The sequence below is a fragment of the Mangifera indica genome, chromosome 2, assembly GCF_011075055.1.
Source record: "Mangifera indica cultivar Alphonso chromosome 2, CATAS_Mindica_2.1, whole genome shotgun sequence".
Classification (NCBI taxonomy): Eukaryota; Viridiplantae; Streptophyta; class Magnoliopsida; order Sapindales; family Anacardiaceae; genus Mangifera; species Mangifera indica.
Window position 1 is genome coordinate 10,768,439 of NC_058138.1, and position 72,089 is coordinate 10,840,527.

Here is a 72,089-nt window from a genome sequence, read left to right on the forward strand (position 1 = left end):
TTGACAAAGGCTGCTTTTTCTCCATGGAATCCTTCGTTGATGTGAGATCCATTGAGCTATCAGATTTCGGTGGATCACTTGAAAAATTGAAACCCTAAGCGAGAAATTGTAGCTTTTCAAAGTCTAATTATGAGAAGAAATTGTTAGTTTTCTAAATTAAGAGAGAAAATAATATAAATTTTTAGGGTTTAAATAACGATTTTATCCTTACCTCTAATAGAAATTAGTCCATAGGTGAGTATTTGAGTTTTTTAAATATCACGGGTGTGCTTTTGAGATTCGGCTAAAACTTGGGCAGGAAATAGTCCTTTGGCCTATTGCAAATGAAATGCACAGTGAAAGGAGTTTTAATGAACATACTTTTTTCCCTTGGATTTGTGTTAGGAGAAATTGATAGTTAGGAGGCTTCAATTTTTTCAGGGGATAACATATTGTAATCTAAAGCAACCAACATAATGAGCTATCTCCTAGCTTGATTATAAGTTCTTCTATGAGCTATGAGGATACATCGGTACAACTTAATAAATGGGTGATTCCAAAACTATCTCCTCGAATGGTTCAACTCATTGTTCTTTCATGTTTCCTTGTACTGTTTCTTAAGTTCTTTCAAATACAAATTTTGAGAAGTCGTGATAACAATAATATATAGAAGAAATGAAACTGATTATGAGAAAATAAAATTTCAAGTATCATGAGCAAGTGAAGAATACTTTTTCGATTATTAGAGAATAGATGTCTCAGAGACTCATCATATGTGTGTGCATGTATTCTTATAAGGGAACATATTAACTCATTGGTTAGATAATTTGAGAATTTTAACTCCCCCTTCCTTCGTGACCTATCTTTTTTATTAAAATTTATTTTGAAGAAAGTTTTTTTTTCTAATCTTATTAACAATGACTCAAAATTAACTGTTAGATTTCACACATGCAAAAAGGTAATGTTCTTAATGGTATATATTCTAGAACATAGAAGGTCATTGCATTTCACAATATTACTCAAAAATGACTTTACCCTTCAAAGCAAGGTAGCTCTTTCACAAGGTGATAGGCTTCAAGACGTTTGCAAAATTACTCTAAGTTAGCTCAACATATGATAAGTTCAAGTAAAAATATACACATACCGTTGGAAATTAAATGCCAAATTCTGTAAATCATAGATTTGTAAATTTATGTACTCAAAATTCTAGTTTGTTCGATTTGCATTGAAAATGATCTGCAACTTTTGAAGCGTAGATATATATTTCCACAACACAATTTGCCCTTTCATATACTTTAATTCTAGGAGTGGAAACATTTTTTGTGTATATTGTGAAAGAGCACTTTTCTTTTGTGATGCATATTCTAGGAAAGAAAGGAAATAAAGCATAATGCCTTTTATGTACTTTAATTCTAGGAGTGGAGACATTTTTTGTGTATATTGCAGAGGAGTACTTTTTCTTTTGTGTTGCATATTCTAGAAAAGGAAGGAAATAAAGCAAAATCTGTAACTAATGTGTGTGTGTGTGTGTGTCCAATTACATCCATATGCTTTTTAACTATTCCTCCAACTGTCTATGACAGTTAATGTATGGGTCGATCCAAACCCAATACATACAAACACAAAAAAATAAAAAAAATGAATGACACATGCATTAATCCTCATTCATTATAAAATTAACTATCTAAGGTAAAACAAGTCAATTCACTTTCTTAAGTTTACAATATTCAGGATACACCTAATCACAACTAACACTTATCTATATTCATGTAAATCAATACATGATATTTGGCCATAATCTTTAGGTCTTCTGATTATCATTAGTATCTGATTGCAAATTTATCTTTTGTAATTACTCATAGTACAAATTTGTTAACAGATTTATCTCTCATAATTACTCATTCATTGTGTTTATTTTTGGACAATTTTATTGTCCAAAACCTTTGTAATGGTGGAAAATTCATCCACAATCTCTTAAAATGATTCACATAATCTTCCTCGAGTCACTAGTCAACTACCAACACACACTAGTACTTAGTCTCTTGGTATCCTATAACATTGCCTCTTAAATACCTTTTAAACTCACATGTAGTAGTACTTTTCCAAACTTGAAGGGCTCAAATCACAACTTTACTTCATGAGTATGATCTAATGAGATATATAGATGGATCATATCTAGGTCTAATAGCCACAATTACATAAGATGACAATCAAGTGGCAAATGTTGAATACAAAATGTGGATAAGGCAAGATAACCTTTTCGAAATGTGATTATGGCTCTAGTTGAAGGCACAATAGCACATGTTGTTGCTGTAGCCACCATGACCAAGCAAGCGTGGGACAACCTCAACACTTCATTTGCCAATAAATCTCAAACTAGGATTTATGGTTTGAGAGGAATGTCAACCACATTAGTAAAGGAAAACAAATCAGTAATTGACTATCTTAGGGAGGTTAAAGCCATTGCTGATGATAAGGCTGGATTTAAACTGAGCTGAGCTTGAGCTTGCTTAAGCTTAAGCTCGGCTTGATTTGCAATAATTGAGCTCGAGCTCGTCGAGTTTGCTGCAAATAAGCTAAAGCTCGAGCTTTAACTAACTTGTTATTAAAATGACATCACTTTAATATATATTGGTAAAAAAAACATCATTTTATATCAAATTTTTTAGCTTGCGAGCTTGACAAGCAACTCGAGCTCATTTCAGGCTCTTTTGAACAGAGCTCAAGCTCAAATGAGCTTAGTTCGAATCTAGCCTTAGCTGATGAACTTGTGATTATTGGATCACCCCATAACAATGGTGAAATGGTGATCAAGATTCTCAGTGGTCTTGAATCTAACTATAAAGAAATCAGTGTTGTCATTCGTGCTAGAGATACACTAATCTTTTTTGAAGAGTTTTTTCACAAGCTCATAGATCATGAAACACTCCTTAGACGTGATAGATCAAATAAAGAAATGACCAACACTATACACAATTTGGCCAATACAGTGGCATCAACAATAGGTCCCAAGGAAACAATAACAACAACTATAACCGAAAAAACAATGTGTTTGGTAAATCTTAGCAATGACAACACACTCAAGATAATAACATTAGCAATTCCTATTGGAATCAATCAACACCAAAATAAAATAGAACCAAGGTGTAATGCCAAATCTATGACAAATTTGGTCATACTACAAAATTCGATAGGTCTCGATTTTCTAAATAATTAGCAAATCTATCCACCAGTGTAACTTCTCCTCACAATGGCAATTGTATCATGGACTTAGGTGCCTCACACCACACCACATCTGACTTTCAAACTTGTCAGTACATTCTGAGTACAATGGAACCGAGGACATTATTGTCGATGATGATAATAACATTCCCATCTCACATATAGGTTCTATTGAACTTAATGATCAAATGTTTCTTTTGCATTTAGTAATGTATTATGTGATCCTCTCATTAAAAGGAACTTACTCTCAGTCTCTCAATTTTGAAAATCTAATAACACATCAATTGAATTTTTTCCTACTTATTTTCATGTGAAGGATTTGAGCACAGGGGCAACACTTATTCGAGGCCTAAGTAATTGACCATTATGAATGGTTATCTTCTCCATCATCCATCTTGCTAGTTTCTGCCTTTAACCCAATCTTACAACTAACACTACCATTATGGCATCAACACCTGGGCCATCTCAACAAGCATACTCTTTATCAAATATTATCAAGTCACAATTTGCCTTTATCTAAATCATTTACTTTAGAATCATGTAACTCGTGTTTTGTAATAAAAGTCATAAACTTTCTTTTGGAGTTTTGTCTTTTCAAAGCTCTAAACCTTTAGAATTGATTTTTGCTTATGTTTGGGGCCTGCTCCAATGCTCTCTTGTGATCATCATCATAACTATGTAATCTTTGTGGATCATGATACACGACACATATGGTTGTACCTTCTAAAGAAAAAGTTTGATGTCACCTTTGTATTTGAATCTTTCAAAAGATTAATAGAAATTTTTTTTAGCAACCTATCATTACTATTTATTCTGGTGGAGGTGGTGAATATCTTGGACTTCATTCCTTTCTTGCCAAACATGGTATTCAATATCTCTTCTCTACAACCTTCTCTCCCCTACATACACCATATTGTGATGACATTGTTGAAAGATATTATCTATCATGGAAACAACATTAACCCTTCTACATCACGCTTCTGTCCTACTCAAAATTTAAAGAATCTAAGTTTGATGTGACATTAATTTTTTTCAATAAAAATGACAAACAAGGATGAATTTTAGAGAACGTTTTGAACTTAGAGACTTGACTTTTACAAATGTGTGAACAATTAAACTAAATGTGCTAGCACTAGAAAATGATCCTATTTCTGTTTTGTCCTTAAATGGCTTTCCTTAATTTAACATTTCGTAAAACTTTGTTGATTATGTGTTTAGCTTTCCAATGGCGGCCATGCCCTTTTAAGCCTAGTTTTAGCGACATAAATCAATAATTTTTTTTCAAACAATTATTTAGACATTAAACCAACTTGTACATTAGATTATTCTTAACTTTTTCCAATTTTAATATTTATGATTCAAGAAACTCTACTTTCTTTTATCATACTTAACCATTGTCTGTACATCTAGCCATAGACTTACTGTTGCTCATTCAGATCATCATTGTTTGACTTACATGAAACACTCAATAACTTTGTAAGTTAGGGAGATTTAGAGCAAATGCTACAAAATTGATTGCAAAATCCACCCCATCAGATTCACTCCCATTTCTCTCAGTTTGATTCGGTTAGGGTTGGAGTTAAGACTTTACCTTCCTATTTTATAGTGTTTGCACAATTTGTTTGAACATAACCAATACTCTCACACTATCTACATTGAATTCCCTTGTTCTTCGTATCAGTATCATATGGAAACCTCAAATTGTTTACAGAGGAAACTCCTTGATTCTTACTTTTTATATGTTTAGATTTAGGGATCTCATCTTTAAGATTGACAGGATGAGTCTAGCTATTATTCACATAACAGATATCTAAACATTTTTATCAACAGATAGATCAAGAATGCTCTCATTTTAGCCTTGTATTATGTATGGATAGTTTTATCAACAGATAGATCAAGAATGCTCTCATTTTAGCCTTGTATTATGTATGGATAGTTAGTTTCATCTAATATAGGTGGTCTAGTCATTGAATTACTTTCTTAGAACAAATTCCATTATGAGGAAGAAGAAGCACTATAAAAAATAAAATAGGCAGTGCCTGCCTAGAAACCAAAAATCAAAAAGCTTTAAAGAACTAAAATATGAAAGAGGCAGACTATTTTTACATGGTGTACCGACATTTAATATAGTTTACATCCATGAAACATTGTTTAGTAAAATAAATCTACTATATCATCAAACCAATGTCAAATACAAGCATAAACTAAACATCAATAAACACACCAAGTGCCACTTGGTAACTCAACATCCAGCTTAGTGAAGTTCAAGCTCCCCCTATGAACTTTGTGCAACTAAAATCCTTTCAATCTTATATTTCAAAATCCCTTAAAAAAATATAAAAAGAGGTGTATCCCACGATTTGTTTAGATGAGCTAGTTTGCAAGAGTAAATATGAGATAATACCGAAGACAATAAAATAAACAAAAATAAAACCCAAAAAAATGATATATCTAAAATACAGAATATTCAAGTTCGATTTATCAAAAAAGAAAACTGTTTTAAATACCTATTATGAACAAACATGAATGAGACATTTGTTTATATCAACACCATCTTTTATGTAAAATTTATAACTGAATCATAAATCGACAAAACTTTTGTTGGATTTAAAGTTAAAAAAGAGTTATTCTTGAATATGATCACAATTTAGATAAAGTGTATAGAAGGTTAATTTTTGACCAAATAAGTGCAATTAAAAATAATATAATTTATGTTAAAAAGACACAATCTTAGTTGCCAAAGGTAGCATTTACATAAATAATTAATTAATTGTGTGTAATTGATAGTTTATGTTAAAAGCTGAAAAATGTGTTTGACTTTGACCGCACTAACTCAAATGTTATTACCGTGACCAAATATTCTAATTATTTGCGCATTTACAGTTCAACTTCTGTCAATTTTCTTTCGTGCCAAACAGTCCACGGACCTTGCTGTTGGCGTAAGCTAGGTGCTACTATCTTTCTTTATCGACAATCAACCCATCTTCTATAAAGTTCCTTGCTGACTAAGTTTACGAGCAGACATTTAGGGTTTTGGAATTTTCTTAATTGCAAGTTGAATTGATGACATCGACAACTTTGAGGCGGCGACTTCATCACGGAGATATTGATGGGAGAAATCGTGAGCATTTGGAGACTACTGATTCCTATAGCTTAAGTGAACCTTTGTTATCTAACTATGAAGATGATGATTCCGTCACTCAGGTATTTTTCTCTCACATAATACCAATAATAAAGTTGATTTTTGTTTTCAATTTAATTTAATTTGTTAAATGTTTATTAGGGACGTAGAGTGGATGATATTTGGGATGATCAAAGGAGGATGGAGCGGTTGCATTGGACTTCTCTCTTCTCTCAGTTGATTGCGCAATGGGCACAATGGTTAGGTATGCCATTCTGTTGTTGATTATCTTCTTAGTGCTGTCATTTTTGGTGATGGTTACTTTATTGTTATTGGCGGTCAATTGTTGACAACTATGATGGTAGATTTATTTTGGTAATTGAGAAACCACTTGGCATGTGTTAGACTAGTGCCTGCAAACCTTGTAATCTCAATAGTTAGGAAACTTGTGGTAGTTTCTGTTCACTTAATTAATTCCACATTGAGCTCAGTTTTTGGGTGTAATGTGCTAAATTGTTATTGATGATACTTTCAGTCATGAGTTTATTGCTTTTGATGTGATTTGTTGGCAAAGAGAGTCTAGATGGCTTAGTTTAGATGTGGCTTATGATCTCTGATGATTTTAGTTGGCTGACTGGATATGTTCTGTTGTTCAAACTGCTAGTTGACCATGGACATCTCTTACTATGGAAACTTGCTTAATTTTTTTTAATTGTATCTTCATCATGATTTTCTTATAATCTGCATTAGGGGTTTTTTGCTCTTTAAATTTAGAAATTTTCCTAGGTTATGATATTAATAGGATTTTGTACCTATTTTATTTTTAAAAGAAATCCTTAATTAGAAGAAATAATTAATATGTGACTGCTTGAAGCAAATGTATTTAGTTTACTCTTTTTTTCCTTTTTTTCCTTCGGATTACTAAAATGTCCCCAACTGGTGGCAGTTTGCTCAAACGATGAGGTAAGGTTACTCTCAAGGCATTGTACATTTACCAAAGAGGTACACACTTTAGAAACTATGTACACAATGTATAATTTGTGTAGTGATAACTAAGATATAAGGTAGATTTGCATTGTGTGCCCTTTACTTTTTTGCTTAGTTTCAATCACATTGGCCATTACTATGAAAAATTATGCTTGATGACTTGTCAGGTGTTAAGTGCTTTATGATTTTTGATAACATTGTTGATTGTGGAAATATCTTAGTGTCCTGTTCACTAACTTTTGGTCACTTGAAATTCGTAGCAAATATTGTTTATGGATCTGGATCACTTATTGGACGAATTTTGCCTCTCTCTTCTGCCACTCAAAATGGACTAAGTCAGAAGCTGTTTCCTTCTTCACTTAGTCCTCTACAGGTATTATATTGTATTGATGTGCATTTCGCCTCTTACCTTTGGTAAATGAATGGCATTTGTGATACTTAACCTTGAAATATGTGGAGAAAAATATATGTTTTAAAAATTTCTGCACTTAAATTTCTCAATCTTAATAAAAAAGAAAACTGATGCATATGACTTAAATGCTACTAATTGGTGTCAATTTAGGAAGAAAGGCTTAGATATCTACAACAAAGGCTTGAAGTCCCTTTTGATGGATCATGTGTGGAACATCAGGTAAGTTTTTCTCTATTTAATTTTATTAATTTTCTAATATTTGGTCTCTATATTTTCAATAAAACTATGTGCACTCACCCTGGGTATACGAATGTGTACACACTTATATGTGTTATCGCATGACTGGGTGATTTTGAATTAAAGATAAAGTAATACTCAATTATGTGATGACATATATAAGTGTGTACACAATTGTGTACCCAATTTTAATTTTTTTGTTATTTATCAAAACTTGAAATTCTATTTGTAGTGAAGAGTTTATGCCTGATAGCTAAATCAAAGTCTAGATGCCTAGAGGATTTATATTTACATGTTTGGAAATTGCAATACAATTTATGGATGAAGATACATGTTAAATACTCAAGTGATGCGCCCATGATTCATGTATTGTATCAGAGTGTGTGTCAACCTGGGAGGCGATTATTTTGACTTGGCTCAATCAACCCCATCATAAGTACTCCAAATTAATGGTTGAAGTTATAAATTTGCCTATTTTTATTTCTTCTACAGACTTTGAACTTACAATGTGTTGTGTTGGGAAGATCACTGATTTTGATTTTCCTGCAGAACAAGGACAGACCAGTTTGCTTATGTTTAAGGGCATAATTTATAACTTTTAAAATTGAACTTTTGTTTATCAGGATGCACTTAAACAATTATGGAGGTTAGCTTATCCTGGTAGGGATTTGCCAGCGCTGAAATCAGAGCTATGGAAAGAAATGGGATGGCAAGGCACTGACCCTTCAACAGATTTTCGGTATGAAATGGGAATTATTTTAAATTTCTTATTCTGAGTTACATTTTTGCTACCTGAAAAGGATTTTGATGCATTTTTTTTCTAAATGTTATTTGAAGGGGTGGCGGATTTATATCATTGGAGAATCTCATTTTCTTTGCCAAGAATTATCCGGTTGGTTTCTTGGTTTAAACTGATGTAGTTTTCTTTTTCAAATATTTTTATTCAAAATAGCTGAGATTTTATTATTTGTGTTCTTCCATCTGAAGCAATTGGGATTTTTTTTTCTTAACCTGCTTTAGGGAAACTAAAAAGCTTAGTTGAGGCAGCACAAAAATTAAAATAAACTGTCAAAATGGAGGCCTGGAATAGTATTTATCTTTCAGGTTGCTGTGACAATTTGGACGTGACAAGAATGCGTGTTGTCATAACAAGATAATGCTGACAGTTATAGAAAAAGTATATATATTTAGATTTCAGAATAAACTTGTGTACTGACATGCAGTAGAGAATGGTTATATGTGATCACTAATTTCACTTAAGAATACTGGATAGAAAGGAAGCATGCTAGAGCAGGAATAAAATTTAAAAAAAAAAAAACCCTTTTCTCTAATTTTATGGATAGAATTTGTTGTAGAGAAGCCATGGTTATGGAAAATTATGGCTGCATAATGATCAGTTGGAGTTTCACCAGTAAGTACCACCTGGTTTAGCTCATTAGCTTTTTCTTTTATAGAGTTGGGTACTGGAACGAGCCTTTTTTTGGCTTCATTTTTTGGTTTTAAGATGAAATTAAAGATGATTAGTTGGCTACTGATTCTGGATAAGAAAGTTACATCTAAGTCTACTATCATGCTCTGAACTAATGAGGGAGTCGTATTTTTCTCTGGAAGTAAGTTTAGTGCATATCTGATTTGTTTTTGAGGAATAACTGCTCTGCTTGATTAGTTTGAGTATTGGGATGTTTTACTGCAGACATATTAAGCTATTGGAAGTGAATAGCTGTCTGTATATGTTGTAATTGAAATCTGGTTTTGATTCTTTGTGGCTGTAAAGAAATGGATAACGTATTCTAGTTGACAGGTGGGTAAGGAAACTCAAATGTTGATAAATATTTATAGTTCATCTTGAAATACTTCTATTTTCTCAGATTCTACTCGATTGTCAGGGATGTTAATATCAGTTCTTTTGGAGTTGTTGTTAAGTTCTGCTTATGTTCGATATGTGTAGGATCCTACTGCAGGTTTTGATTGTTTTGTTATCTTTCCTCGTGGCATTAAGTTAGGTTTTTATTGCTCTAATATTGAAGGTAAAGCTGATTATAACTAATATTTAGTAATTTGGTCTTCATTCAACAGACCTCATTTCAGAGTTTGTTGCATAAAAAAGACGGAGCGAGAGCCGAGTGGGAGTACCCTTTTGCGGTAGCTGGAATCAACATTTCATTTATGTTGATACAAATGTTAGATCTCCAATCAGGTAATAAATATATCTGAAGAGAAGAGAGATTTAAGGCTGTAACTATTTTGGTTTACTCAATTCTGGTAGAGGCTGAGATATGTGCAAAAATGTTGGTCAGTGACAAAAAGAGCTTATTCTAAAGCCAAGTTTTGTCAACACACTTGGTGTTTCTGCCATTTGTTACGATATTTTAGTAATTAAATTGACTGATAAATTTTCTCCATGTTTTTTGTGCAGGGAAGCCATCTTCTTTGGCTGGAATCCGTTTCTTGGAACTTCTGAAGGAAGATGAAATGGCATTTGACAGCCTTTATTGTGTAGCCTTCCAAATGATGGACGCTCAATGGCTTGCCAAGCGGGCTTCGTATATGGAATTTAATGTGAACATCCATCATCCCCTATTTCAATATCAATATCAATATCAATTGGTTTTACAAATTGTATATTCATTAGAAATAACATATGCTACCATTTCATGTTTGCATGATTATGTTGTTTATGTTACCATTTTTCAGGATGTTTTGAAGTCTACAAGAACACAGTTAGAACGCGAGCTAGCACTTGAGGATGTCTCAAGTGTGAAAGATTTACCAGCATATACTTTGTTGAATAGATGATCAAAATATATACTCTGAAATACGTCAGTGCGTTTTACCTCACCCCTCCAGACTTTCATTAGTTAATGTATGTTCCTATTGTTTCATATACATGGAATCTGTATAATTTCATGAAAATAAGGTCTGTGATGGGTAACTTTCAGTAAGTGTTAACACTAATTGATAAGATCGTGGCTGTGCCTTTTTTTTTTTTTTTCTTTCCCTAAAGAAAAACTGTTCGATGTATTCATTATATTAAAGCTTCTTGATGTTGACAATGGTATATCTTTCAAAAGAACAGACTTCAATTTAGACATGTAAAATGGGCTAGAACAAATTTTTAGCCCCGCCTGGGCAGGTGGCCTGTTACTGTGGTAGACTATGACAGGCCTGCGGGCTGTTGGGCTGTGTTTTGGGCTTGGTCTTCAGGCCTACGGGCTGTCTCGGGCTTGGTATTATACATAATTTGATTAAAAAAAAAAAAAAAATAATTATAATATAAAAATTATTTTTTTAAATTACCTGCTCGGCGTGCGGTCTGGTTCTACTTTATATACATAGGGCTGGGCCGTGAGTTTTATATATTTTGTGGGTTGACAACTAGATGGTACACCATTGTGCGGGTCTTTTAGGTTTGGTTCAGTCCATTAACGCTTCTATTTCAATTATCAGAGAAGCTATTTTCTCAAAGATATTTTTCGTTATTTGCAATTAATGCTCATATTACACATAACTTCATGAAGATCACAAACATTTTGTTTGGTATTGTTATGTGTCTCCAATTTTTAGTATGTGATTATTTACATAGTACTTCATTATGTTATATATTATTATTATTTTCATAATTCAAAATTATCCAATTATATGATGATGTATTATTTGAGTATTAAATACTTAAAATTAATTATATATAATTTTTTTATTATTATTATTTGTTTGTAATTTTGGGTAAAATTATTTGAAATGTTATTGATAACCCAATAATTATTTACGCGTAACTAAAATAACCACATTGACGACAATGTATATGAAATTAGCAACCTAAAGTTATACACAATATTTTTAGAATTGGAGTGTATGTCAATTTGGTAAAAGGGTTAGTTTGATTCAATTGATGGACAAATCATTTGATTGATAGTCGAATGGATAAACTTTTTAAAAAAAATATTCAAAACAATTTATAATAATGAATAATTAACATATAATCTAAATTATCTTACCATAAAGATAAATTTAGTTTGGTGATATACATGTTGAATAATAATTAAAAATATGATTTTTCTATTGATATTAGCAATTGGGTCAATCCAGGTTTTTTTTTATCCAATCACTTGAATTGTCTGATTCAATTCGGTCTAATATAGTTTAACTTCCAAAATAGTTTTTTAGTGAATCATAATTGTTTTCCTATTAGGAGATAATTTAATTGATTTGATCAACTTGTCCAATCCAGTTTTTAAAATCATTTTACTTATATGGCAAAATCCTAAATTAAATACGAAAATCTCTCACCCCAACTTTCAACAAAACTCTTTTTTTTGAAAAAAAAAAAAACCCTACCATGGATATTTGAAACCTAGTATGTATGACACATATTGAGTTTCAACAAAATTATACGAAGGGTGATATGTGTGGGTTTTTTTTTTTTTTTCTATGGATAGTTTACCTTTTGTTATGCATGAAGGCCTTAAGAAATTTTACTATGTGTAGTGCATGGTAAGATCTATTGGTATTATACCATGTAATGCACAAGAGGTCATATTAAACATTTTTACAATGTGTAATATGGTGGGTTTATGGACATTTATGTTTAAAGGGTTCATTTAGGCTTGGATCTAAGCTAAGCTGGTTTGGTTTAGCTATGTCTGAGTTTGTTATTTACAAACTCGAATAGAACTCGAGCTATAATATACGGTTCAGCTAGAAAATGAACTAAACTCGAATTAGATAAGATTCGGCTCGAATGGCTCATGAGCTAGGTAACAACTTGACTAGATTTGAGCTAAGCCATGGCTCATGTGGAGCTGGCTCAGAAAGCATAAAAGGTTGCATATGTAAATATAATATAAAAGCTCCTCCTTCCCTTTAACATTCTCTCACCCTTTTACTTCCTTTTAACGTTTTTCTCATAGACTCTGTCCTTTACATACATAACCATAAAATCTCACCTTCATCCAACCTATATTGTTGTTTCTTTTCTTCAAAATTCACCATTTTCAGACTAAAAACAAGCAAGCGAACATAAATCCATTATCTCTCTCTTTTAGAGATTTATTCTCATTGTCTCACTGGTCATAATTCCAATTACGCATCTCTGTCTTATTGTCACTGGATGGTTTACCATATGTTTTCAAGTTTTCATCTTCAATGGCAAAATCCTTATTGTCTTTGTTTGTTAATTAGTTTGTTAGAGATTTGTGATAGAATTTGTTTGATATGGTGGTTGCATTTGACCAATTGAATGTTTGATGAAATGAGAAAGATCATGGTGGGTTGTTAGATGTAGATGTCATGGGATTTGTTGTATTTGTAATTTGGGTCAATGAATGTGGCTTGTATTCTCTGTATAATATCTTAGACTTAATTTTATTTTATTTTATTTCATTATGATGCAATTACTCTTACATTTCTACAAGTTAAGTTTCCAGAGTTATGAAACATAAATATTTTGTTTGTAGTATGAAAATTTTGGCATTTGATTATGTTTTCTACAAAATATCAAAACATGATTGAGTTTTATAAAAAAAAAAGACATGTATATAACTTGAGCTAAGAATTTTTAAATTCGAGCCGTAAACTCGAATCAAGTTATGAACCTCAAATTTTCTTTCCAAGCCAAACTCAAACCTTCCTTAATATTGGTTCGATGAACTCAAGCCACCTCTAAAACCTTTCAAATTGAACTTGAGCTAACCCATGTTTGGATTCAGTTTAGGATATATATATTTGAGTGATTTTGAATTAATAATAAAGTAACATTAATTATATGATGACACGTATAAGTATACTTACACATAGTGTTGCTCTTATTAGCAAGTATACTAGATTGTATTGAGTAAAAATGTGGACAAAAGCCAATTGATCCTACAAGGATTGATCAATTAAAGTATTTGAGTTATGTAATCAACTACGCTAAGTTAAGCCTATCAAAATGGGTATTTAAATAAATTAAGTACTTAATCAAATAAAACAAATTAAACTAATAGAGATCTCTTTATCTCAAATGTAAATGTTGAGTTTGAATTACTAAGGCACGTACAATTTAACTATGTAGTACAAATAATGGATCGCACATAATTGAATGGATAATTTTGAATATGTAATAATGAAATTTCCTAATGCATTTGTTATCGTATTCTTGGGTATAACAAGACTATTCCTATTTAAGAATTTGTTATAACTCTAAAATAGTGTATTAAACATAATGTATCAAGATTTGTGAAATTCTTAGCTTACGATGAAACTTAGGGATTGCCTTATTGCTAAAAGTCACATAAAGAAATGAATTTTATCTCAAATCAATTTTACTTCATACTGAATGATAAAAATGAAGCTAAATCTAGTTTATGTCCACTCAATCTCAAAACCAAACATAAAATCATGTAAATTGTTAGACTGTAAGGTGTTTTGATAATAACAAAATAAGGTCAAATGCATTAATTTATCCAAGACATGAATTATTTCATGACCAGTTTGGATCAAACTTGAAAAATGCAAGTATCAAGGTGATGCATGACCGTGCACATATGATGAATGTTTGTACATAATTGCTTTTGTAACTATGCAAGCACAGGTATGGGATTGTATGTGGATCCCATTCATGCCATTGGAATTTTGGGCATAAATCAGACATGCGATACATGATTATGCATATTGGACGCATGACTGTCCATATCTTAAACTAGGCTAGTCAAGACCAAGCCTTCCCATGCACCACATCCCGTTCATGCCTCAGTTCAATTAACAGGGATTTTGGTTAATAAATGTTGCACACTCATGTGTATGATACATGCACGCCCATGCATAGTTTTATGAAGAGTCAAGAACAAGTCTTGTGTATCAACATGTTCAAGTCAATTCCTAAAAAGTTAACATTTGATTTACATCTATGCATTCGAAACCTTTATATCTGTGCATGCCTAATAAAAGCGTCATGATCAAGAGGAGTGTGCATAAGAAGTCATGCATTTTGTTTAAGTCAAAGCTAAGTCATCAATTGACTACATGCTAGTATAAGAGGTATGCACGATCGCACATAAGCCAAATTTCAAGCTTACATATTTTTGTGCATGTGAGGTATTCAAATTACTATATACATACATACACACATACATACATACATACATACATACATGTATGTATGTATGTATGTATGTATGTATGTATGTATTTTTTGTAGAATCATCATATGAAACAATCTACGACCATGCATGTTATATGCACAATCGTTTGGGTGGACAAACATGACCATGCACATGAGTTGCACACTTGTACATCTATGTATTTCAAGAGAAAATGCCATTTTAGATGTCAATGGCTACTCTTTTGAGTCCAATGACTATTTCAACGTTTCTAACACATGAAATCAATATAAACAAATCAATTTAAGTCGAAAAATGTCAGAGATCATATTTAATCAAGCCTACACACATTGCTTTTGTATAAAACCTTTTACACACTCTTTCTAAGCATATATTTCATATCCTTGAGAAAAATTCTAGCACTTAATCTTTTGAAATAGCCTTTAAAGACATCCTCATTTTACTTTCTTATATTCAATCTTTTTTAGGCGAAATCCCGTAAAATTATTGTTTGTGGGTGAAATTTCAAATCATCTATTATTGTTGGGTGTAATCTCGAATTAACTACTATAAAGAGTTATTATCTCTTTAGCTTGAAAAAGTAGACATAGAAGGTTTGGGTGGAAAAGTTATATACCACTATAAATTTTAAGCCTTCTTTTTTCATATCTTTTTATAGTTATGTTTATAGTTATTGAAGTATTATAGAGCCAATCTTCTTGATGATATAAATCCATAGAGAGTCATGTTTGAACATTCAAGTAACCATCTTTATCTATAAGTGTATATGTTTACATGTATGACTCTGTAAAACCGTGTTAAGGGATCAACATGATATTTGATTATGAGGACTTTATAAGCACGTATGGTAGCCAATCTAAAAATATTTGTAGGATCAATATTATCCTAATTAAGGACATATATAATATGATAAGACTATCATAGTGTTGAATGATTCTACCAAAACATAGTGACAGATCTTACTTGTTGAGGTTATAGGTATCAACTTGTTGCAACACATAGGTGCATGTTGGAAACATGTGTAGTAGACTGATCCGTCAAGAGAATTTCATATAGATGGTAACTCTAGTGTTTATGAAATATATTCTTTTAATGGATAATGGTATATGTGATCCTAGACTTAAGATTGTCAGAATTTCTTAGGAACCAATTTGCCTAGTTTGACACTAGCTTAATGTAGTCTTAATAAAGACTTTTGAGGTTATTTAGATTAGATGATACTTGTGCATGTTTGGTTAAGATTAATTGATTTATTTTAAAAATATCAATCATGTATAATAGATTTTAGCAATACTTTACCTCGAATGATAGGATATTCAAGGTGGGTTGTTACACTTATCCTATTATATAAGTTTCATTCAATAAAGTGATTCTACATAATTACCTTGTTGTGTCTCGCTCATAATACATGAGTCAACAAGTAGTATAATAGATATCGATCCTACAAGGATTTGATCTATCCCTAGTATCAAGGTTCCAAGTTCAATCAATCCATGAACTAATTTCACATCTAACTTTTGCTAGTTTATTTGAACCTACTGATATGTGCAAAATTAGGTCTTTAAATCAAACATCAATGAAATTTTTTAATATTAAAAATAATAATAAATATTGAAAGTTCATAGGGATTGAAGGATCCCTCATAATCCCTATAATAAAGAATTTAGCCACTCATAATTTTTATATAATTACAGTATCAAATGTCAAAACTCATAATAGTAAACCTAAGAGTGAGAAAATCATTACTTTATCGCTCATATCACTGCTCGGATTATTGTATATGTCGTCCTTAGTTTTGCTTCTACTATTTTCAGTCTATATTCAATTCATCTCCTTGTGGCATATAAAAGTTTAGAAAGTAGGAGTATATGTTGGTGGTTTAGTATGCAAAAAGACAAACTCTCGTATGTGCATCTAAGTAATCTTTTATAGTTTAATCCAATTGTCTATGTGGAAGTAAGAATTCTAGATTCACCTAGATTCGTCTAGTATCGTGTAATATTTGCTACTTTACCTTTCTATGACACGTCTATCTCCTAGTCAAAATAGTAATCTTCTTGTGTGTGGCTGTTGCTTTCCTAATGCGATTGAAATTTTGATATTTTCCTTTTTCTTTAACGCTCATTTTCCTTATTTTCCTACAAAAATAGAAAATGAAATAAAATCATAAAATTACAAAAAGTAAAATAAAATAAACACTAAATCTAAATTATCCTACACAAAATGTTCATAATTTTACAAATTTAGGTCATGACATAAATGTAAAAATTAAGTGCAATAAATTTTCCCTAAACTTAAATCTTTGCTTGTCCTTAAGAAAAATAGAAAGTGAAGATAAAAAATAGGGTTGCACTATTCAAACAATATCACTTAGACATGTAAGTATTTAGAACAACTAGGAGATACGATTTGATAAGAAAATTTCTTGAAAGGGGTCATATTCGTTGGTATGCGATTTCAACTTGGTTGGTAACATTATAGCTTAATCTAACCCAAAAATTACTCCCTACAACCATCACAACCTAGGCCGTTGCACTTCAAATCAAGCATTTATACACCCAATACACTATCATGACCTCTTAGTGCTAATGCAACCCAAGCCTTATAGGCAAGACCATGCTTCCTATCTCCACTAATGTAGGTTTCACACATTGAAAAATCAATAGGTCATTCCTTTGGTTGTAACGTGGTCAGAGTGGTTTCGCTATGAAATGAACTGGATAAGGAATAATTTATACAAACGCATAAGCACCTTTTTGAGAACAAGATTCAAACACTTCATTTGTGAGTGGTAGTGTTTAAGAAAATCCCTTTTTTTTGCTTTTTGGGCTCATGTCTTCTTCTTTTCTTCTCTTCATAGAGGAGAGGCAATTTTTTTTCCTTTTTTTTTTAATCAAACTACCTTCCCCTTTTTCTTCTCCCCAAAACTTATTTTCTTGCGTATCTAAGGTTGTTTTGTGGTGAGCTTTTCCTCAATTCATTGTTTTGTAATATAGGTTATGTGTAGTTCTTGCCGTAATTAGGTTCTTATGTGATCAAGGTAAGACTTATTATATCCATGCTAATTAAATTTGCATGGCCTATTTGTATGCAAGTAAGGTTTAAGGTTAGCAAATGGTCATGTACATATATGGACTGTGGAAGGTCATATAAACAATTGGCTTTTTGGGCTATGAAAGAAATGATGCTTATATCATGTTCCTCTCAGTATGGATACCTATGATTTCATCTCAAAGGATTACCAAGTCGAGTTCTAGGACTGATAAGGTGTTAGAAAGTTTACTCATGCACATATAGGCTTTTTCTAAGTAAGCACTCATGGCCTAGGAATTTGATTGCATAAAAGTGATCTCTAGTGGAAATGCCTAGTCTTGCTCCATTCTTTGCCAATTTTGAACACCTTTGTACCCTTGACCTTTCGAGTAAAATAATTTGGAAAGAGAATTTTTGGTTGTCATATGTCTTTTATGGCTAGGTCTTTATTAGTTCCTATAAGCAAAAAACATTGGGTTAAAAGAAATTTTTACTTTATTATGTAATTATGTACAGTTGTATTAACTGCTAATGCAATTTTTATATGCAACTATCATGACCGTATATGAATTTATGCCTATATGTCTAGATTTAAATGCATATGCAACCTATTGATATAATGTAAGGAAAAGAAAAACTAAAAAAAAAATCTATAAAAATTCTATCCTAAGTTTTCTAGTTTCAAAATGACCTTTTTAATCCTTCCAAATCAAACAATGTCCTCATTGGATGCAAAATAGAATAATATAGGTTGTGTATATTGAAGTCTAATTAGCCCACATACGTGTGAGTGCAAAAGCCCATTAATTCCATTATCGACAGTGTTTCCAAAATTATACTTATGCTTAAAAGGCATTTATTAGGTCACACCAGCCCGAAGGTAGCGATAAAAACCTGACATGATAGAATCTGATCCACTCTAGTAGTAGGTTGGGCCTGGCCCATGGGTTGTAAGGGTTTGCTGTGGGTTTAGGCAATAGGCCCATGGCTGACTCGACCTGTTATTGTTGTCATATATATAAAAATAATTTAAGGGCATAAGTCATTCTGCTATATAGCAAATTCTGCCAACAATAATTCTCTGTGTTCATAATTTTATTTTCATATTAATTTAACTAATCAAAATATTTAAGAAGATATAAATTAATTTATTTGTACTATATTATAACATTTTTTATGATGTAACCATGATATTCCTTCACCATAAGTGAGAAATTATTAATAAAATATTTGAGGTATTGTCATCAGTTTTAATAATTGAAGAATGGTTTAAAAAACATAATTTTAAAAAATAATTTTTTAATTATTTTTTAAAAAAAATTCTAGGCCAATTTGTTACTGTATTGTTCAACCTAACCCGTTATATATCGGGGCAAGTCGTGGACCCTATACTTTCCATGGATCGACTTGACTTGTAAAGTCCGTTATTGTGCAGACGAGCCTTAGAACCAACCCGACCCATGGGGTTGGGAAGGCCTCGCTAGAGCCAGCTTGGCCCATGGGTTGGGAAGGCCTCTCGAGAGCCAACCTAATCCACCGCCACCTCTACCTATGCCAAAACAATCTATGCTAGTAATTTTTGCAATAAAATCATGTGTACCCACTTTTGAGTATATAAATAGATATATACACAATATGTCATCATGTGATTGTATGATTTTGAATTAATGATAAAGTGATATTCAATTATACGATGACATGTCATATATGTATCTATTTATATACATAAAAGTGTGTAGGCATAACATTTATCTAATTTTTTATTGACAATTATCTAATTTTCTATCGGCAATTGGAAATTGAAGTGCATTGTGCAACATGGAAACTGATTGCTCAATATATTTTAATAAGGTTCACCAAAAAGGTATACGTAATGGCAGAAAAAACTAAATAAATAAACCAACAACAGTAAAAATCATCGGGACATATCAAGCCCCATAACATCTATTCCAAATGTACAAGAAACAAAAAATTAAAAATTAAAAAATAAAGTAAAAACGAGCCATCATCCCAGTCATCCAATCAGAAACTATCCTATAGCACAACCATCCTAGGACTCTTCACTACCTTCTTCAACCCCAGAACTGGAATGTTATAGTTTACAAGAAACTCTAATTCAAGTAAATGTAATACAATTAAGTCATATATTTTATCTTTAATTCAGTAAATTGAGAAATCACATCCGGTCAAAATAATAATTTTTATTTAAAGATTAATTTTATAAATTTAATTACACAATTTCAAATTTTAAATTAATATAATTTGAAATATTAATTTATGAAGGTATTTTTGTTATTAAAAGGGAAAATTATTAATTTATAATTAAACTAACAGAAATCACTAGCAAAATTAAAATGATAAATGTGTATTTGAATTTTCTAAAGTTAATTAGTGAAACTTTGTTAATGGACTAAACTTTGTCTTTTGGCTGTAAAATAATTGATGCAAAATATTTGGTTTGGTTACATGGTACAAACTGAATCTTGAGCATTACTAAACATTAGCAACATTAATATAATTTTACAACTAATGAATAACTTTTTTAGCATGGTTAAGGAAAACCATTAACCACTCAAATTATGTCAAAAAAACAAGTTTCTATTCTAAAAGCAAACAAATCACATTTTATGACCTTCCTTCGAGTATTAATTGTGAAATTAGTTAATTGTTAAAATAGATACACCAAAAGGACAAAAACACCCTTCAAAGCTTTTAGTATTTAATCATTTTCAGACGTAGTTCTCCACTATAATTGGCCCCGTATGTCATTTAGGGTTGGAACTACAAATATGTGGTGGTGGTAGAACCGACTTGGATTTTGATGTTTATGTTTTGATTCGAAACCCAACATTCTAGAACCACTTTGCATTTGACTGGTAGCTAAGAAGGGCATGAGCGCAGCTTGTTGAGACTCCAAGAATCTCTTTGAATATTTTAGTGGAATGTGGGTTGATATGAGGGAGAAAATTTAAGGGATATTTCCAAAGCATTCAAACTTAAAGGGAACAACTTTTGTGTAACGTTTTACTTGAGGTGCTAATTAGTATGCATAATTTGTATTTTTTGTGCACATTATAAGAAATCTCCTAATTCTATTAAAATTTTCTCTAACTTTTGCTCTATTTTCCCTTCATCCAAACAAACTAATACCATTAATTTAAAATTCATAGAAATCTCAAGCAGGAGTATTTTTCTCAAGAAATTGGGATTGAGAAGAACACAATATGTTTCTTCTCAAGATAAATCAATCAGACTAAATAATTCAAGTTAGATTTATTTTTCACTCTAAAATTGTAAACATCATCAGAATAATTTCATTTCTCCCTAGGAGTTATTTCTTTGAAATAATTAAGGAAAAAGAAAAGGTTTATCAAAGTCATTAACTCAGAGATTAGTTAATCTCCACTTTCAGAAATAGAACCAATAGAGCTCTGATTAGATTCTTCTGCTGGTTTTAGAAGCCATCGATTTATGCGTTTGAATGCTTTGTCGACCTACAAGAGGAAGAAAACACATTTAGTCCATTTAAATTAGTATATTTGACTTTGCATTTAAATTAATACAAAAATATGATAAACACAAAACCCATCTCAAAAATTCAGAAATTTACTGCAAGACACATTTTTTTATTACTAGGGCATTTTTTATTTAAATGTCTCTAAAAGAACGTATAAAATTAACAGTGCTTCATATCTTTGTCTTCTCTAAGATGAAGTTTTCTACAAACTTGGCTATCGCAAGTGAGAACATATATGTAGGAGTAAAATGAAAGAATGGTAGAATGGTAATTGTGTAATTTTCATGAAGAAGGATGTAATAGATATGTACCTGCTCATCCCAATCTGTCCTCCAAACAACGTATGAAAGAATAATTATTTGCAATGCCACACCGGCCAATAATCCAACCCACAAGCCCTGTCAGTTTTTTAACACATCGGACTGTGATTCACATTTATTATTTAGCTTGAATAATTTCAAATTTTCAGCTGTTTAAATTATTTTAATTCTCACCTTAACTCCATGATTCAGCACATATCCCAGCAAGTATCCTACTGGAATTCCGATCAAGTAGTAGCTTCCCAAGTTAATAAATGCAACCACACCTTGAAATCCAGCACCTACAGCCACACCTGATGAACACAATAACATAACACTTAATTTTTCTTTTTCGAACATTAAATTTACGGAATAATTTAATAAGTTTTACCTGAAAGAACTGACTGAATACTGTTAAGCAAAACTGAGAAAGCAAGGAAAACGGATAATTCTGATATAGCGTCTGCAATTTCTTCACTAGTACTGAACAAATATGAAAGTTGACGACCAAAGGCCAAACAAAGGACAAAAAGTAACACTCCAAAAAATGTGGAGGTCATCGTTATAACTTTAATGGAAAATTTTGCTGCTTTAGCGTTTCCACCTCCCAACTCATTTGACACCCTAACACTACAAAAAAAAAAAAAAAAGCAGTGGCCAAAGGATTCAACGTTAAATGGACTAATAGGTGTATAACACTTGAGATAAATATATTTACCAATTGAACGTACCATGAAGCAGTAAGGAAGCCGAGGCAGATCATAAATTGAAGTCCACTCACATTGAGGCTGCAAAAAGAAGCAAGCATGCATTATGATAGCTTGTTATTAATTTTTAACATTTATTTATATATATATTTTTTACCACATCAATTTTATATACAAATTCTATATTTAAATGATCATTGTAGAATGGCATTGCTTTAAAAAAAAAAAAAAAACAATAATTTAGCTTATAGTCAAACAGCATATAAGGAACATACATATCATTCTTACCAAATAGAGAAAGCAGATATAGCGACGGTAGCATTTTTCAGGTAACCAGCCAATAAGACTAGGATTGAGTAGTACCAGAGCTCCAAGCTGTCCAGATAAAAGGATAACATTTATACGGCTCTTAATATTTCTCTCGTGAGAAAGACTTTATTTAATGTTTTAGTCAATTATAGTCTATATTTTTTGTAATAATGCTATATATTTTTAATACATAAATTGAATTTATTTTTAATTTAAAATTATTTAATATATAATAAAACATTATTTATATACATAAATTTATACTAAAAATGTACAAATAATGTACCTCAAATAACCTTAAAAAGATAATTGTTTTTTTTAAAAAACGCGTTGACATCATATTAAAAAAGAAAAAAAGGCAAAAAGCTTACCAGAGCATCACACCGGAGGATAGAGAGAGCTTTATAACAGGGAAGATATCAGTGAAGGCAGCTGTAGTAAATCCTTTCCAAGAATGAGGACACCAACCACCAAAAATGTACACAAACTCTCCAATAACCACAGACCAAGCTGATAAATTGAGTGAGGCCATTGCACCACCAACCCCTAACCCAAGTTTGCTCACAAACAACCACGATAAAAGCACGTGAAGTGGAAAAGAAATTGAAGATAGCCATCCAATTACCATATTTTTGAGTTGTGCTTGTAAGAACATTTGGATGGTCATACCAAATACAAAGTTATATACAAATGGAATCAACCATAGAGATATGGAGCCACTAGCTTCTGCTATTTCTTCATTCTGCCCAAGTAGTTTTAAAATTGACTTCGTGAAAATGAAGATTGGGAGCGAAATTGTCGCTGTTACACCATCAACTATCCATGATCGTTGCAAGAAAACGCCCATCATGTGATAATGCCCGGCTCCAAATGCTTGCCCACATAATGTTTCTGTTGCACTTGACATTCCCAGCTTCCAAAATGAAGAGAAATAAATTTAATCGCTTATATGTTGATTCATTTTCAAATATATATGTACTTAAGAGGAGCTTAGTGATTACTAGTATTCCACCGAAAAAGCGCAGAATAATGTTCTGAACGAGTGCGCATGCAGCTAGATCTATTTCATCAACATGTCCAAGAAAGCTTTGCGTCACAACGATAAGTCCAAAACTTGTCACTCTTGTAATTATTGCAGGAAACGCGATCCGCCAAATGAGTTTCGTTTCCTTCCAAATCCTGGATTTTAGATGACTGCTACCATTTTCTTCTGCGACCAGAAGCCTTTCTTCCACTCCATCATCCATGATATATGTTAAACATCAAATAGAACAGTCTTCTCAATTTCAGAAAATTACCTAAAATACCCAATTATATTGTGTACTTAACGCTACAAACTACATATGATGGTAGAAATTAATGTTTATTGTCTACAATTTAAGAAATAACTGCAAAAACAAAGGAAAAAATGGATACCTCACTGGCATAAAGATAAATGAGTGCCGCACAGAATTAAACCATCAAAGGCAACCAAAGCTTAGGCAATACGATCAGTGGTGTATATAATTGGGTGGACAATTGTATCTGCCGTTCTTAGAAAAATTAAAGTGCATAGCCTATATAATGTGAGACAATAAATACTGTTTCACCTTCCAAACCTATTTTCAGACTCCTTTGCTGCCACATTTAATAACTTCCTGGACCACCGAATCATTTAGAAATGAGGATATTTCTGAAGAGGGTTGGCGAAATTTGTGGTAGACAAAAGATGTCATATTTCTTACAGAACAATAGAATTTGCAAGTTTTATAAATAATTTTTGTAAGTATGATGTTAAATATTATAGCTATAAATTTCATACTATAAAATATTTCGATCCTAAAACTTTGGTTATTCTATTTGCTTGCTTCTCAGAAAGAATTACCTCAAGAATTAAGATCATTTTTGAAGCATCCATTGATCAAATGCCAATCTCCAGAATTAACTAATTTTCCCAATTAATGAACTACTTTAATTGTGAGTATACGTCTTTTCGCTAACCATATCATTTAATTCAATTAACCACACAAATTTCAACTCATTTGGATCGCGAATTGGCAGATCTAGCAGACGTGGCGTTGATGGATCCTCAAGACTTTGACCTACAAAGATGTGGCGGAATCCAATTTGGTACAAGTTTCTACGTTCACATAGGAAACAGACTGATCACAAGGCATGCATATTGCGACAGGACAAAATAGACCTAACAGTCTACGACCACTATATATATATATTTGACTGGTAGGAAGAGGATCTGACACTAGATGAATATAAGTCTAGTTGGGCAAGTTGAGGCTTACTTGGGTTGAACTTGACTTAAGGAAGTCAAACTCAAATCTAAGTCTAAATTTGATGAGTTTTAATTAGGTTGAGCTTATGCTCGATTAATGTAACCAGTTAAATTTAAATTAAAATCGATATTATAATATTTTTAAAAGCTAAATTTACAATAAATCACTAGACTAGCAGAAAATCATTAACATAGATCAAGCAAGCAAATATTCATAGAGAGAATAGAGAGAATTCTAAAAGGCTGCTGTGTGTTTTCATTTTTAAAGAATAATACGAAAACCCTAACTGTTACAGGCATTGTGTATTTTTATGTGTTTGTGGGACAATTACAGAGAGACCCTCATAGTTATCTTGAAGTGTAGCATTGTCCTTTCAGTTTTATATCACTACAGTCTAGCCCACCATTTCATTTGTTGACATATACCAACATGCCCCCTTAAATTGAACCTCTTCTGTTATGAGTTTTTCGAATAGTTTACTCTTTTGCAGATTCCTCTGTTAGTTGTGTGTTGTTGCTTTCTCTGAATTGTTCAAGTTTGCTGATCTGTAGTGGATGGCTTCTCGCTTTTGTAGACTTCAATAGGCTGTTTGAAGCTTGACACCTCAGAATGCTCTGACTGTCTTGAACGTGCTTTGAATTTGAATGGTTTACTTCTAATGCTTTATTCTTCTGAAGGCTCCTCCAATAGCTATGTGTTGTTGCCCTCTATTTCTGGAAAATCTCTGAGTGCCCTTCTGGATGCTCTAAAGCTCTGAAAAAAATTATGTACCTTTAACAAGAAGTTCTCTCATCTTTTCTGTTCTCTCTTTCTTTTTCCTTTTTTTTTTTGGAAGAAGATAACAAAATCTCTCTCTTTTATTTATTTATTTATTTATTTTTTTTTTTTTAACAGACAGGTAGAGAATAATGTCATTACAAGCAAAAAGGTAGATACAATGAATAAACAGAAATAACAAGAAAGAACATATTCCTAAGAAAAACATAATACTTGAATAAAACCATAATTTTGTACTGTCAAAAAAGGGGTAAGCCATACACTCTAAAAAAATGGAACTAGAATGTAGACATATAAGTCAAACCTTGTAAAGCAAGAAATAATATCAACAAAAGACAGACAGACAAATAGAGTATAATATCCTCCTAGGCATGATAAAAAAAAAGAAAAAAAAACTCTTACTATGTACTCTGTTTTTATATCCATACTATCTACAATGCCAAGTGATCATAAAAAAAAAATGATTTGCTTTACACCTCTTTTTTTTTTTTTTGGAAGAAGATTACAAAATCTCTCTTTTTTGCTCTTTTTTTTTATTATATACATTTTGCTGCTTTTTTTTTTTGTTTCTTTTTTATTCTTCTTCTTTTCTTCTTCCTTTTTTTTAAAACAAATTTTCCCTCTTCTTCTGTTTTTTTAACAGACAAGTAGAGAATAATGTCACTACCAACTTCTATTAGTGTTGGCAGACAAAAAATTTCAAAACAACAAACTCTACTGTAATTTCTTATTTTCTTCTCTCACAGTAATCATTTGCACTGCCTCTGTTTTGAGTTTATTGCACTCATTTTCTTTTCTTTTTTTTTTTTTCATAAGCACCAATCCTAAAATTTCTTTCCTATTAAAATTGCTTTCTGTGATAGGCACTCACTATTTTGATATTATTCACTCACTTTTCCAGATGCCATTTTCTCTCTCTTATTTTAAGATTCTCTCTCTCTTTTTTTTTTAAAAGATTGACCTCTCCTTTTTTCTATTTTGATACTCACCTGATTGACATCTGTCTCTCTCTATTTTGATACTCACCAATTTTCTCCTTTCTATCGAAGACTCAGAGTAACCAAGAAGAGAAGGAGAAAGGAAGTTCTGACAAAAAAAAAAGATACAAGAGAGACATAAATGATAAATTCTTGATTCAAAAAGAAAATAAGAGAAGTGAGCAGTGAAGAAGAAATAAAAAAAATTGCATATAAGAAGAGAGACCAACAAAAAACTCAGACAACTCAGGATTGAATCAAAGGAACGTTAATGACCAGAGATTGGTAACAAAAGTGTAGAGGTCTTCAACAATTAGACAGACTTAGAAAGTCCAGCAAAAAGGCACAGAAAGAAGACTATAAGGATAGAGAATTTTGTAACACTAAAGATAAAGAACATGCAAAAAAAAGGAAACTTTGAACTCCAGACAGACAACACAGAAATAAAGAGACAGAACCAAAGTTATTATAGAGGTCGAAGTTACTGTTCATGTAAAGCAGAAAATTGCCAAAGGAACCAAAACGAACAATATTAGGAAGAAAAAAAAATAAAGATGAGATAGAGAAATAATAAACTTGAGATAAGAAGAGACAATAATTCAATCCTGAAGGAGACACCATAGTGGAAAATTTGTTCAGGGAGATCTATATTCTAGGATAACAGAAGATACCTGTAAGGCATTTTAAAAATATTCAAATTTGTGAGCAGGCAAGGCTTTTGTCAAAATATCAGCCTTCTGATGATCATTGGGAACATATTGAACAATGAGATGTTTGGCAGCCACTTGGTCTCTTATATAATAGGCATCAATTTCTATATGTTTAGTTCGAGCATGAAAAACAGAATTAGAAGACAAGACCAAAGCACTCTGATTATCACACCAGATAATAGGAGGAGTTAGGATGTGAAGTCCTAACTTAGTAAAGAGAGTCCTGATCCAGGCTACCTTAGTGGCAGTGTGGGTAAGAGCATGATACTCAGCTTCAGTAGAAGATAATGCCACTACTCTTTATTTTCTAGTGCACCACTGAATGAGATTGGTACCTAGAAACAGACAGTACCCAATTGTGGATCTTCTGTCATAAAGATCACTGGCCCAGTTTGAATCATAATAGCATTCCAATTGAAGATTTGAGGTAGGAGCAAATAAGAGACCAAGATTAAGGGTTCCTTGAATATATCTTAGTACATGTTTACAAGCTTTCCATTGTAATTGGGTGGGAGCTTGTAAAAACTGGCTAATTTATTGACTGAGAATGAAAGATTAGGTCTAGTGAGAGTAAGATATTAGAGAGCTCCAACTAAACTCCTATACAAGGCAGGGTGATCATAAGGAGCACTATCAATAGGGAATAACTTGGTGTCAGTAGTGATAGTAGTAAAACAAGGTTTAGAGTCATGTATGTTGGCTTTACGAAGAAGATCTTTAGCATATTTAGTTTGAGCCAAATGTAAACCATTCGAAGTCTCAGTGACTTCAAAACCCAAGAAGAAATGTAAGAATCCTAGATCTTGCAATGCAAATTGATTATGCAATATATAAATAAAATTGTCTATAAGGGAGTTTTCGTTACGAGTTAGTAATATATCATCAACATAGACAAGGATATAAACTATGGCCTGATCAGCTTTGTAAATAAAAAGACTAGTGTCAGTAACTGAAGGTAGAAATCCCCAAGACAAAAAAGCAGTTTTTAACTTATCAAACTAGGCTCTAGGAGCTTGTTTTAGACCATATAAAGCCTTATTAAGTTTGCACACATACTGGGCAGAAGAATCATGATGAATGAAACCTTCAAGCTGACTTATAAAAATAGTTTCAGAGAGATCACTATTGAGAAAAGCATTATTAACATCAACTTGTCTAATATGCCAATGATAACTAACAACAATTGTGAGAATGACCCGAATAGTAGCAGACTTGACAATAGGAGTAAAAGTTTCAAAGTAATCAATGTCAAGTGTCTGTTGAAACCTCTTGCAACTAACCGGGCTTTGTATCTATGAACATTGCCATCAGGATTATGTTTGACCTTGAACTCCCATTTACATCCAACAATATTCATTTGAGCAGACCAAGGAATAACAGACCGAGTATTATTTTTAACAAGAGTTTCATATTCAGATTGTATAGCCTGCTTCTAGGTAGTATGAGCAAGAGCTTTATGGACAGTTTGAGGTTCAGTATAAATGGAAGGATTTACAGATGCAGTGAGACCATAGAGGGAAGAAGATCGAGCAGCCAGAGAAGTAATGCACTGTTTAGGTTTGGGTAAATGACTAGTTTTGGATCTAGTAAGCATTAGGTGAAGATTAGTAAGAAGAGGTTGAGGTACAAAGTCAAAATTCTAAGACTTGAAACCTATAGATGAAGAAGGAGCAATAGTGGAAGAAAAAGAAAGAGTAACTATATGAGGAAGAAAACTGGAAGAAAACAATGGAGAATAAACAGAAGGTACAAGAGAAGAAGAGGTAGGAGAAGGAACAAGAGTGAATGATCTTAAGGTATGATCATGAGTAATTGTATGAGGAAGAGGGTTAGAAGAAATCAATGGAGAAGAAGCAGAAGTTTAAGGAAAAGGAATAGTAAGAGAAGAGATAGGAATGGATGGTGTGAATATAGTATCATGTATGAAATTGGAAGAGAAGAGTGCTAATGAAAGAAGAGGAAAATGAAAAATAAGAGTAGGTGAGGAAAATGAAACAGTATTAGTGATGGGAGATGAGGAATGACTTGTATGAAAGTTTGGATCATGATGAAAAGGAAATTTAGATTCATTAAATTTGACATTCTGAGCTATATAAATCTTGCCAGAGGAGTTAAGACACTTGTACCCTTTATGGTATGGACTATATCTAACAAAAACACATTTCTCAGTGTGGAAGTTAAATTTATCAGCATGAAAAGGTTTTAAGAAAGGAAAAACAACACAACCAAAAACTTTAAGAATGGAATAGTTGGGTAATTTGTGAAACAAGACTTGGAAGGGAGATTTAAAACTTAGAATAGATGAAGGAAGCTGATTGATCAGATAAATAAAGGTTTGAAAAGCATGCCACCAGAAACGAAGAGGCATACCATTGTGAGTAAGAAGAGTGAGCCCTATTTCAACAATATGTCTGTGTTTTCTTTTAGCCCTGCCATTTTGTTGATGAGTATGAGGACACGAGTGTCTAAAGATGATCCCATGTTGCTGAAGGTATGCAGTAAAGGCCTGTATTCCCTTCCCCAGTCTGATTGGACATATTTGATTTTAGCGCGAAATTGTCTCTCAACAAGAAGATGAAAGGCTTGAAAAACAGAAGTAGTTTCAGATTTTAGCTTTAAAGGAAAAATCTAGATAAATCTAGAATAGTCATTTTTGAAATGAATGTAGTATCTATAACCTTCTGTGGTAAGAATGGGTGAAGGTCCCCAAAGGTCAGTATGAATTAACTCCAGGGTTGTGAAGCTTTTGATGATGAAACAAGAAAAGAATTTTGAGTGAGTTTTCCATATTGGTAAGCATTACAAAAGGGTTTTGAAGAAAAAGTAATGTGAGATGGATTAACAAGTTTAATAACAGTGGAAACTATCTTAGAATGGGGATGTCCAAGCCTTGTGTGCCACAGTGTATAAGAAGACAAATTATTGCAATCAGATATCACATCTTTTTTAAGACCAACAACATTGCAAGAGAAAACATGAGTAGGATAATTATGACAGTTAGGCATCAAACAATGATCAGTAGAAAATAAGTTTTTATTAAAATTAGTAATGTTTGGGGAAATAGTAGAAGAATAATCAGTAGCATGATAATCCTTATCAGCATCAAGACGATTAACATGACATATTGAAAAATTGTTCTTGTCTGAGTCATTACAATTCCTAAAACTAGTAGTATTCAATAGTATAGTATCAGCTGTAGACATGAAGGCATGTGATGGCTTGTGAAAATAAAAAACAGAAGCAATTGAAACATCAGTATGATCAAGTATGACAGAATGGTCAGACAGCTTGGGAACAGATAATTGGTAAAGACCATCTTTAAGTTTGCCCTGCAATAAGACAGTATGACTCATTTTATCATGATTGACGCACTGATCAGTAGAAAACTCAACAGAAACATTGTTGTCTTTAGTGATCTTGGAGATACTAAGAAGATTTCTCATAATTTTTTATACACACAGTATATGTTTAAGATATAGAGCTTTATTATGAAAAAGGCTAGGGAATGAGAGTTGACTAATGTGAGATATTTTCAAGTTGTCACCATTTCCTACTTGAAGTTGATCAGGACCTTGATAAGGAGAACAATTCACCAACTGAGTGGGATCAGAAGTGATATGATCAGTTATACCTGAATCTATAAACTAGGCAGTATTTTGAACAGTAAAAGGGGTTATTATGGTAGAGGCAGAGTGAGCAGAAGCAATAAGAAATGAGTTGGAAGGTCTGATAGGAGAGGGATTATGAGTTAAGTAAGCTTGATGAGCACCAGAGGTAATTGGTAGAGGTAGAGTGTGGGTAGTTGGATATTTTGGTGTTAGAGGTTGGGAAAAAATGGATTGAGGAGTAGGTGTTGATGTATAATAAGATGTATGGGGAGCTGAGGGGTAGTAGGGATAAGAGGAAACACTATTGTATGTATAGGTAGGAGAAGAAGTATTCATAGCACCAGGATAAAACTGAGGATGAACAGGTTGATTGTTATAAGGATTACTATTCTTATAATAGCAATAAAGAGCCAGATGACTAGATTTATTATAGATTTGGCAAATCACTTTGCCTTTACCATATCCTCTACCTTTGGGAAAACCAGAATTGAAGGGATGGCCAAAAGAGTGACCAGGTAGTAATGAAGGTCGTGATCCTGGAGAAGGGTTGTAGGACAATGGTGTAGGAAGATTGGGTGATTGTGGAGAAGGAATGGGATACTATGAATTTGAGTGATTGAAACTATGAAAAGTATGATACTAAAATGGTATGTTGTTGTATGGGATAGACTGTGTAGAATGTAAAAGGGATGGATGTTGCTGATGAGTGGGAGTTTGGACCATGTTAATAGAACCCGTGGTTTGGTCAAACTACTTCACAAGACTGACAGAGTTGGCAGTATGAAATTCAAGAGACACATTGTTGTTCAGACTCTGTTGAGTTCTCTTAAGCCTCAACTCATGTTTTTTAAGATGATATTAAGCATCTTGCAGAGTTGGTTTGTCAAATTTTGACTCTAGCCTAGAATTTGACATGACAATAATTAGATTATAATCAGAGTCTAACCCATCTAATATATGATTTAAAAGTTCTTCATCAGTAACATTTTATCCTCCAGAAAGAAGTATGTCCCCATATTCTTTCATTTGAGTAACATACTCATTTATGCTAAGATTATTTTTCCTAATGGTCTGAAGTAAAGTCTTAATATGTAGGAGTTAGGATTTGGACTTAGAATGAAATTCATTCTCTAAGGTAACCCAAAGATCATGAGCATAATGACATTTAGATATAACTCTGAACATGCTAGTTGAGATGGAAGATAACAACCAGCTAACTAGTTGCTTGTCTAACTTCTGCCAGATAGCATGTTCAGGGTTAGGCCTCTGGATGACAGTGAGGACTTCATTTGGTTAAGTTACAGGAACTTGTATGAAAGGTGGTGGATAAGGTGTATACCCTAAGAGATGACTCTCTAGATCATGAGCTTCAACAGAAAATAATACTTGAGACCTTCAGAAGCTATAATTGGTTCTATCAAGTTTTGGTGTGATAAACTAAAGGCTAGAGGAAAAAGTGGAAGAGCCAGGAGTGATAGAAGCAGTCTGACTTCTATTAGGGTTTGAGTCAACAGTGATATTTGGTGAGTTTTTCATGAGAGAATAAATAGAAAAAAAAAAAAACCTGAAAAAGGAAAAGTTATTAAGAAAAAATGAAAATATAGATACTTAAAAAAAAAAAAGAGACTACAGTTATAGAAGAATCAACATGCAAAATATAGGCATCTAATAACCACTAAAGTGTGCCATTGTTATAGATTGCCTTATTGTTACAAGGCTTTTGTTACACCTTAGGGACTAAACGTAAAAGCCTTCATCTCTCGTGCCAGTAGCATTGCACCCCGAGGTTTCTAGCTGATGTAACAGTAGACAACTTATGCAATGACACACTTTTAAGGAAACATATAACTGCACACTAATGATGCAAAATAAATAAAAAAAATCACAAAAAAAAAAAACTCAAGTGTTAACATACACTGATAGGTAAGATCATTAACTCATACAACCCAACAAATACACATATTAGACTAGTAAAAGACTCATAAAAACATTGAAGAATGATACACACATATATGAATTAAAAAAAACTTTACTAGCAAAAGGGATTGACAAGAATCACACCGATACAGAGTAGATCTACAACGAATAACCCAATAATAGTAGATTTAAGCAACTGAACACAAAGTCAGCACATTGAAGGATGAGCAAATTTCAAAGATAATGAACAAACACAGTAGATCTAGCAATTTCCTATTAGAGATGAGTAAAGTTAAAACATATAAGTGAACTAAGTACAAAATGTAGAGACTGAACATGAGACCATAAACCAACCAACGAAAAGCTTGTAAAAAAAAGTATCCCATAATAGATCAAGCAATATAACATCAACCGAAAAAAATAGATCTAAGAATATTCATTCACATTAAGACAAAAATAGCAAAAGAAAAATAGAGCATATAAACCGTAAGGCTAATGAATCAATTAGTATTCGCATGAACATCAATCAAAAAAAAAAAAAAGGTGAAGGATTTACCAAGCGTGACTGAGTCTTACGTTTTTTTTTTATCACATAAAAAAGCGCTACCTCTTGGTTCCCAAGTGAATGACGATGGTTTTTGGCTCTGATACCAAGTGAATAAATTACTAAACTAGTAGAAAATCATCAACATAGATCAAGCAAGCAAAAATTCATAGAGAGAATAAAGAGAACTCTAGAAGGCTGTTGTGTGTTTTCATTTTTAAAGAATAATACGAAAACCCTAACTATTATAGGCATTGTGTATTTTTATATGTTTGTGGGACAATTACAGAGATACCCTCATAGTTATCTTAAAGTGTAGCATTGTCTGTTCAATTATATATCATTGTAGCCTAGCCCATTATTTCATTTGTTGACGTATATCAACACAAATCGATATTATAATATTTTTAAAAGCTAAATTTAAGTTTAAACTATTTAATTATTGTTTTTTTAAATCTATATTTTCTAATACAATATGTGGAAGATAATTGAATTTGTGATAGAAATATTATTCAAGGTTTTCAAAATCGGACCGGGATAAAAACTGTTTTAAGTATTGGTTTTGGTCAAATCGATTGGATTGTTTGAACTAGTCGGTTGGACCAGAATTACAGTTTTATGTAAAAACCTAAAAATATTATGTCTAATTAGTAATTACATGTGCTTTACACAGTAAATTTTATACTGTGCACACTTTTCAGTTTTCACAATTAACAAAATATATGCATTATTGAACATAAATCTAATAAGTAATAACAACTAACGTTGCATCAAAACAAAACATATGCATTAAACAAATCCAATTCTACAAGCACATGCACTATTAATTATTGAATACTCAAACAAATCAGAAATCTAATATATGTATTAAATAAAATATAAAATCAACCAACCAACATAACCATTATTAAACAAATAATATTCAATTCAACATTTAACAAAACATATCAAAAACATAATTTGTTTAACATAAAATTTAATAAATGAATAATTGGTCATTCTTCATTATCACTTATGATAAAAGACCTGTCATTGTTTCTGTTGCACCGTCTATCAATTGTTCATCTTCTACACCATCTTCTTCAATAGTATTATCTATAAAATTTATAATTAAACATTTTATTTTCTTTTAGCCTGAAAAATCAATAATTTATATAAATATGTAAATATTTGTGTAAGTACTAAAAAAATGTTTTTACCTGGGAAATTATGTGACAAATCAAAATTTGTTGGATTATTATTGATAGGAATAGATTTCTCTCTATAAAGCATTTGATCCAATTCATCTGTATTAAGTTCACCAAACTCCTCTTCCTCCTTTACTATCTAGAAGTCTGTTTTATCGATACTTTTATAATCAATTAGATCAAAATTTGATTTCTTGTAACATAACCTAAATAGCCAAAATAATAAAAAGTAAATAATTAAAAGATTAAAGAGCACTATACCAATAGCCATTAAGTAGGCATAATCATATGTAAAGTTGTAAATAATCATTAAACATGATAAAATAGTTTAAATAAAAATATTTATAAATGTAATGATGTATGATTGATAATTGTGTTACCTATTTTGCAACCATAAGTTATAATAAATAAAAACAAGATCATTTACATGTTGATGCTTCAATCTATTTTTTTTCTTAGTATGTATGCATTAAAAAACACTCCAATTACACTCACAACCTGAAGATGTTAAAGTTTGACTTAGAATTTTAAGGCCAAACGACTATTTCCCACCCAAGGTTTAGCGTTTTCTCAAAAGTTCCCCCTTTAACTATGAAAACACCAAACACCCACCCATGGCCGGTTAGATTTAACCAAACCCTAACGGTGGTAGGGGTAAAATCGTCATTTTTGCTATAATATTAAAAATAAACTAAAATAGAATCTAATTTTGCCCCCATAAACTTTAAAAACTGAAATTTTCCCCCCGCCTAAGTTTTAAAAAATTGCAGTTTCACCCTAGGGTTTGGTTTTGAAATCTCCGGTGATCTCTCCGGCTCTGTTGCCGACGACCGCTCCCTCCCGAAGCAACCTCTCCTTGCGGCGATCTTTTTCCTCCCATTTGGAGGTCCGATCGACGCCTGGAGACGCCGTGGGAGACGAAGAACTTTGTCGGGAAGACGACGCCGTCGTCTTCGTCTGGGAAGACAGTCGTCTTCCCAGAGATCTTCTTCCCAGAGATCTTCTTCTGGGAAGACGAAGAACTTCGTCTTCCCGACGAAGTTCTTTGTCTCCCACGGCGTCTCTGGGTGTCGATCGGACCTCCAAATGGGAGGAAAGAGATCGCCGAAAGGAGAGGTTGCTTCGGGAGGGAGCGACCGTCGGCAACGGAGTCGGAGAGGTCGTCGGAGATTTCAAAACCAAACCCTAGGGTGAAACTGCAATTTTTTAAAACTTAGGTGGGGGGAAAATTTCAGTTGTTAAAGTTTAGGGGGGCAAAAGGAGATAAAATTTTCAGGCGTTAGGGTTTGGTTAAATCTAACTGGCCATGGGTGGGTATTTGGTGTTTCCATAGTTAAAGGGGGGACTTTTGAGAATACATCAAACCTTGGGTGGGAAATAGTCGTTTGACCGAATTTTAATTGCAAACTTCTGTAAATTAGGAGTACTGTACTCATATGTTTCCACCATTTATCTAATACAAAATAACACGTAAATAATTATGTAATAGAATTTTACAACTTGGAAAAAGAATCGAGACATAAGAAACATATAAATTAAATTCATACGAGGTCGTGTGGTTTTGCATATTTCAATAGCAAGCTGATGTGAGAAACTTCCCTCACAATCACGAAATATTCTGCTCTCTTCTACTAACTTTGCCTTACTAACATTAAACATACATGTTTTACTCTCAACAACATCCAGAAAACCCTGTAATACTTCTAGTTTTATGCAGAAAGATTCACGATCATATTGAAATGTAGGATTCAAGTAATACGCAACTGCATGAATACCTCGACGCAATGTCCTATCCCACCTCAACTTAATTATTTAAGTATAAGGCTTGTAGAATTTCTTTTTATTCTTAAACAATTTCTTTATCCCTAACCTAGCTCTATATATTCCATCATAGACATATCTCAATGAAGGTCTTTTATTTGAGTCTACAATACAAAGCAAACGTATCAATGGTCTCACAACTTTTACAATTATACCCATTTCGTTCCAAAAATCATTATTCAGAATTATGGTCGCAACCTCTTTACCTTGATTGCTTTTTGCATATTTAGAATCAATAAAAAATCTGTCAGTGAACATCGCTTGTAAGTCATGCTTATGCTCAAAAAGACTTTGTAATGCGATGAAAGTCGTAGCAAATCGGGTTACACCAGGCCGTATAATTTCTCTCCAACCTTCTCTTTTCCTTAACTAAGCTATCAATAATGTATGATTATAAATAAACTTTGTGACAAGAGATGCACATTTGGAAATTCTGACAATATGATCCATTTCACCAATATCCTTCAAAATCAAATTAATACAATGTGCTGCACAAGGTGACCAAGTAATATTTTGATATTTTTCATATAACAATCTTCCAGCTGTTTTATAGTTAGCTTTATTATCAATCACAAAATGGACAATGCTTTTAGGCCCAACCCATAATACTATTTCCTCAAACAACCTAAATAATGTGTTTGCCCCCTTTACAATATCAGATGCATCCACTGATTTGATAAAACAAATCCTTTTTTGATAATACACTAAGAAATTTATCAATGACCTATTAGAAATGTCTGTCCAACCATCAGCCATGAGTGTACAACCAACATCTTCCCAATTTTTTCTATAACTATCAACAAGTAATTGAACTTCCTTTTTTAAATCGTTTAACAAATTCACCCGTGTTTCATAATATGTTGGCTACTTATATCTAGGCTCAATTACAGTTATGACATCTAACATAGGCTGAAAATAAATAAAATTTAGTGCATTAAGAGGGATGCAAACATCATATAGGAACCTCACAACAACCATGTCAACTCTCAATTTGACTTATTTTCCAACCAAAACACTCCTTATTGAAGGTTGAGACCCACTAATAGTCCTTAGAGCAAAAAAATCACCAACACCAATTGGTCTTTTTTTTTTTGAATCATTTGTTGTTCTATTTTCTTTTCTAGAAGATCCAATATTACCTTCATTTATGTTCATTGAAGGAGATAAACCTTTGAATTCTTCACGTGCAATATCACCCTCAAATTGAGATACAGTAGCACTAAAATAAGTTGCATGCCTACGAAAATCTTGTTTTTCTTTATTTTTTGTAGCAATCTCATCTAATGCATTTATCATTTGATATCTAACATCATGAGGAACTTTAGTACATGGACCAACATCACCTTTCTTTCTGACCAAGTGTTGTTTCATTTTATATATACCACCTCCTTTAGTTGTCTTACCACAATATAAACAATTCAAGATTTTCCTTCCATTCTCATCAATATTGTCAAAAATATATGTCTAAACAATATCACCTTTTACTCGACATAGTGTCGAAGAAGCTCTAACCCCGGATGATGACATACTTCTACTTTATCTATCTGTTGGACAGAATAACAAACCATCATAAAAATATATGTCAAATATATATACATATATACACACATAAATAGAGAGTATTATGAATAGAAAACTTTTATAATTCGCATATGTCATGTTTTTTATGCGAAACATAATTTCTATATGTATGCAAATAAATGTATATATCTTTATTATAATAACATAATTAGGTTTTTAAAGTATAACTTTTAATTTTTAAATTAAATAACAACAATATTCGTAATGTAAAAGTTGGAGACTCAAAAACTCATAATCAAGTTTATTATTCAACATACATAACTTTATACATTCGTAATAAACAACAATATTCGCAATTTGATTAATCACTACTCTGGCTTGCGATAAGAAAATTGTGATATATTGGTTTATTATATATATATATATAGGGTGCCATAGAATACCAATATTCAACTTTTAAATTCTTAAAAATTAATTACATTATGAATGAAGTACATCCGACATATAACATAGATTCATAATAAAATTACAAATTGATAGTATAAAATTACAAATTAATAATAACATATTAAATACACAATAACAATAAGTTAATTTTAAATTAACAATAACAAATTCATTTTTTATTAAGCATTAAGAGCCAAAACATATTGAATTAAAAAAACAAATAAATATGATGATGATTTTGTTGGCTTGCTGTGCATCAATTAACCAAAAGAAAACAAAAGCTTAAACATATTGAATTACAAAAACAAATAAACATAGTGATGATTTTGCTGGCTTGCTGTGCATCAATTAACCAAAAGAATACAAATATAAAGTGTCACTGTTGCAGTAATTCAAAGTAAATATAAACAGTCTACTTTTATTTTTCCAGAATGCACTTTTCCAACTATCAGTTTATACATTCAAACGGAAAGAATTTTATACGTTCAAACAGAAAAAATTTAAATCAAAATTACACAACCTTACAATGACTAGCCTACCGTTAGTACTGTTGGAGTACAATCGTTGGTTACTATAGCACGGGAATTTGTTGTCTCAGCCTGCGATATCGTCGACAGCAGCAACAAATACAGACATTAATATTTGTTGTTGTCTAGACCTTTGATCGAAACTAATATTCAGTAGTGTCCTTATCGTCGTCAACTATTGTCGTCGTTGGCAAAAGTCTTCCAACCGTCATCGGCAAAAGATCAACTATTGGGATGAAGTTAGAATAAGTCGTCGGCAGCCAAAACTTCACAGCCTGGAAGAAGAAAAAAAAGAAAGAAGAAAACTGTTCACTTTTAAATAAAACACTGAATAGTGAACTGCTAAACCGGGTTTGACTGTAAACCGACTGTGAACTGGCGGCTCAACCGCGGTCTAACCTGATTTTTACTCTAAAATGGTTTTATCCATTATATAAACCGTCTACAGTACCGGGTCACGGTTAAACCGGTCAAATCGGTCAGTCCGATTTGGTTTTTCAATAATATTATTATTTATAAAGGGTGATGTGAGTTGTGAGACTCATTTCCATTTATGTGAGGGTTTTGAAAGTGGGTCGAGTACTTATTTATAATGAGTGAAGTAAGTTCTTGAAACCTATTTTTTTAATTTGAGACTTTTGCAAATCTATTTTTACAAATAGATAACTTTACTCCTTTCATTATATTACAATTCAACAATCTTTTATATATATATTTGTTTGAAAACATAAATTTTAAAAAAATAATTTTTTTAAGTTAAAAATTATTTTGCGTTGAGCTTGAGCTCATGGTTGCTAATTTAGGGTTCAATCAAGCTGAACCGCCAATCAAATCTAACTCTTACTTACACTCAAGTTGACTAATTAATACTTTTTGCCTGAATTTTTAATCCAAGCTTCAACTGAATTTTATGTTCTTTCAAAGAAAGTTTAGTTCAGTTAAAATAGATACACGCAGCAATCGAATGAAATCATATGAATAGGAGAAGAAAGCTTTTAGAAATATTACTAGATTCAATCTACTTACTCTATACATACATAAAAGAGCAAATGAAAGAAAGGACCAAGTTAATCTCACTTTTTCCTTTAGAAAGATCTGAAGTTCAGTAGTTGCTGAGGCTGAGCATACGTATTAGGCGTCTCCACCTGGTGAGAAAATGAAGTTCTTAGAGATAAGAAGTAATATCAGCCATGGATGAGGTGTATAAGTAGATGAAACAAGGTAGTACAAAACATTCAAAGTTAAGGAAAATTAATTGTATACACTATTAGATTTATTTCAATGACTGATAGTATATTTCATAATTTAAAACCAATGGTAAATACTAATGGTCCTGATAGATTAATATTAAGACATCCTATGTAGTGGATTATTATTATAATGGGGAAGGTTTATATCGGAGCAACTCCTTTTTCACATAATTAGTAAGCTATTGGATTTAAGCACTTTTCATACTTGAGATTCAATACATTATTAAGCAAGCACTTTTCATAATTAATAAGCTATGGGAAAAAATTGAGGCTTCTGATATATTATTGTCCTAATACAATCAAACAGGATCTACATTAAATCCTTACATGCAAAATATCCTTTTAATCCAATAAATTGATCTAAGGAAATATTAATTCAGTAAATTGATAAATTAAGTCATATATTTTATCTTTAATTCAGTAAATTGAGAAATCACATCCGGTCAAAATATTAATTTTTATTTAAAGATTAATTTTATAAATTTAATTACACAATTTCAAATTTTAAATTAATATCGTTTGAAATATTAATTTATGAAGGTATTTTTATTATTATATTAAAAGGGAAAATTATTAATTTATAATTAAACTAAAGTCACTAACAAAATTAAAATGATAGATGTGTATTTGAATTTTCGAAAGTTAATTAGTGAAACTTTGTTAATGGACTAAACTGTCTTTTGGCTGTAAGATAATTGGTACAAACTGAATCATGAGCATTACTAAACATTAGCAACATTAATATAATTTTACAACTAATGAATAACTTTTTTAGCATGGTTAAGGAAAACCATTAACCACTCAAATTATGTCAAAAAAACAAGTTTCTATTCTAAAAGCAAACAAATGACATTTTATGACCTTCCTCCAAGTATTAATTGTGAAATTAGTTAAATGTTAAAATAGATACACTAAAAGGACAAAAACACCCTTCATAACTTTTAGTATTTAATTATTTATTATAGATTAATAATATTTTACCACCCAAATTTTTACGCATGTTTTGTATTAATAAAAAAAAATCTATTTTAATGTTTAAATGTCATATTTACATCGGAAAGGTATGATTCTAGTTAAAATCGTATTAAAATAGTGTAATTTAAAAATTACACTATTTTCGTACAATTCTAATTGAAATCACAATATTTCAAAATGATTTTAGTTAAAATTGCACTGATCAAATCAATGATATTTTGGATGGAATCACACTCAAATTATGTGAATTCAATTCAATCAAAATCGTACCAATATGGTGCAATTTCAATGTTATTGCACCATACTAGTATGATTTTGATAGAATTACACTATTATTCCAATGTGATTTCGACATAACTCTAACCCAAATTTTAATTATAATCATTGTGATTATGTATTTGGGATTGGTTGAAGTTAGCATTAAGGTTTTGATTTTTTTCAATTGAAAATAGGGGTCTAAATGATAAATTATAAAGTTGATGAGAGAATATGTAATTTGTTTATACTTTAGCAATGTAAGTGACACTAATCTGACAATATTTATATATTCTAAAAATTGATAAAAATAGCTTTTAACTGTTTTCATAGAATAGTCATTTTCATGAAAATTTAAGCATGAGAACTTATTTTATTGGGATAGTTCGAGTGAGACGTGGTCATTTTCAGACGTAGTTCTCCACTATAATTGGCCCCGTATGTCATTTAGGGTTGGAACTACAAATATGTGGTGGTGGTGGAACTGACTTCGATTTTCATGTTTATGTTTTGATTCGAAACCCAACATTCTAGGACCACTTTGCATTTGACTGGTAGCTAAGAAGGGCACGAGCTCAGCTTGTTGAGACTCCAAGAATCTCTTTGAATATTTTAGTGGAATGTAGGTTGATATGAGGGAGAAAATTTAAGGGATATTTCCAAAGCATTCAAACTTAAAGGGAACAACTTTTGTGTAACGTTTTACTTGAGGTGCTGATTAGTATGCATAATTTGTATTTTTTGTGCATATTATAAGAAATCTCCTAATTCTATTAAAATTTTCTCTAACTTTTGCTCTATTTTCCCTTCATCCAAACAAACTAATACCATTAATTTAAAATTCATAGAAATCTCAAGCAGGAGTATTTTTCTCAAGAAATTGGGATTGAGAAGAACACAATATGTTTCTTCTCAAGATAAATCAGACTAAATAATTCAAGTTAGATTTATTTTTCACTCTAAAATTGTAAACATCATCAGAATAATTTCATTTCTCCCTAGGAGTTATTTCTTTGAAATAATTAAGGAAAAAGAAAAGGTTTATCAAAGTCATTAACTCAGAGATTAGTTAATCTCCACTTTCAGAAATAGAACCAATAGAGCTCTGATTAGATTCTTCTGCTGGTTTTAGAAGCCATCGATTTATGCGTTTGAATGCTTTGTCAGCCTACAAGAGGAAGAAAACACATTTAGTGCATTTAAATTAATACAAAAATACGTTAAACACAAAACCCATCTCAAAAATTCGGAAATTTAGTGCAAAACACATTTTTTATTACTAGGGCATTTTTTATTTAAATATCTCTAAAAGAACCTATAAAATTAACAGTGCTTCATATCTTTGTCTTCTCTAAGATGAAGTTTTCTACAAACTTGGCTATCGCAAGTGAGAACATACATGTAGGAGTAAAATGAAAGAATGGTAGAATGGTAATTGTGTAATTTTCATGAAGAAGGATGTAGTAGATATGTACCTGCTCATCCCAATCTGTCCTCCAAACAACGTATGAAAGAATAATTGTTTGCAATGCCACACCGACCAATAATCCAACCCACAAGCCCTGTCAGTTTTTTAACACATCGGACTGTGATTCACATTTATTATTTAGCTTGAATAATTTCAAATTTTCAGCTGTTTAAATTATTTTAATTCTCACCTTAACTCCATGATTCAGCACATATCCCAGCAAGTATCCTACTGGAATTCCGATCAAGTAGTAGCTTCCCAAGTTAATAAATGCAACCACACCTTGAAATCCAGCACCTACAGCCACACCTGATGAACACAATAACATAACACTTAATTTTTCTTTTTCGAACATTAAATTTACGGAATAATTTAATAAGTTTTACCTGAAAGAACTGACTGAATACTGTTAAGCAAAACTGAGAAAGCAAGGAAAACGGATAATTCTGATATAGCGTCTGCAATTTCTTCACTAGTACTGAACAAATATGAAAGTTGACGACCAAAGGCCAAACAAAGGACAAAAAGTAACACTCCAAAAAATGTGGAGGTCATCGTTATAACTTTAATGGAAAATTTTGCTGCTTTAGCGTTTCCACCTCCCAACTCATTTGACACCCTAACACTACAAAAAAAAAAAAAAAAGCAGTGGCCAAAGGATTCAACGTTAAATGGACTAATAGGTGTATAACACTTGAGATAAATATATTTACCAATTGAACGTACCATGAAGCAGTAAGGAAGCCGAGGCAGATCATAAATTGAAGTCCACTCACATTGAGGCTGCAAAAAGAAGCAAGCATGCATTATGATAGCTTGTTATTAATTTTTAACATTTATTTATATATATATTTTTTACCACATCAATTTTATATACAAATTCTATATTTAAATGATCATTGTAGAATGGCATTGCTTTAAAAAAAAAAAAAAAAAACAATAATTTAGCTTATAGTCAAACAGCATATAAGGAACAGACATATCATTCTTACCAAATAGAGAAAGCAGATATAGCGACGGTAGCATTTTTCAGGTAACCAGCCAATAAGACTAGGATTGAGTAGTACCAGAGCTCCAAGCTGTCCAGATAAAAGGATAACATTTATACGGCTCTTAATATTTCTCTCATGAGAAAGACTTTATTTAATGTTTTAGTCAATTATAGTCTATATTTTTTGTAATAATACTATATATTTTTAATACATAAATTTAATTTATTTTTAATTTAAAATTATTTAATATATAATAAAACATCATTTATATACATAAATTTATACTAAAAATGTACAAATAATTTTATTGTTACCTCAAATAACCTTAAAAAGATAATTGTTTTTTTAAAAAACGCATTGACATCATATTTAAAAAAGAAAAAAAGGCAAAAAGCTTGCCAGAGCATCACACCGGAGGATAGAGAGAGCTTTATAACAGGGAAGATATCAGTGAAGGCAGCTGTAGTAAATCCTTTCCAAGAATGAGGACACCAACCACCAAAAATGTACACAAACTCTCCAATAACCACAGACCAAGCTGATATATTGAGTGAGGCCATTGCACCACCAACCCCTAACCCAAGTTTGCTCACAAACAACCACGATAAAAGCACGTGAAGTGGAAAAGAAATTGAAGATAGCCATCCAATTACCATATTTTTGAGTTGTGCTTGTAAGAACATTTGGATGGTCATACCAAATACAAAGTTATATACAAATGGAATCAACCATAGAGATATGGAGCCACTAGCTTCTGCTATTTCTTCATTCTGCCCAAGTAGTTTTAAAATTGGCTTCGTGAAAATGAAGATTGGGAGCAAAATTGTCGCTGTTACACCATCAACTATCCATGATCGTTGCAAGAAAACGCCCATCATGTGATAATGCCCGGCTCCAAATGCTTGCCCACATAATGTTTCTGTTGCACTTGACATTCCCAGCTTCCAAAATGAAGAGAAATAAATTTAATCGCTTATATGTTGATTCATTTTCAAATATATATGTACTTAAGAGGAGCTTAGTGATTACTATTATTCCACCGAAAAAGCGCAGAATAATGCTCTGAACGAGTGCGTATGCAGCTAGATCTATTTCATCAACATGTCCAAGAAAGCTTTGCGTCACAACGATAAGTCCAAAACTTGTCACTCTTGTAATTATTGCAGGAAACGCGATCCGCCAAATGAGTTTCGTTTCCTTCCAAATCCTGGATTTTAGATGACTGCTACCATTTTCTTCTGCGACCAGAAGCCTTTCTTCCACTCCATCATCCATGATATATGTTATATACCAAATAGAACAGTCTTCTCAATTTCAGAAAATTACCTAAAATACCCAATTATGTTGTGTACTTAACGCTGCAAACTACATATGATGGTAGAAATTAATGTTTATTGTCTACAATTTAAGAAATAACTGCAAAAACAAAGGAAAAAATGGATACCTCACTGGCATAAAGATAAATGAGTGCCGCACAGAATTAAACCATCAAAGGCAACCAAAGCTTAGGCAATACGATCATTGGTGTATATAATGTGAGACAATAAATACTGTTTCACCTTTCAACCCTATTTTCAGACTCCTTTGCTGCCACATTTGATAACTTCCTGGACCACCGAATCATTTAGAAATGAGGATATTTCTGAAGAGGGTAGGCGAAATTTGTGGTAGACAAAAGATGTCATATTTCTTACAGAACAATAGAATTTGCAAGGTTTATAAATAATTTTTGTAAGTATGATGTTAAATATTATAGCTATAAATTTCATACTATAAAATATTTCGATCCTAAAACTTTGGTTATTCTATTTGCTTGCTTCTCAGAAAGAATTACCTCAAGAATTAAGATCATTTTTGAAGCATCCATTGATCAAATGCCAATCTCCAGAATTAACTAATTTTCCCAATTAATGAACTACTTTAATTGTCAGTATACGTCTTTTCGCTAACGATATCATTTAATTCAATTAACCACACAAATTTCAACTCATTTGGATCGCGAATTGGCAGATCTAGCAGACGTGGCGTTGATGGATCCTCAAGACTTTGAACTACAAAGATGTGGCGGAATCCAATTTGGTACAAGTTTCTACGTTCACATAGCAAACAGACTGATCACAAGGCATGCATATTGGGACAGGACAAAATAGACCTAACAGTCTACGACTACTATATATATATATATTTGACTGGTAGGAAGAGGATCTGACACTAGATGAATATAAGTCTAGTTGGGCAAGTTGAGGCTTACTTGGGTTAAACTTGACTTAAGGAAGTCAAACTCAAATCTAGGTCTAAATTTGATGAGTTTTAATTAGGTTGAGCTTATGGTCGATTAATATAATCAGTTAAATTTAAGTTAAAATCGATATTATAATATTTTTAAAAGCTAAATTTACAATAAATCACTAGACTAGTAGAAAATCATCAACATAGATCAAGCAAGCAAAAATTCATAGAGAGAATAGAGAGAATTCTAAAAGGCTGCTGTGTGTTTTCATTTTTAAAGAATAATACGAAAACCCTAACTGTTACAGGCATTGTGTATTTTTATGTGTTTGTGAGACAATTACAGAGAGACCCTCATAGTTATCTTGAAGTGTAGCATTGTCCTTTCAGTTTTATATCACTACAGTCTAGCCCACCATTTCATTTGTTGACATATACCAACATGCCCCCTTAAACTGAACCTCTTCTGTTATGAGTTTTTCGAATAGTTTTCTCTTTTGCAGATTCCTCTGTTAGTTGTGTGTTGTTGCTTTCTCTGAATTGTTCAAGTTTGCTGATCTGTAGTGGATGGCTTCTCGCTCCTGTAGACTTCAATAGGCTGTTTGAAGCTTGACACCTCAGAATGCTTTGACTGTCCTGAACGTGCTTTGAATTTGAATGGTTTACTTTTGATGCTTTATTCTTCTGAAGGCTCCTCCAATAGCTATGTGTTGTTGCCCTCTATTTCTGGAAAATCTCTGAATGCCCTTCTGGATGCTCTGAAGCTCTAACAAAAATTATGTACCTTTAACAAGAAGTTCTCTCATCTTTTCTGTTCTCTCTTTCCTTTTCCTTTTTTTTTTGGAAGAAGATAACAAAATCTCTCTCTTTTATTTATTTATTTTTCTTTTTTTTTAACAGACAAGTAGAGAATAATGTCATTACAAGCAAAAAGGTAGATACAATGAATAAACAGAAATAACAAGAAAGAACATATTCCTAAGAAAAACATAATACTTGAATAAAACCATAATTTTGTACTGTCAAAAAAGGGGTAAGCCATGCACTCTAAAAAAATGGAACTAGAGTGTAGACATATAAGTCAACCCTTGTAAAGCAAGAAATAATATCAACAAGAGACAGACAGAAAAAAACTCTTAGAAGAATCAACATGCAAAATATAGGCATCTAATAACCACTAAAGTATGCCATTGTTATAGATTGCCTCATTGTTACAAGGCTTTTGTTACACCTTAGGGACTAAAAGTAAAAGCATTCATCTCTTGTGCCAGTAGCACTACACCCCGAGGTTTCTAGCTGATATAACAGTGAGACAATTTATGCAATGACACACTTTTAAAGAAACATACAACTACACACTAATGATGCAAAATAAATAAAAAAAACCACAAAAAAAAAAAAAAAAACTCAAGTGTTAACATACACTGATAGTAAGATCATTAACTCACACAACCCAACAAATACACATATTAGACTAGTGAAAGACTCATAAAAACATTGAAGAATGATACACACATATATGAATTAAAAAAAACTTTACTAGCAAAAGGGATTGACAAGAATCACACCGATATAGAGTAGATCTACAACGGATAACTCAATAATAGTAGATTTAAGCAACTGAACACAAAGTCAACACATTGAAGAATGAGCAATTTTCAAAGATAATGAACAAACACAGCAAATCTAGCAATTTTCTATTAGAGATGAGTAAAGTTAAAGCGTATAAGTGAACTAAGTACCAAATGTAGGGACTGAACATGAGACCATAAACCAACCAATGAAAAGCTTGTAAAAAAAAGTATCCCATAATAGATCAAGCAATATAACATCAACCGAAAAAAATAGATCTAAGAATATTCATTCACATTAAGACAAAAATAGCAAAAGAAAAACAGAGCATATAAATCGTAAGGCTAATGAATCAATTAGTATTCGCATGAACATCAATAAAAAAAAAAAAAAGGTGAAAGATTTACCGAGTGTGACTGAGTCTTACGTTTTTTTTTATCACATAAAAAAACGCTACCTTTTGGTTCCCAAGTGAATGACGATGGTTTTTGGCTCTGATACCAAGTGAATAAATCACTAAACTAGTAGAAAATCATCAACATAGATCAAACAAGCAAAAATTCATAGAGAGAATAGAGAGAACTCTAGAAGGCTGTTGTGTGTTTTCATTTTTAAAGAATAATACGAAAACCCTAACTATTATAGGCATTGTGTATTTTTATATGTTTGTGGGACAATTACAGAGAGACCCTCATAGTTATCTTGAAGTGTAGCATTATCTGTTCAATTTTATATCACTGCAGTCTAGCTCATTATTTCATTTGTTGACGTATACCAACACAAATCGATATTATAATATTTTTAAAAGCTAAATTTAAGTTTAAACTATTTTATTATTGTTTTTTTTAAATCTATATTTTCTAATACAATATGTGGAAGATAATTGAATTTGTGATAGAAATATTATTAAAGGTTTTCAAAATCAAACCGGGATAAAAACTGTTTTAAGTATTGGTTTTGGTCAAATCGATTGGACCGTTTGGACTAGTCGGTTGGACCAAAATTACAGTTTTATGTAAAAACCTAAAAATATTATGTCTAATTAGTAATTACATGTGCTTTACACAGTAAATTTTATACTGTGCATACTTTTCAGTTTTCACAATTAGCAAAATATATCCATTATTGAACATAAATCTATTAAGTAATAACAACTAACGTTGCATCAAAACAAAACATATGCATTAAACAAATCCAATTCTACAAGCACATGCACTATTAATTATTGAACACTTAAACAAATCAGAAATCTAATATATGTATTAAATAAAATATAAAATCAACCAACCAACATAACCATTATTAAACAAATAATATTCAATTCAACATTTAACAAAACATATCAAAAACATAATTTGTTTAACATAAAATTTAATAAATGAATAATTGGTCATTCTTCATTATCACTAATGATAAAAGACCTGTCATCGTTTCTGTTGCACCCTCTATCAATTGTTCATCTTCTACCCCATCTTCTTCAATAGTATTATCTACAAAATTTATAATTAAACATTTTATTTTCTTTTAGCCTAAAAAATCAATAATTTATATAAATATGCAAATATTTGTGTAAGTACTAAAAAAATGTTTTTACCTAGAAAATTATGTGACAAATCATAATTTGTTGGATTATTATTGATAGGAATAAATCTTTCTCCATAAAGCATTTGATCCAATTCATCTGTATTAAGTTCACCAAACTCCTCTTCCTCCTTTACTATCCAGAAGTCTGTTTTATCGATACTTTTATAATCAATTAGATCAAAATTTGATTTCTTGTAACATAACCTAAATAGCCAAAATAATAAAAAGTAAATAATTAAAAGATTAAAGAGCATTATACCAATAGCCATTAAGTAGGGCATAATCATATGTAAAGTTGTAAATAATCATTAAACATGATTAAATAGTTTAAATAAAAATATTTATAAATGTAATGATGTATGATTGATAATTGTGTTACCTATTTTGCAACTATAAGTTATAATGAATAAAAACAAGATCATTTACATGTTGACGCTTCAATCTATTTTTTTTCTTAGTATGTATGCATTAAAAAACACTCCAATTACACTCACAACCTGAAGATGTTGAAGTTTGACTTAGAATTTTAATTGCAAACTTCTGTAAATTAGAAGTACTATACTCATATGTTTCCACCATTTATCTAATACAAAATAACACGTAAATAATTATGTAATAGAATTTTACAACTTGGAAAAAGAATCGAGACATAAGAAACATATAAATTAAATTCATACGAGGTCGTGTGGTTTTGCATATTTCAATAGCAAGCTCACGTGAGAAACTTCCCTCACAATCACGAAACATTCTACTCTCTTCTACTAACTTTGCCTTACTAACATTAAACAGACATGTTTTACTCTCAACAACATCCAAAAAACCCTGTAATACCTCTAGTTTTATGCAGAAAGATTCATGATCATATTGAAATGCAGGATTCAAGTAATACGCAACTGCATGAATACCTTGACGCAATGTCCTATCCCACCTCAACTTAATTATTTAAGTATACGGCTTGTAGAATTTCTTTTTATTCTTAAACAATTTCTTTATCCCCAACCTAGCTCTATATATTCCATCATAGACATATCTCAATGAAGGTCTTTCATCTGAGTCTACAATACGAAGCAAACGTATCAATGGTCTCACAACTTTTACAATTATACCCATTTCGTTCCAAAAATCATTATTCAGAATTATGGTCACAACCTCTTTACCTTGATTGCTCTTTGCATATTTAGAATCAATAAAAAATCTGTCAGTGACCATCGCTTGTAAGTCATGCTTATGCTCAAAAAGACTTTGCAATGCGATGAAAGTCGTAGCAAATCGGGTTACACCAGGCCATATAATTTCTCTCCAACCTTCTCTTTTCCTTAACCAATCTATCAATAATGTATAATTATAAATAAACTCTGTGACAAGAGATGCACATTTGGAAATTCTGACAATATGATCCATTTCACCAATATCTTTCAAAATCAAATTAATACAGTGTGCTGCACAAGGTGACCAAGTAATATTTTGATATTTTTCATATAACAATCTTCCAGCTGTTTTATGGTTAGCTTTATTATCAGTCACAAAATGGACAATGCTTTTAGGCCCACCCATAATACTATTTCCTCAAACAACCTAAATAATGTGTTTGCCCCTTTACAATATCAGATGCATCCACTGATTTGATAAAACAAATCCTTTTTTGATAATACACTAAGAAATTTATCAATGACCTACTAGAAATGTCTATCCAACCATCAGCCATGAGTGTACAACCAACATCTTCCCAATTTTTTCTATAACTATCAACAAGTAATTGAACTTCCTTTTTTAAATCGTTTAACAAATTCACCCGTGCTTCATAATATGTTGGCTACTTATATCCAGGCCTAATTATAGTTATGGCATCTAACATAGGCTAAAAATAAATAAAATTTAGTGCATTAAGAGGGATGCAAGCGTCATATAAGAACCTCACAACAACCATGTCAACTCTTAATTTGGCTTCTTTTCCAGCCAAAACACTCTTTATTGAAGGTTGAGACCCACTAGTAGTCCTTGGAGCAAAAAAATCACCGACACCAATTGGTCTTTTTCTTTTTGAATCATTTGTCATTCTATTTTCTTTTCTAAAAGATCCAATATTACCTTTATTTATGTTCATTGGAGGAGACAAACCTTTGAATTCTTCACGTGCAATATCACCCTCAAATTGAGATATAGTAACACCAAAATAAGTTGCATTTCTACAAAAATCTTGTTTTTCTTTATTTTTTGTAATAATCTCATCTAATGCATTTATCATTTGATATCTAACATCATGAGGAACTTTAGTACATGGACCAACGTCACCTTTCTTTCTGACCAAATGTTGTTTCATTTTATATATACCACCTCCTTTAGTTGTCTTACCACAATATAAACAATTCAAGATTTTCCTTCCATTCTCATCAATATTCTCAGAAATATGTGTCTAAGCAATATCACCTTTTACTCGACATAGTGTCGAAGAAGCTCCAACCTTGGATGATGACATACTTCTACTTTATCTATCTATTGGACACAATAACAAACCATCATAAAAATATATGTCAAATATATATACATATATACACACATAAACAGAGACTATTATGAATAGAAAACTTTTATAATTCGCATATGTCATGTTTGAAATGCGAAACATAATTTCTATATGTATGCAAATAAATATATATATCTTTATTATAATAACATAATTAGGTTTTTAAAGTATAACTTTTAATTTTTAAATTAAATAACAACAATATTCGTAATGTAAAAGTTGGAGACTCAAAAACTCATAATCAAGTTTATTATTCAACATACATAACTTTATACATTCGTAATAAACAACAATATTCGCAATTTGATTAATCACTACTCTGGCTTGCGATAAGAAAATTGTGATATATTGGTTTATTATATATATATATATATAGGGTGCCATAGAATACCAATATTCAACTTTTAAATTCTTAAAAATTAATTACATTATGAATGAAGTACATCCGACATATAACATAGATTCATAATAAAATTACAAATTGATAGTATAAAATTACAAATTAATAATAACATATTAAATACACAATAACAATAAGTTAATTTTAAATTAACAATAACAAATTCATTTTTTATTAAGCATTAAGAGCCAAAACATATTGAATTAAAAAAACAAATAAATATGATGATGATTTTGTTGGCTTGCTGTGCATCAATTAACCAAAAGAAAACAAAAGCTTAAACATATTGAATTACAAAAACAAATAAACATAGTGATGATTTTGCTGGCTTGCTGTGCATCAATTAACCAAAAGAATACAAATATAAAGTGTCACTGTTGCAGCAATTCAAAGTAAATATAAACAGTCTACTTTTACTTTTCCAGAATGCACTTTTCCAACTATCAGTTTATACATTCAAACGGAAAGAATTTTATACGTTCAAACATAAAAAATTTAAATCAAAATTACACAACCTTACAATGACTAGCCTACCGTTAGTACTGTTGGAGTACAATCGTTGGTTACTATAGCACGGGAATTTGTTGTCTCAGCCTGCGATATCGTCGACAGCAGCAACAAATACAGACATTAATATTTGTTGTTGTCTAGACCTTTGATCGAAACTAATATTCAGTAGTGTTCTTATCGTCGTCAACTATTGTCGTCGTTGGCAAAAGTCTTCCAACCGTCGTCGGCAAAAGATCAACTATTGGGATGAATTTAGAATAAGTCGTCGGCAGCCAAAACTTCACAGCCTGGAAGAAGAAAAAAAGAAAGAAGAAAACTGTTCACTTTTAAATAAAACACTGAATAGTGAACTGCTAAACCGGGTTTGACTGTAAACCGACTGTGAACTGGCGGCTCAACCGCGGTCTAACCTGATTTTTACTCTAAAATGGTTTTATCCATTATATAAACCGTCTACAGTACCGGGTCACGGTTAAACCGGTCAAATCGGTCAGTCCGATTTGGTTTTTCAATAATATTATTATTTATAAAGGGTGATGTGAGTTGTGAGACTCATTTCCATTTATGTGAGGGTTTTGAAAGTGGGTCGAGTACTTATTTATAATGAGTGAAGTAAGTTCTTGAAACCTATTTTTTTAATTTGAGACTTTTGCAAATCTATTTTTACAAATAGATAACTTTACTACTTTCATTATATTACAATTCAACAATCTTTTATATATATATTTGTTTGAAAACATAAATTTTAAAAAAATAATTTTTTTAAGTTAAAAATTATTTTGCGTTGGGCTTGAGCTCATGGTTGCTAATTTAGGGTTCAATCAAGCTGAACCGCCAATCAAATCTAACTCTTACTTACACTCAAGTTGACTAATTAATACTTTTTGCCTGAATTTTTAATCCAAGCTTCAACTGAATTTTATGTTCTTTCAAAGAAAGTTTAGTTCAGTTAAAATAGATACACGCAGCAATCGAATGAAATCATATGAATAGGAGAAGAAAGCTTTTAGAAATATTACTAGATTCAATCTACTTACTCTATACATACATAAAAGAGCAAATGAAAGAAAGGACCAAGTTAATCTCACTTTTTCCTTTAGAAAGATCTGAAGTTCAGTAGTTGCTGAGGCTGAGCATACGTATTAGGCGTCTCCACCTGGTGAGAAAATGAAGTTCTTAGAGATAAGAAGTAATATCAGCCATGGATGAGGTGTATAAGTAGATGAAACAAGGTAGTACAAAACATTCAAAGTTAAGGAAAATTAATTGTATACACTATTAGATTTATTTCAATGACTGATAGTATATTTCATAATTTAAAACCAATGGTAAATACTAATGGTCCCGATAGATTAATATTAAGACATCCTATGTAGTGGATTATTATTATAATGGGGAAGGTTTATATCGGAGCAACTCCTTTTTCACATAATTAGTAAGCTATTGGATTTAAGCACTTTTCATACTTGAGATTCAATACATTATTAAGCAAGCACTTTTCATAATTAATTAGCTATGCAAAAAAATTGAGGCTTCTGATAAATTATTGTCCTAATACAATCAAACAGGATCTACATTAAATCCTTACATGCAAAATATCCTTTTAATCCAATAAATTGATCTAAGGAAATATTAATTCAGTAAATTGATAAATTAAGTCATATATTTTATCTTTAATTCAGTAAATTGAGAAATCACATCCGGTCAAAATATTAATTTTTATTTAAAGATTAATTTTATAAATTTAATTACACAATTTCAAATTTTAAATTAATATCGTTTGAAATATTAATTTATGAAGGTATTTTTATTATTATATTAAAAGGGAAAATTATTAATTTATAATTAAACTAAAGTCACTAACAAAATTAAAATGATAGATGTGTATTTGAATTTTCTAAAGTTAATTAGTGAAACTTTGTTAATGGACTAAACTGTCTTTTGGCTGTAAGATAATTGGTACAAACTGAATCATGAGCATTACTAAACATTAGCAACATTAATATAATTTTACAACTAATGAATAACTTTTTTAGCATGGTTAAGGAAAACCATTAACCACTCAAATTATGTCAAAAAAACAAGTTTCTATTCTAAAAGCAAACAAATGACATTTTATGACCTTCCTCCAAGTATTAATTGTGAAATTAGTTAATTGTTAAAATAGATACACCAAAAGGACAAAACACCCTTCATAACTTTTAGTATTTAATTATTTATTATAGATTAATAATATTTTACCACCCAAAAATTTACGCATGTTTTGTACTTAAAAAAAAAAATTCTATTTTGATGTTAAAATGTCATTTTTACATCGGAATGGTACGATTCTAGTCAAAACCGTATTAAAATAGTACAATTTAAAAATTATTCTAGTTGAAATCACAATATTTCGAGATGATTTTAGTTGAAATTGCACCAGTCAAACTGATGATATTTTGGATGGAATCACACTCAAATGGTGTAAATTCAATTCAATCAAAATCGTACTAATATGGTGCAATTTCAATATTATTGCACGATACTAGTATGATTTTGATAGAATTACACTGTTATTCCGATGTGATTTTGACATAATTCTAACCCAAATTTTAATTATAATCATTGTGATTATGTATTTGGGATTGGTTGAAGTTAGCATTAAGGTTTTGATTTTTTTCAATTGAAAATAGAGGCCTAAATGATAAATTATAAAGTTGATGAGAGAACATGTAATTTGTTTATACTTTAGGAATGTAAGTGATATTAATCTTATAATATTTATATATTCTAAAAATTGATAAAAATACCTTTTAACTGTTTTCATAAAATAGTCATTTTCATGAAAATTTAAGCACGAGAACTTATTTTGTTGGGATAGTTCGAGTGCGACGTGGTCATTTTCAGAATTTGTTATCCACTATAATTGGCCCCGTATGTCATTTAGGGTTTGAACTACAAATATGTGGTTGTGGTGGAGAAACTGACTTCGATTTTGATGTTTATGTTTTGATTCGAAACCCAACTTTCTAGGACCAGTTTGTATTTGACTGGTAGCTAAGAAGGGCACGAGCTCAGCTCGTTGAGACTCCAAGAATCTCTTTGAATATTTTAATAGAATGTAGGTTAATATGAGGGAGAAAATTTAAGGGATATATCCAAAGCATTCAAACTTAAAAGGGAACAACTTTTGTGTAACATTTTACTTGAGGTGATAATTAGTATGCATAATTTGTATTTTGTGTGCACATGATAAGAAATCTCCTAATTCTATTAAAAGTTTCTCGAACTTTTGCTCTATTTTCCCTTCATCCAAACAAACTGTAAGTATAAATCAAACTAATTCCAGGATTACAGAAAACATACCCGGTTGCCTGAATCTGACATTTGATAACGATTTGGTGATCCGATGTACTCTTGGAAATTTCCATAACACAATTTACTGATTTTCTCTCTCGTTTCTGCAAGAGTCCTTCCAGAGAATTGATTTTGGAAGAGTACTGTATTGATCACTGTTCTTCTGCTTCTGTTTTTGTTACTGTTAACCTCCTAATGGAAGTTACATCCATTTTAAATAAGAGAAGGAGTGGCAGTTATTAAAAATAACTGCCAAGGGCAATATTGTAATATCGCCTATCATGGGTTAGTCTTGTAACCCTAATGGATCAGGTCAACCCATCATGGGTGGACCAGATCCAATATCTCCCACTCACACATGATGGGTGATCCGAATCACAATACTCTTCTATAGAAATCTTACAGAACAAAGCAATTCATACTAGCAAATGCGTCGTGCGGCCTTACAAGCAACCTGCACTTGAGAGCTAATTTACTATGCATCTGTTAAGAATAACATAGTCGCTTCAACCCAAAATAAAATACAGCGTTAGTCTCGCAGCACCCTAGACTTATTCGATAACACTAGCTCCTTTTAATCCCTCATTTATTATTGTGTTATACTCCTATGTATCCATGATCAAGTCTAATCTCCTGTATGAGTGACATGATCAGTCGGCCAATGGACACACGTAATATATAAGTCTTCCTCATCTACTCGGAATTCTCAATTTAAACTTAGTTGCTTTTCTAGTCATGTTCCATAGACCAAATCATTCATGGCCATAGGTTCTAAGCTAAAATAATAACACTAAGAATAAACATCAAATAACAGCAAAGAGTCAAAGGGTACCATCATGAGGTAATCCTCATAAAGTCTCACACAGTGAAGGAGTAGGAATTCATCCTTCCACTACTTTAAACGGTCGTCTTATTCATGCACATATGGTATGAATCATGTGCTACAACATGTATCTTTTCAAAATGTCATTACCAACATTGTACAAATCTTAGTTCAGTCGCTGCACTTAGCGCCTAACCTGAGTTCTTAATCATCTCTCTAATCTTGTAGGTATCTTTATCTATTAAGAACTTACATCTAGCATTCACAAGTTATTTGGACGTGGGGAATCCAAATTGGTCATTTTCAAATCTATCAAGTCATGACCTCATCTTGATTAATCATCAAGGTGACATATCAAATAATTCATTTCTTGAACAATTCTCATTATCTAAGTGCGCTTTAAGCGACATCAACCTCAAGAAATATGTCTCATCTTTGCACGCTCTCCTCAGCGTCAAAGGCGATTGCTCATATGAGAGAGCCAATCAAACTTGTGTGACATTATCATCTTGTTGAGATTTCAAAAATAAATAATGTGTATATCTATAAACACCATGAATTCAAACACATAAAATAAATTCAAACTCTTTGATGTTCTAACGTTGTGTTACAAGTACAATATATATACTCAACAAGTCATCTATCTTATTCTACGCAAGCCAATAGACTTAACATGTGTAAGATATACATCTCTTGGGATCGGTTTAGTTAGAGGATCAGCAATCGTGTTATGCAGAGAAATATATTGTACGATCACTTTCTTCTTCGAAATGATGTCTCTGACAAAGTTATATCTGGTGTCGATATGTTTGGTTCTATTATGGAATTTAGGATCCTTTATGAAAGCTATTGCAGCTTGATTATCACAATGCATAACTATAGGACCAACTGATGCATCCATAACAACCAAATTTTCAAAAAATCTTTTCAACCAAACAGCTTCTTGCATAGCAGCAGAACATGCTACAAATTCTGCTTCCATTGTGGATAAGGCTATGCATGTTTGTTTCTTACTGCTCCAAGATATAGTGTTATTTTGGAGTAAGAAAGCATAACTTGAAGTTGATTTGCGTTGGTCCCAGCCACCATCCCAGTCAGCATTTGAATAGCCAACGATACGCAAATCTTTTCCTCGGTAGCATAAACAATAATCCATAGTGCCTTTTAGATATCTTAATATCCTCTTTACAGCCTTCTAGTGTTCTCTTCCTGGATTTAATTGATATTGAATAACCAATCCGACAATAAAGCATATATCGAGACGAGTATACATCATCGCGTACATGAGACTTCCAACCGTATTTGAATAAGGTACTAAAGACATTTCATTTCTTTTGTTTTGAGTCTTTGGACACAAGTCTTGGCTCAATGAATCACCTTTTGACACAGGATTATCTACGGGCTTGCAGTTTCCCATGTTGAATTGTTCTAGAATCTTTTGGATATAATGCTCTTGTGATAGAGCCAAAAGTCTCTTTGAACGATCCCTTTTGATTTTTATACCTAAAATATAATCTGCTTCACCCATATCCTTCATGTCAAAATTTGCAGATAACCAAATTTTAATGCCCATCACATATTCCAAATCATTTTCAACTATCAACACATCATCCACATAAAGAGATAGAATTGCAAATTTGTCATCAGACCTTTTCACATAAACATAATGATCTTGTTCTAACATCTTAAAATTATAAGACAATATCGCCTTATGAAATTTTAAGTACCATTGTCTTGATAACTGTTTTAGGCCATATATAGATTTTTGGAGCTTGCATACTTTGCGCTCTTGCCCTTACCACAAAACCTACAGGCTGATTCATGTAGATTTCTTCGTCAAGCTTTCCATTAAGAAAAGCTGTTTTGACATTCATCTAATGCAATTCTAGATCTAAATATGCTACTATAGCTAGAATGACACGGATTGAAGTAAACCTCATAACAGGCGAAAAAGTTTCTTCATAATCTATACCTTCTTGTTGAGTATAGTCTTTTGCCACTAGGCAAGCTTTGTATCTATCTATTGAGCCATCCGCCTTTCGTTTAATTTTGAGAATCTATTTATTCCTAATGGGTTTTCGACCCGATAATAAATCCACTAGACTCCAAACTTGGTTAAGTTCCATGGATTTCATTTCTTCCTCTAATGCTTCTTGCCACTTTTCCTTATTAAGGGATGATAGAGCTTCTTTGATATTCTTAGGCTCATCGTCTACTGGAGGAGCAGTTATAAAAACTTCATTTTCAATTTTGAAACGTCTCTTAGGGATTTGAGAACGTCCGCTCCTACGCAATTAAGGATCTTTGCTTCCACTATCCGAAATAAGTTGGAGCATAACCTCATTGCTCCCACTATCTGTAACAGGTAGAGACATCATCTCTTGTGACACAACTAATGGTCGTTGGGATGAACCTTCTCTATATTCCTCTTCCGTTTCATACAGATGAAGACTTTTATCGATATTACCCTTTTCAGGAAATTCATTTTCTATGAATATCATATCTCGAGATTCTATTTCAGTCATTCTTCCATCAGAGTCCTCTCCTATGAACACGAACCCTTTGGAGTGTTCAGAGTATCTTATAAAGATATATTTTTTACCTCTTGGACCTAATTTTCTGAATTTATGGAATGTGTCATGGATATATGCAGCAGACCCTCAAGGGTGCATCATATTTAATTCAGGTTTCCTACCTGTCCATAACTTATAAGGTGTAAAAGTTACTGACTTAGTAGGCACACGGTTAAGTATATAAGTCGCAATCAATAAAACATCTCCCCAATACGAAATCAGAAGATTTGCTTGCGTCATCATAGACCTAACCATTTCCAACAGTGTTCGATTTTATCTCTCCGCTACACCATTTTGTTGCGAAGTTCTGGGAATCATTAATTGCCTCATAATTCCTTTTTCACTACATAATTTCTTAAATTCGGTAGATAAATATTCACGACCTCGATCAGTTCTCAAGGCTTTTATTCTTTTGTCTAATTGATTCTCAACCTCATTCATATAATGTCTAAAGTAATCTATTGCTTCTGACTTATAAGAGATCAAATAGACATAACCAAAACGTGAATAATCATCTATGAAAGTGATGAAATAGAATACTCTTTTTCTAGCTCTAACATTCATAGGTCCACAAATATCTGAGTATACAAGTTGTAGAGGAACTTCAGCTCTAATAGTTTTGCCAAAAGGTTTTCTAGTAGTTTTTCTTGCTAGACAATGCTCACAAATAGGCAAATCTACTTTCGTGATAGGTCCTAATAAACTTTCACGAGCCAATCTATTCATTCTCTCTTGGCCAATATGCCCTAATCTAGCATGCCATCTATTTGCATCTACATCTAGAGTATTAGGAGTTACAAATAAAGAAAAACTAATAGTATTATCATTAATACAATTTAAGGTGTCCAGCACCATAAAACCTTCAGACATAAATCCACATCCATAAAACATATCGTTATAATAAAGTTTAACCAAGTTTTAAGAGAAAATAAAACAATATCCCAGTTTTAACAGAACCATTACAGAGACTAGATTTCGTCGAATTTCTGGAGCATATAAAACATCATGTAGGTATAAGGTTTGACCACCGCGCAAAACCAATTTGCATGTGCCCATTCCTTTTACTTCAACTTTAGTATTATTACCTACATATATCTACCGTGTTTCCCTCGGTATTCGACAAAATTCTACGAAAGTGTCTCTGTCACGAGCTACATGGTCTGTGGCTCTTGAGTCTATAGTCCACATAGGATGAGATTCAGTTAAGAAAATAGTACTGGAAATATAAATCTCACAATTTGAGATAAGATAAGACAATACCTTTTTCGGCTCCGTGCATTCACGGGCGAAATGATCCTTGTTACCACAGTTATAACAGGTCAGTTTAGACTTATCTCTTTTCCCATAGCGCTTGCCTCTTTTGCGCTTGAACCGTTTGTTCTTGTTCACAGGTCCTTAGACGATTTCTTTTCTTTTTCCAGATTTTTGCCATTTTCTCTTATAGCCAGAAAACTTCTTTGAACTGGACTCAACAACATATGCTTGAGCATTTGGTCTAGCAGCCTCTAAACGCTCAGCTTCCAGTTCAAGATGGCGAGCAATATCATCAAAAGTTCTGATATTGTCATTATGGGTCATGTACACTTTCATGTGCTCCTAACTATCAGGAAGAGATCGTATAACAGCCTGCACTTGCTGTTCATCAGTCAGTTCATGCCCAGCCTTCTTCAGCTCAGTTATCGTGTTTGACATTTCCCTTAGATGTTGCTTTATTGGCTTATTGGGAACTTTCTTATATGTGTCAAACTTGATGGTCAACTGTCATAGTTTAGAGACGGTCGTTCCTCCAAACGTTTCTTTCAATGCTACCCACATAGCATTCGCAGTTTCAAATTGCTCATACTGATAAGCAATATCATCATTCATTGAGCTTATGAGTATTCCTCTGGCAATCGAATCTTTCTTTTTCCAGGAATTATAAGCATCCATATTACGCTTATGTTGGGTATTATTAGGATTTTGCCCCTCAGCCAGTTAGGCCTCATCCATAACCTGATTAACAGCTTCCAAGGCATCCTGTTCATTTACGATATAGTGCATTCTCATCTTCCATATTTTATAATTGTCCTCATTCAATCTTTCTCCCTTATTCAAATTGGCAATTATGTTTTTCGAAGTTATTTCAATATATAACTATAGAGATACGCAACACAACACCAATAATAAGATATATACACATTTTATTGTCGCAATTGTGCATTAAAAAATTAAAATATGTCACATAAGGCATAGAGTCGAAAGTTCACTATGTTCCCAATCATCGTCTATGACACAAATGTTTTACATTTTAACAATTAATCCAATCGCATCAATGTATATTCTAGACGAGAATAATTGAATTCTATCAGTCTCAGAATTCCCACAAATAATCCATAAAACATATATATTATATCAACATTGAGAGTTCAACATAACAATAATTCAAAAATAAACAAATATGCATGAAATAAATATGGACATGAAATTCAATGATTATGACTAACTTCTGAACCATCCTTGGCTTGAGATTTGTACAATTTAAAATAGGGCATCCTGTTAATCAAACGCTCTTCATATTTATAAGGATTTGATCTCCACCAATCAGATTGAGAAAAAACATTTTCTTTATCTCTAACAATACTAAGAGTAACTTTATCTAAGATAAAATTATTATCATGCTTGCGATACCTTACATGCCTCGCACTTCGTTGATTTGGGAAAATTGAGAGTGATGTAGATTTTCTTATATTCATTACTATTCTACGTTTTTCAACGAGCTGTAATTCATCCACACATTGCCAATAATTCTTGAATTTCTTGCCCCGGACAAGATTAGAAATTATTGAAGTCCAATAATCTAGCAATGATCTTAGTAATCCAGATATCCTCTCCTTTTCAGTTAATTTTATGTCCTTGTCTTTTAAATCATTATATCTCTCATGCATGACACCAAGGTGAGTGAAAAGATTGTGCACTTGATTCATCTTATAATTCAAATAGTAGTCCTTAGTCAATATGTTCACCCTATATATATGACCAACAAATGAACAATAATAAATTATACATGCATAACAATATAAACAATACATGTTCACATGTATAGCAAAGCATAATTCAAAACCATGATCAAAATAACATCTATAAGTATTTAATTCACGCATAAACAGATCACACAGAACTGAATCTGAGCTAATATAAGCTGCCCAACATAAATAGAAGCATCCACGCGCTCCCACTCGCCAAAATACTATCTCATGCGCTTACACGCAATAGACAACTCAATTTACATGCATCACGGGCCTCCACGTGCCGGAACCTGGTCCTCACGAGCACTCACGCGCGGTCAAAGCGCTGACCGTTGATCGGTCAATAGTTTGACCATTGACCGATCAATAGTTGACCGGGTTACCATGGGTTAGGATCCGGGTTGGATCGACCGGTTGACTAAACGGGTTGCACCGTTGACCATTCAGATCGGACAATTGGGTTTTCCCAACCCGATTGTGAACCGTGACGCAGTGTGAACCCTAACATTTTAACGGCAAAATTGGTCGTCTTTCAGCCATCCTCAGGCGACAATTTCATAGGGCTTTTGAAGCCTGTGACATGACGATGAAGATACATCAAATTTCAGGCGACAAAGTCACCAGATTTTGGCGAATTAAATGCATGAATGTCACGGTTTTTGGGTGAAACATGGACCACTGAATTTCATCCAATTTCATGCGATTCCGTGCAATTTTTTTTCTAATTAATCATGAAACTAATATCCAGGATTCATCCTAACACGATTCTAAGCATCAATTTCACAAAAATTGCAATAAATCCATCAAAAAGCATAATCATCCGTACGCATTATTTAATAAATAAAATACTGTTCACGTAAATTCAATCCCTAAACATGCTTCCTAATCATGTTTATATCACTAGTATCACAATTGCACAAATATAAGTGGCTCTGATACCAATGTAAGCATAAATCAAACTAATTCCAAGATTACAAAAACATACCCGGTTGCCTGAATCTGACAATTGATAACGATTTGGTGATCCGATGCACTCCTGAAAATTTCCATAACACAATTTGCTGATTTTCTCTCTCGTTTCTGCAAGAGTCCTTCCAGAGAATTGATTTTGGAAGAGTACTGTATTGATCACTGTTCTTCTGCTTCTGTTTTTGTTACTGTTAACCTCCCAATGAAAGTTACATCCATTTTAAATAAGAGAGGGAGTGGCAGTTATTAAAAATAACTGCTAAGGGCAATATTGTAATATCGTCTATCATGGGTTAGTCTTGTAACCCTAATAGATCAAGTCAACCCATCGTGGGTGGACCGGATCCAATATAAACTAATACCATTAATTTAAAATTCATAGAAATTTCAAGCAGGAGTATTTTTCTCAAGAAATTGGGATTGAGAAGAACACAATATGTTTCTTCTCAAGATAAATCAGACTAAATAATTCAAGTTAGATTTATTTTTCACTCTAAAATTGCAAACATCATCAGAATAATTTCATTTCTCCCTAGGAGTTATTTCTTTGAAATAATTAAGGAAAAAGAAAAGGTTTATCAAAGTCATGAACTCGGAGATTAGTTAATCTCCACTTTCAGAAATAGAACCAATGGAGCTCTGATTAGATTCTTCTGCTGGTTTTAGAAGCCATCGATTTATGCGTTTGAATGCTTTGTTGGCCTACAAGAGGAAGAAAACACATTTAGTGCATTTAAATTAGTATACTTGATTTTGCATTTAAATTAATACAAAAATATGATAAACACAAAATCCATCTCAAAAATTCAGAAATTTAGTGCAAAACACATTTTTATTACTAGGGCATTTTTTATTTAAATATCTCTAAAAGAACCTATAAAATTAACAGTGCTTCATATCTTTGTCTTCTCTAAGATGAAGTTTTCTACAAAAGAACATATTATATATAGGAGTAAAATGAAAGAATGGTAATTGTGTAATTTTCATGAAGAAGGATGTAATAGATATGTACCTGCTCATCCCAATCTGTCCTCCAAACAACGTAGGAAAGAATAATTATTTGCAATGCTACACCCGCCAATAATCCAACCCACAAACCCTGTCAGTTTTTTAACACATCGGACTGTGATTCACATTTATTATTTAGCTTGAATAATTTCAAATTTTCAGCTGTTTAAATTATTTTGTGATTGATTTAATTCTCACCTTAACTCCATGATTCAGCACATATCCCAGCAAGCATCCTACTGGAATTCCGATCAAGTAGTAGCTTCCCAAGTTAATAAATGCAACCACACCTTGAAATCCAGCACCTACAGCCACACCTGATGAACACAATAAAATAACACTTAATTTTTCTTTTCCGAACATTAAATTTACGGAATAATTTAATAAGTTTTACCTGAAAGAACTGACTGAATACTGTTAAGCAAAAGTGAGAAAGCAAGGAAAACGGATAATTCTGATATAGCGTCTGCAATTTCCTCACTAGTAGTGAACAGATATGAAAGTTGACGACCAAAGGCCAAACAAAGGACAAAAAATAACACTCCAAAAAATGTGGAGGTCATTATTATAACTTTAATGGAAAATTTTGCTGCTTTAGCGTTCCCACCTCCCAACTCATTTGACACCCTAACACTAAAAAAAAAAAAAAAAAGCAGTGGCCAAAGGATTCAACATTAAATGGACTAACAGATATATAACACTTGAGATAAATATATTTACCAATTGAACGTACCATGAAGCAGTAAGGAAGCCGAGGCAGATCATAAATTGAAGTCCACTCACATTGAGGCTGCAAAAAGAAGCAAGCATGCATTATGATAGCTTGTTATTAATTTTTAACATTTATTTATATATATTTTTTACCACATCAATTTTATATACAAATTCTATATTTAAATGATCATTGTAGAATGGCATTGCTTTAAAAAAAAAACAATAATTTAGCTTATAGTCAAACAGCATATAAGGAACATACAAATCATTCTTACCAAATAGAGAAAGCAGATATAGCGACGGTAGCATTTTTCAGGTAACCAGCCAATAAGACTAGGATTGAGTAGTACCAGAGCTCCAAGCTGTCCAGATAAAAGGATAACATTTATACGGCTCTTAATATTTCTCTCATGAGAAAGACTTTATTTAATGTTTTAGTCAATTATAGTCTATATTTTTGTAATAATGCTATGTGTTTATATTTTTAATACATAAATTGAATTTATTTTTAATTTAAAATTATTTAATATATAATAAAACATCATCTATATACATGAATTTATATTAAAAATGTACAAATAACCTTATAAAGATAATTGTTTTTTTAAAAAACGCGTTGACATCATATTAAAAAAGAAAAAAATGCAAAAAAGCTTACCAGAGCATCACGCCGGAGGATAGAGAGAGCTTTATAACAGGGGAGATATCAGTGAAGGCAGCTGTAGTAAATCCTTTCCAAGAATGAGGACACCAACCACCAAAAATGTACACAAACTCTCCAATAACCACAGACCAAGCTGATATATTGAGTGAGGCCATTGCACCGCCAACCCCTAACCCAAGTTTGCTCACAAACAACCACGATAAAAGCACATGAAGTGGAAAAGAAATTGAAGATAGCCATCCAATTACCATATTTTTGAGTTGTGCTTGTAAGAACATTTGGATGGTCAAACCAAATACAAAGTTATAAACAAATGGAATCAACCATAGAGATATGGAGCCACTAGCTACTGCTATTTCTTCATCCTGCCCAAGTAGTTTTAAAATTGGCTTCGTGAAAATGAAGATTGGGAGCAAAATTGTCGTTGTTACACCATCAACTATCCATGATCGTTGCAAGAAAACGCCCATCATGTGATCATGCCCAGCTCCAAATGCTTGCCCACATAATGTTTCTGTTGCACTTGACATTCCCAGCTTCCAAAATGAAGAGAAATAAATTTAATCGCATATATGTTGATTCATTTTCAAATATATATGTACTTAGGAGGAGCTTAGTGATTACTAGTATTCCATCGAAAAAGCGCAGAATAATGCTCTGAACGAGTGCGTATGCAGCTAGATCTATTGCATCAACATGTCCAAGAAAGCTTTGCGTCACAACGATAAGTCCAAAACTTGTCACTCTTGTAATTATTGCAGGAAATGCGATCCGCCAAATGAGTTTCGTTTCCCTCCAAATCCTGGTTTTTAGATGACTGCTACCATTTTCTTCTGCTACCAGAAGCCTTTCTTCCACTCCATCATCCATGATCTATGTAAAACATCAAATAGAACAGGCTGCTCAATTTCAGAAAATTACCTAAAATACTCAATTATGTTGTGTACTTAACGCTGCAAACTACATATGATAGTAGAAATTAATGTTTATTATCTACAATTTAAGAAATAACCGCAAAAACAAAGGAAAAAATAGATACCTCACCGGCATTAAGATATATGAGTGCCGCACAGAATTAAACCATCAAAGGCAGCGAAAGCTTAGGCAATACGATCAATGGTGTATATAATTGGGTGGACAATTGTATCTGCCGTTCTTAGAAAAATTAATGTGCATAGCCTATTTAATGTCAGACAATAAATACTGTTTCACCTTTCAAACCTATTTTCAGACTCCTATGCTGCCACATTTAATAACTTCCTGGACCATCAAATCATTTAGAAATCAGGATATTTCTGAAGAGGGTAGGCGAAATCTGTGGTAGACAAAAGATGTCATATTTCTTACAGAAAAATAGAATTTGCAAGGTTTATAAATAATTTTTGTAAGTATGATGTTAAATATTATAGATTTAAATTTCATACTATAAAATATTTCGATCCTAAAACTTTGGTTATTCTATTTGCTTGCTTCCCAGAAACAATTACCTCAAGAATTAAGATCATTTTTGAAGCATCCATTGATCAAATGCCAATCTCCAGAATTAACTAATTTTCCCAATTAATGAACTACTTTAATTGTCAGTATACGTCTTTTCGCTAACGATATCGTTTAATTCAATTAACCACACAAATTTCAACTCATTTGGATAGCGAATTGGTAGATCTAGCAGACGTGGCGTTGATGGATCCTCAAGACTTTGAACTACAAAGATGTGGCGGAATCCAATTTGGTACAAGTTTCAGTACGTTCACATAGGAAACAGACTGATCACGAGGCATGCATATTGGGACAGGACAAAATAGACCCAACAGTCTACGACAACTATATATATATATTTGACTGGTAGGCAGAGGATCTGACACTAGATGAATGTAAGTCTAGTTAAGCAAGTTGAGGCTTACTTGGGTTAAACTTGACTTAAGGAAATCAAACTCAAATCTAGGTCTAAATTTGATGAGTTTTAATTAGGTTGAGCTTATGCTCGATTAATATAATAAGTTAAATTTAAGTTCAAATCAATATTATAATATTTTTAAAAACTAAATTTAAGTTTAAACTATTTCATTATTATTTTTTTAAATCTATATTTTTTAATACAATATGTGGAAGATAATTGAATTTGTGATAGAAATATTATTTATAAAGGGTGATGTGAGTTGTTAGACTCATTTCTATTTATGTGAGGGTTTTGAAAGTGGGTTGAGTACTTATTTATAACGAGTAAAGTGAGTTCTTGAAACCTATTTTTTTAATTTGAGACTTTTGCAAATCTATTTTTACAAATAGATAACTTTACTCCTTTTATTATATTACAATTCAACATTCTTTTACATATAATTTTGTCCGAAAACATAAATTTTAAAAAAATAATTTTTTTAAGTTAAAAAATATTTTGCGTTGAGCTTGAGCTCATGGTTGCTAATTTTGGGTTCAATCAAGCTGAACTGCCAATCAAATCTAACTCTTACTTACACTCAAGTTGACTAATTAATACTTTTTGCCTGAATTTTTAATCCAAGCTTCAACTGAATTTTATGTTCTTTCAAAGAAAAGTTTAGTTCAGTTAAAATAGATACACGCAGCAATCGAATGAAATCATATGAATAGGAGAAGAAAGCTTTTAGAAATATTACTAGATTCAATCTACTTACTCTATACATACATAAAAGAGCAAATGAAAGAAAGGACCAAGTTAATCTCACTTTTTCCTTTAGAAAGATCTGAAGTTCAGTAGTTGCTGAGGCTGAGCATACGTATTAGGCGTCTCCACCTGGTGAGAAAATGAAGTTCTTAGAGATAAGAAGTAATATCAGCCATGGATGAGGTGTATAAGTAGATGAAACAAGGTAGTACAAAACATTCAAAGTTAAGGAAAATTAATTGTATACACTATTAGATTTATTTCAATGACTGATAGTATATTTCATAATTTAAAACCAATGGTAAATACTAATGGTCCTGATAGATTAATATTAAGACATCCTATGTAGTGGATTATTATTATTATAATGGGGAAGGTTTATATCGGAGCAACTCCTTTTTCACATAATTAGTAAGCTATTGGATTTAAGCACTTTTCATACTTGAGATTCAATACATTATTAAGCAACCACTTTTCATAATTAATTAGCTATGCAAAAAAATTGAGGCTTCTGATAAATTATTGTCCTAATACAATCAAACAGGATCTACATTAAATCCTTACATGCAAAATATCATTTTAATCCAATAAATTGATCTAAGGAAATATTAATTCAGTAAATTGATAAATTAAGTCATATATTTTATCTTTAATTCAGTAAATTGAGAAATCACATCCGGTCAAAATATTAATTTTTATTTAAAGATTAATTTTATAAATTTAATTACACAATTTCAAATTTTAAATTAATATCGTTTGAAATATTAATTTATGAAGGTATTTTTATTATTATATTAAAAGGGAAAATTATTAATTTATAATTAAACTAAAGTCACTAACAAAATTAAAATGATAGATGTGTATTTGAATTTTCTAAAGTTAATTAGTGAAACTTTGTTAATGGACTAAACTGTCTTTTGGCTGTAAGATAATTGGTACAAACTGAATCTTGAGCATTACTAAACATTAGCAACATTAATATAATTTTACAACTAATGAATAACTTTTTTAGCATGGTTAAGGAAAACCATTAACCACTCAAATTATGTCAAAAAAACAAGTTTCTATTCTAAAAGCAAACAAATCACATTTTATGACCTTCCTCCAAGTATTAATTGTGAAATTAGTTAAATGTTAAAATAGATACACTAAAAGGACAAAAACACCCTTCATAACTTTTAGTATTCAATTATTTATTATAGATTAATAATATTTTACCACCCAAATTTTTACTCATGTTTTGTATTAATAAAAAAAATCTATTTTAATGTTTAAATGTCATATTTACATTGGAAAGATGTGATTCTAGTCAAAATCGTATTAAAATAGTGCAATTTAAAAATTGCACTATTTTCATACAATTCTAGTTAAAATCACAATATTTCAAGATGATTTTAGTTGAAATTGCATTGGTCAAACCAATGATATTTTGAATGGAATCACACTCAAATTGTGTGAATTCAATTCAATCAAAATCGTACCAATATGGTGCAATTTCAATGTTATTGCACTATACAAGTATGATTTTGATAGAATTACACTATTATTCCAATGTGATTTTAACATAATTCTAACCCAAATTTTAATTATAATCACTGTGATTATGTATTTGGGATTGGTTGAAGTTAGCATTAAGGTTTTGATTTTTTTAAATTAAAAATAAGGGCCTAAATGATAAATTATAAGGTTGATGGGAGAATATGTAATTTGTTTATACTTTAGCAATGTAAGTGATATTAATCTTACAATATTTATATATTCTAAAAATTGATAAAAATACCTTTTAACTGTTTTCATAAAATAGTCATTTTCATGAAAATTTAAGCACGAGAACTTATTTTGTTGGGATAGTTCGAGTGCGACGTGGTCATTTTCAGACTTAGTTCTCCACTATAATTGGCCCAGTTTGTCATTTAGGGTTTGAACTACAAATATGTGGTGGTGGTGGAACTGACTTCGATTTTGATGTTTATGTTTTGATTCGAAACCCAACTTTCTAGGACCACTTTGCATTTGACTGGTGGCTAAGAAGGGCACGAGCTCAGCTTGTTGAGACTCCAAGAATCTCTTTGAATATTTTAGTGGAATGTAGGTTGATATGAGGGAGAAAATTTAAGGGATATTTCCAAAGCATTCAAACTTAAAGGGAACAACTTTTGTGTAACGTTTTACTTGAGGTGCTTTGTGCACATTATAAGAAATCTCCTAATTCTATTAAAATTTTCTCTAACTTTTGCTCTATTTTCCCTTCATCCAAACAAACTAATACCATTAATTTAAAATTCATAGAGATTTCAAGCAGGAGTATTTTTCTCAAGAAATTAGGATTGGGAAGAACACATTAGATGAAATAAAATTGATCAAACTATACGTGACAATATGTTTCTTCTCAAGATAAATCAATCAGACTAAATAATTCAAGTTGGATTTATTTTTCACTCTAAAATTGTAAACATCATCAGAATAATTTCATTTCTCCATAGGAGTTATTTGTTTGAAATAATTAAGGAAAAAGAAAAGGTTTATCAAAGTCATTAACTCTGAGATTAGTTAATCTCCACTTTCAGAAATAGAACCAATAGAGCTCTGATTAGATTCTTCTGCTGGTTTTAGAAGCCATCGATTTATGCGTTTGAATGCTTTGTTGGCCTACAAGAGGAAGAAAACACATTTAGTGCATTTAAATTAGTATATTTGATGTTGCATTTAAATTAATACAAAAATATGATAAACACAAAACCCATCTCAAAAATTCAGAAATTTATTGCAAAACACATTTTTCATTCTTGCTACTTTTGCAAAACTGTTCCCTCCCAGCTCTTACAAATATACTTGTTATCCAAATATATTACTAGGGCATTTTTTATTTAAATATCTCTAAAAGAGCCCATGAAATTAACAGTGCTTCATATCTTTGTCTTCTCTAAGATGAAGTTTTCTACAAACTTGGCTATCATAGGTGAGAACATATATAGGAGTGAAGTGAAAGAATGGTACAATGGTCATTGTGTAATTTTCATGAACATGGATGTAATGGATACGTACCTCCTCATCCCAATCTGTCCTCCAAACAACGAAGGAAAGAATAATTATTTGCAATGCTACACCCGCCAATAATCCAACCCACAAACCCTGTCAGTTTTTTAACACATCGGACTGTGATTCACATTTATTTAGCTTGAATAATTTCAAATTTTCAGCTGTTTAAATTATTTTGTGATTGATTGAATTCTCACCTTAACTCCATGATTCAGCACATATCCCAGCAAGCATCCTACTGGAATTCCGATCAAGTAGTAGCTTCCCAAGTTAATAAATGCAACCACACCTTGAAATCCAGCACCAACAGCCACACCTGATGAACACAA

The 72,089-nt window shown here is 31.8% G+C and overlaps 6 protein-coding genes and 2 long non-coding RNA genes across 21 annotated transcripts in view; 1 reads left to right on the top strand and 7 right to left on the bottom strand.

Annotated features, from left to right (window-relative positions):
- The first annotated feature begins 6,092 nt into the window (after positions 1-6,092).
- LOC123208356 (ELMO domain-containing protein A) lies at positions 6,093-10,945 on the top strand. Its single transcript, XM_044625812.1, has 9 exons — positions 6,093-6,405; positions 6,485-6,587; positions 7,570-7,682; positions 7,872-7,940; positions 8,582-8,697; positions 8,796-8,850; positions 10,035-10,155; positions 10,375-10,517; positions 10,653-10,945. Exons 1-9 carry the CDS (start codon positions 6,265-6,267, stop codon positions 10,752-10,754), a joined length of 963 nt encoding a protein of 320 aa, XP_044481747.1. The 5' UTR covers positions 6,093-6,264; the 3' UTR covers positions 10,755-10,945.
- A 10,401-nt stretch (positions 10,946-21,346) lies between these two features.
- Positions 21,347-24,537, bottom strand: LOC123208357 (protein DETOXIFICATION 24-like). Of its 5 annotated transcripts, none has more exons than XM_044625814.1 (9): positions 24,337-24,527; positions 23,922-24,172; positions 23,292-23,833; positions 22,900-22,986; positions 22,636-22,692; positions 22,296-22,534; positions 22,100-22,218; positions 21,917-22,003; positions 21,347-21,582 (listed from the first exon to the last, which is right to left on the bottom strand). In XM_044625814.1, exons 2-9 carry the CDS (start codon positions 24,165-24,167, stop codon positions 21,484-21,486), a joined length of 1,476 nt encoding a protein of 491 aa, XP_044481749.1. In that variant the 5' UTR covers positions 24,168-24,172; positions 24,337-24,527; the 3' UTR covers positions 21,347-21,483. The 5 variants fall into 5 exon arrangements, with proteins under 5 accessions (XP_044481749.1, XP_044481750.1, XP_044481748.1 ...); XM_044625815.1 differs by having other exon boundaries at positions 23,922-24,196; XM_044625813.1 differs by having other exon boundaries at positions 23,922-24,218.
- Positions 24,538-39,100: 14,563 nt separating this feature from the next.
- Positions 39,101-40,710, bottom strand: LOC123208359. Its single transcript, XR_006500769.1, has 2 exons — positions 40,304-40,710; positions 39,101-39,501 (listed from the first exon to the last, which is right to left on the bottom strand). It is a non-coding gene; the product is annotated as an uncharacterized LOC123208359 (long non-coding RNA).
- Positions 40,711-42,638: 1,928 nt separating this feature from the next.
- Positions 42,639-45,804, bottom strand: LOC123208360 (protein DETOXIFICATION 24-like). Of its 4 annotated transcripts, none has more exons than XM_044625818.1 (9): positions 45,611-45,804; positions 45,196-45,531; positions 44,566-45,107; positions 44,167-44,253; positions 43,901-43,957; positions 43,561-43,799; positions 43,365-43,483; positions 43,182-43,268; positions 42,639-42,874 (listed from the first exon to the last, which is right to left on the bottom strand). In XM_044625818.1, the coding sequence occupies exons 2-9, from the start codon at positions 45,439-45,441 to the stop codon at positions 42,776-42,778; spliced, it is 1,476 nt and encodes a 491-aa protein (XP_044481753.1). In that variant the 5' UTR covers positions 45,442-45,531; positions 45,611-45,804; the 3' UTR covers positions 42,639-42,775. The 4 variants fall into 4 exon arrangements, with proteins under 4 accessions (XP_044481753.1, XP_044481754.1, XP_044481756.1 ...); XM_044625819.1 differs by having other exon boundaries at positions 45,196-45,446; positions 45,611-45,803; XM_044625821.1 differs by having other exon boundaries at positions 45,196-45,428; positions 45,611-45,780.
- Positions 45,805-52,779: 6,975 nt separating this feature from the next.
- On the bottom strand, positions 52,780-56,943 carry LOC123208365. Its single transcript, XR_006500772.1, has 3 exons — positions 56,331-56,943; positions 54,074-54,141; positions 52,780-53,272 (listed from the first exon to the last, which is right to left on the bottom strand). It is a non-coding gene; the product is annotated as an uncharacterized LOC123208365 (long non-coding RNA).
- A 5,064-nt stretch (positions 56,944-62,007) lies between these two features.
- On the bottom strand, positions 62,008-63,985 carry LOC123208364. Its single transcript, XM_044625830.1, has 2 exons — positions 63,708-63,985; positions 62,008-62,720 (listed from the first exon to the last, which is right to left on the bottom strand). The coding sequence occupies exons 1-2, from the start codon at positions 63,770-63,772 to the stop codon at positions 62,183-62,185; spliced, it is 603 nt and encodes a 200-aa protein (XP_044481765.1). The 5' UTR covers positions 63,773-63,985; the 3' UTR covers positions 62,008-62,182.
- A 120-nt stretch (positions 63,986-64,105) lies between these two features.
- LOC123208361 (protein DETOXIFICATION 24-like) lies at positions 64,106-67,634 on the bottom strand. 4 transcript variants are annotated; one of them, XM_044625823.1, is made up of 10 exons: positions 67,565-67,634; positions 67,122-67,392; positions 66,702-66,950; positions 66,072-66,613; positions 65,689-65,775; positions 65,433-65,489; positions 65,094-65,332; positions 64,898-65,016; positions 64,704-64,790; positions 64,106-64,393 (listed from the first exon to the last, which is right to left on the bottom strand). In XM_044625823.1, exons 2-10 carry the CDS (start codon positions 67,125-67,127, stop codon positions 64,295-64,297), a joined length of 1,485 nt encoding a protein of 494 aa, XP_044481758.1. In that variant the 5' UTR covers positions 67,128-67,392; positions 67,565-67,634; the 3' UTR covers positions 64,106-64,294. The 4 variants fall into 4 exon arrangements, with proteins under 4 accessions (XP_044481758.1, XP_044481757.1, XP_044481759.1 ...); XM_044625822.1 differs by lacking the exon at positions 67,565-67,634 and having other exon boundaries at positions 67,122-67,432; XM_044625824.1 differs by lacking the exon at positions 67,565-67,634 and having other exon boundaries at positions 67,117-67,426.
- A 3,533-nt stretch (positions 67,635-71,167) lies between these two features.
- Positions 71,168-72,089, bottom strand: part of LOC123208363 (protein DETOXIFICATION 24-like) — a 3,494-nt gene continuing 2,572 nt past the window's right edge. For 3 of the 4 annotated variants that reach the window (XM_044625828.1, XM_044625827.1, XM_044625826.1), the window contains exons 7-9: positions 71,958-72,076; positions 71,767-71,853; positions 71,168-71,370 (exon numbers count right to left, since the gene is read on the bottom strand). In XM_044625828.1, coding sequence (XP_044481763.1) covers positions 71,272-71,370; positions 71,767-71,853; positions 71,958-72,076 — 305 coding nt within the window. In that variant the 3' untranslated portion in view covers positions 71,168-71,271. Of the gene's footprint in view, positions 71,371-71,766; positions 71,878-71,957; positions 72,077-72,089 lie in introns of those variants that run through there. The other variant, XM_044625829.1, reaches the window with a different exon arrangement.

Coding starts and splice junctions, on each gene's coding strand:
- LOC123208356 (XM_044625812.1), top strand. CDS start 6,265: ATGACATCGACAACTTTGAGGCGGCGACTTCATCACGGAGATATTGAT. Junction 6,406..6,484: donor ATGATGATTCCGTCACTCAG/GTATTTTTCTCT, acceptor AATGTTTATTAG/GGACGTAGAGTGGATGATAT. Junction 10,156..10,374: donor AATGTTAGATCTCCAATCAG/GTAATAAATATA, acceptor TTTTTTGTGCAG/GGAAGCCATCTTCTTTGGCT.
- LOC123208357 (XM_044625814.1), bottom strand. CDS start 24,167: ATGGATGATGGAGTGGAAGAAAGGCTTCTGGTCGCAGAAGAAAATGGT. Junction 22,219..22,295: donor TATTCAGTCAGTTCTTTCAG/GTAAAACTTATT, acceptor TGTGTTCATCAG/GTGTGGCTGTAGGTGCTGGA. Junction 22,004..22,099: donor TGCTGAATCATGGAGTTAAG/GTGAGAATTAAA, acceptor AAAAACTGACAG/GGCTTGTGGGTTGGATTATT.
- LOC123208360 (XM_044625818.1), bottom strand. CDS start 45,441: ATGGATGATGGAGTGGAAGAAAGGCTTCTGGTCGCAGAAGAAAATGGT. Junction 43,958..44,166: donor ATATCTGCTTTCTCTATTTG/GTAAGAATGATA, acceptor TTCTTTTTGCAG/CCTCAATGTGAGTGGACTTC. Junction 43,800..43,900: donor GGCTTCCTTACTGCTTCATG/GTACGTTCAATT, acceptor TTTTTTTTGTAG/TGTTAGGGTGTCAAATGAGT.
- LOC123208364 (XM_044625830.1), bottom strand. CDS start 63,772: ATGGAAATTTTCAGGAGTGCATCGGATCACCAAATCGTTATCAATTGT. Junction 62,721..63,707: donor TGTCAGATTCAGGCAACCGG/GTATGTTTTTGT, acceptor TCATATATATAG/GGTGAACATATTGACTAAGG.
- LOC123208361 (XM_044625823.1), bottom strand. Junction 65,776..66,071: donor TCCTCCGGCGTGATGCTCTG/GTAAGCTTTTTT, acceptor TTATCTGGACAG/CTTGGAGCTCTGGTACTACT. Junction 65,490..65,688: donor ATATCTGCTTTCTCTATTTG/GTAAGAATGATT, acceptor TTCTTTTTGCAG/CCTCAATGTGAGTGGACTTC.